The following is a 72089-nucleotide window of genomic DNA, read 5'->3' as shown; positions in this document are numbered from 1 at the left end:
CACTAACAGATGTTTACTTCATAGTTTATCTACAGACAAGTGCCCATGACCAAGTGCTGTTAGCCCTTAAGATATGCATTTTAGAGCCTATGTTTACTTAACATTTTTATTTTGTTTTTCTCTCAGAATATGGAATACTTTTCTCAACACCCTGTATAAATGCTTTCCATACAATGAAGTTTGTTGTGTGAATAGATTCCTGATGAAGTAGCCATGTATATTTGAAAAGCATTGAATTAGTGCTTTTGCACTGTGTGTTTCTGATCCTATATTTTAGCTTTCAAGCTGAGAAATTCCTGATATCTCCTTACAGTGAGACATGTAACATTTCACTGCCATCAGTTTCCAGCAGTATCACAGTTACTGTCATACTTCAGCTCTCAAAAATCCAGCATAACTTTCTCAGCAGCTACATCTCATATGGGACATTACAACACCATCTGTTGCAGTGTTAGAGATTTGAATCAAAACTTGCAGTAACAATATATTAATGAGAAATCTGGTTAAAGAACATGGTTGCAAGCAAGAAACTTTAAGTATTAATTAATATATTCACTGAAAAAAGAATAGCACTGTAAGGGGTGAGCCTTTGGGACTATATGATACATGATGCAATGCACAGCAACCTGCATTGACAGACCACATAGAAACATGGAAGTGACTTAACTGGTTAACTTTGAGATGATAGCGATGTGACACTGATATGCGTCTCTGACAGATTGCATGGCAAAACATGGAGTGCTGGCCACTCCACTCAACTCTTTATCACATAGTGTGAGGGGAATGAAATTTCAAGTCATCCATTTTGCCTAAAAAATGTCGTTTTATGTACGTGAAACAAAGCTACATTCGTCTCTGCCGTTAGTTTCTCAGTACAGCTGTTACATTTCACATAAAAAATAAAAACCACTGCTTTGGGAGTTTTGTGTGTTGTCTCCTAAACAGTCATTTTCATTCAATTTTGAGGAAACTATTCGGTAAAAAAATTATTGTTCCACATCTTACAGCCATGCATCACAGCTTGTCAACGGGCTGGTTTTCATTTCGAATGTTTGATACATTTTACAGCCTATATTGCTGCATAAGGAATATAGCTAACATACACAAATTGTTTTTAATGCTTGAAGGAAAACTGTACCTCTTTCCAGTCTCAGATAAATACATGATACAATTTGATTATTCACTGCGACAAGTTACAATGGGCCACACTCCATACTACGATTGCTTGCCACTCGGAACTATCTTATGTTGCTACTGATACAAGCTAAAGCATTCACTTGCATGTTTGCTTTTAAGCTGGGAAGATGTCTTGACTTGTGTATCTCTTTATGTGCTGCATGTAGTAATATGTTGTCCACACAAGGGGCTGTTTGAAGATGATAATTTTCATCCAAATTGTTGAAGAAAGCACTTGTCTGCGAGATTTCACTATGAAATTTTATTCAGTGTCAGATGTGACCAGCTTGGCATGGAGAAAGACAGCAACAGAAATTAAAGAAATAAGGAAGAATTTTCTGTGGAATCTATACCACCATTCTTAACTCATTACCTTCATTGTTGTAGTTTCTTATTCAGATAGTAAACCTATGGCTTTGGTTGGTGAGTGTCAAATGTTAATCATATTTTAAAAGTTACTTCATATGAAAATGAAATGGATGAACCCCTATTTATGGTTCTGAAAATATTAACTGCGTCTATACAAACTCAGAAGGAGACGTCAGAATTTTCCTCGTCATAATGGGCTTCTTCGATTTCTGACACAAGGGTGTCCATCCCTACACAGAACTCACCATCTAATGCTACAACATCAATGTGGTGACTCATTTAATTTCAGATCTAGCAATGTTCTTTATAAAGCATAATTTGTGAACTTTCTACCTTGTTGTAGTGACTACCTTCTCAGCAAGACAAACAATGAGTTGGAAATTTGTGTCCTGCTTTGTCAGAGTAACTAATACTAGTTGCTCCAAAAAATGGAAACCATCTGAACTTGTTCTGTAGAATTCGTGAAATTTGTGTTCATGTTGAGAGCTCACAAGCAACTAGAAAGATCATTCATGCTGTCTTGTTGTTTCTTGTAACACTAGTCACATTGCATATGGTATTGCATATTGGGTTGCATGTCATATCACCCAAGTTGGAATGCAAGGGACACACTGATAAATGTTGCATTGTGTGACCTTTATTACAATGAATCATATTACCTCTGTGTAAACTGCACCTAAGGGTTGTGATGTGACCCTGGTTGCAGCCAAATTGGGTGCTGGGAAATCAGGATGGAGTACTGTTTCCTCACCTGCACATCAGCTGCAGAAGTGGTGGTGACTGGAATGATATGGCTAACCATCAGTAAAACATTACTGGTTACAATAGTCCTTTATTCATGTCAGTTACAAGGATGGAATCATACCTGGAAAGAAGCTTGTTGTCCTCTCCCCACAGGTGGCCACAGGTGTGTTTGGAGTGCTGGCATCACTGGTTTGTCTGACAGGGACGCAATGCATGTGAGTGACAATAGCAGCTAACATCAGCGTGGCTGCAGAGGCTTGATGCAAGCAGCAAGTGGCTGGCAGATGATATGACACGATAAGATAATGGGATGGATGGTATTTAAACCATGGTGCTCAGCATGACCAAAGATTTTAATATGCATCCTCCCTGGGTGATGAACTGCAACAATGTTGGCCTGCACAGGTCGAACAACAGTGACAGTATAGCAGAGCTTGTGGCTAACCTGGACTTAAACTCACAACCCACCAGGAAGGTGGCCATCAACAGAATGTAGTCACTCAGCATGTGACGTAGCAGAGAAGAGACAAGTCGATCACATGCAGACTGGGTCACTGATGCCTGTTTCGTCTTGTACTGCAAGTGGTCTGTGTCCTGTAGTGATCAGCTGTTGTAGACTGCATCACACAGAATGCCATAGGCACCTGGATATTGCTGGGTGCAATGAACATCTTAGAGTGAGAGTCTAATCTGGGGGAATATATATGTGAGCCAGCTGGTTAGTGTTTTTCCAACAGGAGCACTCCCAACACAGAAACCGTAACAGGTTGGAATGGCCAAGCTTTGTCATTGGGCACCAATGATTTAATTTGCCCTTGTTTTGCTATCTAGTCAATTATGTCATAAGCCCTGCCACAGCTGTTATGTGTCACAGATTTGGTTCTCAGGAATGCTGTCTAGTGTATTTCACAGTGCCAGGTACTGAGAAGTATTCTTTTGTCCTGAATATGCTCTCTTGCTCAGTGGTACCTGGTTATCAGTGCAGTAATACCTCATTGCCCCTGGCAAAGCTGTCATGCAGCAATATGTTAGACACACTTTACAAGACCATTACATACCCACTCAATGTACAGAATAAGTCAAAGACTATTACCAAAATGAATACATAACAAACAAATCAAAAGGAGTATTACTACAGAATTGATATTCTTTCAATTTTCCTCAATTCTATATAATGCTAGCCTACAACTTTACATATTGCCAGTTCTTGTGAAAAATTTTTAAATTTTTGTTTGAATAACTATTTTTAAAAATGTGAGGCACCTGATTTCCTGTTGTGTTGTACTTAACATCTATTTGCCTTTTCAAACATAAGTATCTAACAAACTTAATGTCTATGTGCTTTAGTCTTTTGTATTGCCATTTACTAGGAGAAGCAATACAAGTCTGGCTGTTCTCATAAATTATAAATTTTTCTTTTTTCAGTATTTTTTGGTCATGGAACAACTTCTTATACCACAAATATACTACAATACAAGTTGCAAGTGATACAGATTCTGCTTCTGTAGAATACAGCCCCCAACTTAAGAGTGTTAGCACACAGCTTGATAGCATAACCTAATGTTATTGTCCTATTGGGATATTGGTCCAATCAGTATCAACACAAGCAATCCCTTACTTTTATTAAAGTGTCCTATTATCTACTGTGCCTTTTATGTAATGCAGTGTTCTCCTTAAACCTTTCCAGTGGGATTCCGTTGGATACTTTGATAACCACTGAAATAATTAACAGCCTCAGGTTGTGTTGTTTGAGTTACATAAAGCAAACATCCTATTAACTCTCTGGAAGATACTTTCTCATGCAATCTCTTGTCATCCTCAACATCTCCGTAATGAGTCTGTTAACTGGCTTGGATTCATGCATACCAAACCTCTTTCAAAGATTTTCCAAATAAGTTTTCTGGCTGAAAATTATTCCATCTGCCCTCTTATCTATCTTAATTTCTGAGAAAAGTCTCAAATTTGCCAAATATTCCATTTTAGATATATTTTTTGAAGCTGATTTGAATTCCTTAGTTTTCATCTTATTTTATAAATTGATAACATCATCTACATATAACAAAACATAGTAAACAACAGTGTTGTAAGTTCCTTTAAGTATACAGACACTAATCAGCACTGCTTTTAACAAAACCTAGATCTTTTACAAGCTTGTCAGACCAACTCCAATGTCTCGAGGCCTGCTTTAAACCATAAATTGCTTTTTTTAGTCTACTTACAGTACCTGGGTTTACACTAAATGCTATTGCCACCTTTGCACATATTTCTTTATCTATGTTTCATTGGAGAAAAGAACCTTCCACATCCATTTGATTTCTAATCAATTTTTCATGATTTGTAACAGCAAGTAATGTTCTCAGGGTTGCAATCTTGCAACGGAAGCATTACGGTTCATTGTTGTCAAACCATGAGCAACTAGTCTAGCTGTATAACTACAGTGTGTTAACTTTAAGTTGGCTGATCTGCTCTCTAGACCTGAATCAGAAAAAGTTGGTAGACTTCGGAAGGCTTTAACTAGTAGACATTTGTTCTTCGCTGCAGTCAACATTACTGACCTGAGAGTATCCTGTGACATACCCTTTACTGTTTGCTTTCCTGGTGAAAAGTGTATGTAATTGCTCTAATTATGATGACTATTAAACATATCAGTACATAGGACGATTTCAGTTCTGATAATGAACAACATTTAATTATCATTATCTTTGTGCATGACTTTCACTTTCTCGGGAGCCTGAAGCACAGGGTGAAGTGCTACACTGCAGGAGGCAGATGGATTTGTTCTCTCCATATGGAACCTTAACCTGTGATAGTCTATGTGGAGACTGGGCTTGCTTCTTCCACACCCCCCCCCCCCCCCTCCTCCCCGCTAGAATTGGACAACTTACAGGTAACAATGTAATAATGTTGTCCTCATCATAGCATTTCTCTTTAAAAACATGCTTGGTGTATAAAGTCGCCCATCTACATGCTTTTGATAACTTTATCTCAAGTCATTTCTTGTCTCATCATTTAGCAATGGGCAAAGGAAAGTGTGCGTGAACATAAACACGTGAAGATTGTAACCAATGATGACCATGCAGCTTCTCTAGAAAGAAATGATAATTAATCGAAACCCTCAGCTACCAACAGGTGTTGCTGATATACCTCAATGGGGAGAGCTTAAATGCGTGCCCCGACCGTGACTCTAACCCTGGATCTCCTGCTTACATGTCAGATGCTCTATCCATTTGAGCGACTGAGGGCACAGAGGATAGCGTGACTGCAGGGACTTATCCCTTGCATGCCTCCCATGAGACCCACATTCCTGACCATCCACAACCTACATTCGTAATGTTCCTAAAGGATATTTGCCCATTCACTCATTACTCGCACCAACTAAGGTGATGATTCCTGTAAGAGTTTGGGCAAAGTGTGTGCATTCACGCAGAAGGAAGTCAGTGGCTGGGTAGCCTTTAACTTTATGAAGATAGTAACTGTTCCAAAAGAACAGATACCAGTGATGACCATGCAGCTTCTCTAGAAGGAAATGATAATTAATCGAAACCCTTAGGAACATTGCAAATGTAGGTTGTGGACAGTTGGGAATGTACGTCTCATGGGAGGCGTGCAAGTGATAAGTCCCTGCAGTCACCCATTCACTCATTACTTGCACCAACTAAGGTGACGATTCCTGTAAGAGTTTGGGCAAAGTGTGTACATTCACACAGAAGAAGGTCAGTGGCTGGGTAGCCTTTAACTGTATAAAGATAGTAACTGTCCCAAAAGAACAGATACCAGTGATGACCATGCAGCTTCTCTAGAAATAAATGATAAGTAATCGAAACCCTTAGGAACATTGCGAATGTAGGTTGTGGACAGTTGGGAATGTGGGTCTCAAGGGAGGTGTGCAAGGGATAAGTCCCTGCACTCATGCTATCCTCTGTAACCTCGGTGGGTCAGATGGATAGAGTGTCTGCTGTAAGCAGGTGATCCTGGGTTTGAGTCCCCATTGAGGTATGTCAACAACACCTGTTGGCAGATGAGGGTTTTGATTAATTATCATTTCTTTCTCGAGAAACTGCATGGTCATCATTGATATCTGTTCTTTCGGAACAGTTACTATCTTCATATAGTTAAAGGCAACTCGGCCATTGACCTTCTTCTGTGTGAATGTGCACAATTTGCCTGAACTCTAATGGGAATAGTCACCTTAGGTGGCACGAGTAACGAGTGAATGGGCAAATATCCTTTAGGAACAATATGAATGTGGGTTGTGGATAGTTGGGAATGTGGGTCTCACGGGAGGCATGCAAGGGATAAGGCCCTGGAGCCGCACTATCCTCTGTGCCCTTGGTGACTCAGGTGGGTAGAGCATCTGCCATGTAAGCAGGAGATCCCGGGTTCAAGTCCTGGTTGGGGCACACATTTTTAGCTGTCCCCATTGAGGTATATCAACAACAGCTGTTGGCAGCTGAGGGTTCGATTAATTATCATTTCTATAAACACATGTTTTCAGATATATTGTTGACATGGCATTTCGGGAAAGGGCTGCCTTTTATTTTGGTGTGTTACCCCATAAACATAAATGTCATGAATGGTATGGTTTTGGCTTCATTCATTATGAGTGTTGTTGTTACATCACATACAAGGTGGTCTTTGAGCTTAAGTAAGTATGTGAACTGGGCCCACGAGTCGCCAAAGGTTGCTCATACCTGGTTTAATGCTTCAGTAAATTGTTTAGACTTTTAAGTAATTTCAGAATTATGTACTGGCCTGGACCCAAAAGATACGCTAATGATGTTCTGAATTGGTCCTAAAAATATGGTAAGCCTACATTTTCAATTATTTATAATGATTCTTTGTTGGTGTTACACATAGTTCAAAGCCTTTCTCCAGTTACAAAAGAAACCAGTTGCTGCAGCTTTTCATCAGTTCTTTTTGTTGTATCATGCAGGAAGATATGCAATACTGATACCTTGTTAACTGGTGGCTCCTTTCAAAAGCTAAACCATGAATATATCAACAAGGTGTAGTTGGTGAAGTAAATAATAACTGTGTTGTAATTGTCTTCTCTAAAAGCTTTGAAATCACAAGGGAGCATGACTGTTTTGTTTTTTGTTGTATTTGGCCTCCAAAGTTTGTTCTCTATTTAGTCACCTGAAATACATATTTACACAGTATATTTAATCAGTGGAGAAAACCCATAAATGCATATTTAATAAAGTAAAAGCTCAAGCTATCACATATTTTATCCACAATATCTGGCTGTAGTAATCAAGTTCATCCAATTGCATAAGCCTGTATACAGGTCTCACACACATCAGGTATTCAAAAGATATCTGCAGTAATTTAGCAAGCTTCTGACACATTGTACACAGATATTACCATTATCATTTGATGAGATGATAAACAAGTGAATGATTTGTTTAGTAATTTAATAACTGTTTCAGTTTCTAACATTGTCTGGTAAGTCTCCCCTGACCCTGGGTTCTGGGTGACTTCTAAACTGTATCCCTTTCCCTAAACCTCTCCAGTGCTTTACCTTCCCCTGGCTCCGAAATCTTGTAAAATTTAAATACTTTTGTGTGCTTGTTCCCCTGCTGCCACTTGGTGAGTAGATTTTTTATCATTCGATTTACATTATATTATCAGTAATTGATTATTGTCATTGTTATATTCCATAGTTAATTGTGTTATAATTTGAAAATAGCTTTCTCAGTAAACTAATTAGAAAGGACTTTAAAAGCTATAAAGAACCTTTGATCACTGATGAGATTAGAGTATTCTGTAAATGGAAAAGGGGAATTCACATGCTCACAAGAGCAAGTAAAGATTCTGCTTTAGTCACACACTACAAAAATTACTCCACATTATTAAGAAAAGTTATTAAAAGCCTGAAAGTCTATGCATCATGTCCTAAATTAATGGCCCACATAGCAAAAATGGATAGAAACTGTTTTTGTGGTCTTCTGCATAAGTACAGTAACTTTGAATCTCTTAGTCTTGGTAACAGATAGCTATACTGAAAAAAGTTCCTTGGGAATATCATCTCGAGGATGTATGCTAAAAATTTCGACAATCTGCCATGAACAGAAATTGCAGAAGTGGCCATCCTCACAACTGGTACTTTTAGTATCCAAAAATCATTGATTTTGGGGTTTTCTCAGGAACCAACCATGAGCAAATGGTGCTCTTATAAGCCACTTATGGTCCACCCTAGACCCTCTGTACTGTAGGGTAGTTACAGTATGACAGTAACTGATAGATATACAGTTTGTCACTAGATGAAGGACTGCCCAAAACATTTGATTTCTTACTTCTGTGATCAATAGAGCCTGAGATATGACCCCTAAAAAATTACATTTTTTGCGCGTCTTTTAGAACATATTGGTAACACATTTCAAATAAGCAGTTCATGGGAAGATGTTCAAGCAGTAAGTCCACTTGAAGGAACAGTAAAAATTGATGGTTAAAGGATGAATGGCAGTTCAGCATAGTGAAACAAAAGATCAAGACAATTTTGGTGTTGAAACAGCTGCTTAACTCCTGACTAAGATGTTTTGTATTACAGTTGTGTGGCCTGTTACTTGTCTGTTACTTATAGAGGCTTTTATGCTCTTGTATTTCAGTTTTCTTCAGTGAAACTGCAATGAATAGGGATAATTAATACTAAGTAGTAGATACAGAAATTGAACATGTTAGCTTGGATTACTTTTTCTGGAGCACACAAGATAGGAATCACATTTACGGTAGCTGATAACATTTTTGAAGGGTTGCATCATAACTGACGGCTGATGCCTGCTGTATGTACAAGAGGTTTTCATGAGTGAATGAATTTACTATGTGATTAAGAGAGACATTTATATAAAAGTAAACAAGTCATTTATTGATCATCAACTAGTTTCTTTTGTTAATCATGAGTGAATGAATTTACTGTGTGATTAAGAGAGACATTTATATAAAAGTAAACAAGTCATTTATTGATCATCAACTAGTTTCTTTTGTTAATCATACTCTCCAGTTATATTTAAATGACACTGTTATAAATTAATGTTTATCCTCTTAGATATAAAAGATATACATTTTTGAGGGCCAGCTGTCTTCTGACTGACCTGATGCACACAGTCATAATTTCCTCTCCTGTAGCAATTACACACAACAACCTTTGTTATTTGTTGATTATATTACAATCCCTTTATTCCCATACAAAGTTTTTTTGTCTGTAGATGCCACAACGACCATAGAAATTATTCTCAGCTATCTTAACAGTCCTCTTATGCTGTTACTTTTTATAGTTAGTTTTTTCCACACATTCCTTTTCTCGTCAGTTCTACAGAGAACCTCCTCATTTTGTATCTTATCAGATCACTCGACTGTACCCATGCAACAGATAGCCATTGTAATTATTTTTTTCTCCTTTTTAATTTGATGAAATCTGTAATAGACATTCTCATAGAGAAGACAACATTCGGAGCTCTTGATTGTCCATTATAAAGTGATCCTGGATCATCCTTTAGTTTGTCTGCTTATTTGATGTTTGCAATCTGACTTTCTTTTTTTATCTCACCAAGAAACGTACAAATAGTACAATTCCCTCTGCTATCTAATGTCAGTTGTCAACTGCTGACAATATTTATTTTATTTCAAAGACTTGGAAATTATAATAACAGGTAAGTGAGATAGAGAATTGTATGGAGAAAAGAGAGGAAAGGGAACATAATAACAATTTTAGATTATTTTAAAAGTATGTGTGTAGTGTGGGCAGTATATATAATGTGTGCCTCATTTATTATTTGTTGTTCAGTTGTTTGTAAATATGTGTATACAAAAAAGCATTGCACATGGGAATCATCTGCCAGCTAATCACGTCTGCAATAATGTGTCTGTATGTATGAATTAACTATCTTTTTATTTTTATTAAGGTATCATATCAAATGTGGTATAATTATTAAACTGTCTATGACAAGCAAACTGACAAACTGATTTAACAGTAATGATTACTGTGCACAAATGATTAATTTTATAATTCAGAAAGTAGTACCATTACAATAATATTACTAGGTATTTTTAATTTAGTTTGAGTAAATACAAATAATGCATAACTGTTTAATGACAGCTATTCATTAATGTAGTTTCTAACAACTAATGGACCATTCCAATGTATGCATGGATCACAATAGTGTAGTATTAGAATTAGAATTTCAGGTATTAAGAGATATGAATATGTCTGTTGGTGAAAAGACCAAAGTTTCAGAGAATGTCCTCACCATTTTCCGTTTCAGAAAAAGAAGAAGCGTTCAAGTTCTGGAAGTGTCAGTAGCAGCACTGGATCAAAGAAAAGTATGTTAAATTCTAATTATTTTGTCTTATATTACAGTACTCATTTGCTTTTGCACTGATAAAGAAATATGTTGTGGTGTAACTGAGAACAAATGTTGAGATTGTTTCATGTCAGTATTTGACATCATTGTCATGAACTCAGAGTAATACAAAATATGATATCTGAGATCTTTGAAATACTAAGAGGCACACCATTTGGAATACTACAACATGTATGCTTGATCATCTGCAATATAAAAAACACAATTTCCAGGTAACTATGATGTTTAATTATTTTCCATATACAAGCAGCTTATACAAAATGAAAGTTAGCCCATTTCCTTTGCTGTTTGTCATTTGAGAATTTATAGTGTTAAATACAAACGCTGGAAACTCCATGTAAGAATATCAACAAAGCAGGAAATGATAGATTGCTACTTAAGAGACACAGAGCTTTCAGCCACAGCCTTCATCAGCAAAAGAGAAACAGAGACACACGCCATTCATACACACAAACAAGCACAGCTCATGCACACATGACTACTAACTCTGGCAGCTCAGGCCTGAATGCACCTATATATCACGTGGGATGGCAGCAGCAGTCTGGAGGGAAAGGGGAGGGGGAAGGGATAGTAGTGTACGGTTGGGGGAGCAGAGGAACACTGTTAAGGGGAGAGTGCAAGTACTGGAGTGCCAACAGGCACCGAGAGACAAGAATGGGGAGGTGATGATAGGACACAGAGAGCACAAACTGTTGGGCAGAGGGTGGGGACAGTATGTTACCATAGGCCGAGGCCGGGTAGCATTGCCTGATCGACCAGATCACTGCCATTAAGTGGAAAGATTTTTTTCTTTACAGCAGTACTCCCAGCCTCAACCTAAGGTAACATAATGTCACCACATGCTCCACCCAACGGTTTGGCCCCCTCTGTCCTATCAACTCCTCCCCATTCTCATCTCCAGTCTCTTTGTTTGCTGTCCTCTGCTAACACATCCACCGTTCTTTCCTTGTTCCTCCCCATTTCAATCCTTTTCTCCCCATTTCCCTGTCCCACAATCTCCCGACACTGCACCCATTGGCTGATTGGCTGATGAAAGGCCATATGCTGTAGCAACAAAAGATGATACGAAGAAAATGAAAAGAGTTTGGAGCACTTGTTGTCAGGGTCTCCAATGTGGAAGTAGGTATGATGGCTTAAATGGATATGCTAAGATCCCACGTTTAGAGATAAGTACTTTAATAATCAGATTGATACTGCTGTAGATCAACACTCAATCAGTACAATTCAAATCTTCTCAACGGATTGAAGGTCCATACACTAAAAACCACAAACCCAAAGATGGCAGTCCAAAGATAGGTCAGTTGATCGATTGGATGCTGTCACATGTCTAACAAAATATAGCATGAGAAAGAACATTTTTACTGTCTAGAGAGTATATTCTGCATTGCTTGCGAAGAGTTGAAAATGTGCCATCTGATTGTTACTTACAGATTGAGCTATAACTTCAACGTTTTGTGGACTCTTTCCTCCAATCTTAACATTGCAGAGGGTCTCTCTTGGGGCAGTGGGAGTACTATCTATAAAAGGAAGGGTGTATACTTCCCATCATATGTTTCGTCTCTCAGAGGAACTTGTATCATAGCACTGAGGGATATACTCTTAAAAGTGGAAGGAAATGGCAGGACCAGAGATAAATTTAAGATTGTGTGTGGCAAGATGGTTCCAAGGTAACACATTGCCTGTGAGAAACAGGATTACAGGTTTGAGTCCCGGTGCAAAATTATTCTCTGAAAATAAGGACAGTAAGGCCTGCATATCTGTGACCTGGCACAGTTTCTAATAATTTACTACATACTGTTGGCTTAGTTAAGACCTAAATGGAATCATTTGATAATAACTACTACCATCTCATTACCTGTGCACTCTTCTGCACACTGGCAAAAACTTGCATTTTGTGGACACTGAACTCCAGTTCAGTGTTGAAATTTGTTAGGAGTGTAACATAATTAAATTTTAATTTATTCAGATTATTTTTGTTATGCAGAGTTATATTAAGGGTTATGATAGAATCACTGCCTATTTGGAAATAAGGGAAAATATGGCAAGTTATGAGGATGTAAAAATATTGAGCACCCAAAATGTGTGTCTTGTTCTTCAGATAATGAAAGGATGAATGGGAAAAATATTTTGGGCTGTAAAGGAGATTTAGAAATTGGATAAACCACTTGAAGAAAAAAAAAGAACTAGGTATGTAAGTGTGCAATGAGGAGCATAACTCCAAAAAAAGAACTGTGGATGTATGAATTCCCAAGCAATAAATGTTCTGTATAATGCTTATCTTAGGTATAAAAAGCCTTAGAAAGCTAATCTTCTACATACCAATACATGTATTTTCCTGGTAAATTAATATTTTATGCTGGACCAGGACATGAGCTGATTTACCCTTGATTTGGAAGAGGGCTATCCAGGCACAAGTAATACCAACACTGACAACTTCATTCTGCCAATATGCCTCTCCAATTGTCATACTTTACAGAAGCTCTTCTGCTATACTTACTGGACTAGTGCTCCTAGAAGAAAGGTTATCATGGAAAAGTGGATTAGCCACAGCCTAGGGTTTGTTTCCAGATGGAATCTTATACTTTGCAGTGAAGTATGTGCTGTTTTGGAAACTTCGTGGTGGATTAAAACTATATGCTAGAGCAGGGTTCAAACCTATGAACTCTGGTACATAGGCACTGCTAGAATGAAAGTTGCAAAGCCAGGTAGCGAGCTGTGAATGGACAGCTCACTCGGCAAAATGTTGCCTGCAGAAAGCATTATTGTGAATTCCCATTAGACACACAGCTTTAATTTGTGAGAAAGTTTCAAAACTGCGGAGTGAAAGATTAAATCTGGAAACAACCTTTAGGATGTGGCTGAACCATTTTTCTGTGATATCTTTTCTTCCAGGATGCTAGACCATTAAGTTAGGTAGAAGATCTACAGTGAAGTAGGAGAGAGGTACTATAAGAATTGAAACCATGAGCACAAGCAATGAATTATGCTTGGACACCTCAGCCAGTAAGAGAACTTCCCAAAAAATGCAATGTTCAGGGCTTGAGCTTTGATCCAGCATTCAGCTTTAATCTGTCAGTGGAAGTTCTTAAACCAAAGCGCCTTCCTCTGTAGAGCAAAAGATCCATAGTGCCAATAGATGTAGATCGTGAAGGGACCTGAAAAGTACTCCCAGTAATTGTAAGATAGCATGGGATGCTATAAACCAAGATAATTCTTCTAACTATATTTTTCCACATCTGCTTGTTGCAAGAGAACTGAATGACTGCGTTATCAGTTCAGTCAGAGAGCTTAAAACAACAGACAAATCCAAAAATGATATTCTTGATTCCAACTACCAGCAGAACCAGTTTAAAATTGAACTATTATGATAGCATATAAGAGTTTTCAAGGAAATCAGTCCCAAAACCTTTACTAGTGGCTATTTACATACGCTGTTGGTAGAGAAATGCCTTTGATATATACACTATGAAGTGTTATTTGTAATGAGTTTGAAATTTGCTAACTTTTTCTGATCCTCTCCAGACCATTCATTCATATTTTCTTTATAGCCTATAAAGGAGGAGAAACTTCATTAAAATGGAAACAGTCACAGCATACATTAAGGGGAGTTGGAACGCCCTATCCCGACAATGTTAAATTTAGTGACTTGGCTTACCTGTATTTCAGAAACCACTGTAGTCATTGACATGAAACTTTTACAGGACTTTAATTTTTTAATTACATGGTTAAAATTTTGTGTACTTTTTTGTACATTATCCTAAATAATTTTAATTATACATAACATTATGTTCTTCTTTTAGTTCAGTAGACTCAGGCTATGTACGTTATTACTCAATGAAAATTTGAATACTGTTCTCAAAGTGGTTTCTGCGATTTAGGCAAAAATGCAACAGAACATGTAAATTTTCAGGAACGGCTTCTAAAGTTTCAAAAGACTGCATCTCACTTAATATAGCTCAGTTTTTTATTTTTAGTCACTCAGAAGCACCCTGCACCATACTGTACATCATCCTCTTGATCTTTTACCAAGTTTTTTCTTCTTTTCTTCTTTCTGGACCCCTTAGTGGCCAACTGTGCTGCATACTCTGCTTTATCAATGCAAACCTTGTCCATCCAATCAAGTTCTCTGATGCAGTTTGTCCGGGGATTAATTCCCATATGCTGTAACACTTTCAGCCTACCAATGTTGCCATCATTAAAAGCAATAACAGCATCACTGACCCCCATTTTAGTGTCTTCATTCCAATAAAAACTTTTTTTGGTAAGTGAGTCCATGTAAGATTATTGAATGACTCATTGGGATTTTGAACCTGACCATGCAGACACTTCTTCAGTAATCCAGGATTTGCCAGGTCTCTGTAAATAGGTTTTATGATCTACATCTATATCTACATGGATACTCTGCAAATCACATTTAAGTGCCTGGCAGAGGGTTAATCAAACCACCTTCACAATTCTCTATTATTCCAATCTCATATAGCTCGAGGAAAGAACAAATGCCTTTATCTTTCTGTATGAGATCTGATTCCCCTTGTTTTATCATTATGATCATCATGTAGGTCAGTCTCAACAAAATATTTTCGCATTTGGAGGAGAAAGTTGGTAATTGGAATTTCATAAGAAGATTCTGTCGCAGTGAAAAATGTGCGGCGTTTCTTTTTACCGCTCTGCCAATGTCCAGCAATGTTCATTTGTCTAGCTAAAAGCTGTAGCAGAAAATACTAGACCACTACTGCCTACTGCAGACGAATGGAAAAACTGGTAGAAGCCGACCTCGGGGAAGATCAGTTTGGATTCCGTAGAAATATTGGAACACATAAGGCAATACTGACCCTACGACTTATCTTAGAAGCTAGATTGAGGAAAGCATTTGCACACTTAGAGAAAGCTTTTGACAACGTTGACTGGCATACTCTCTTTCAAGTTCTGAAGGTGGCAGGGGCAAAATACAGGGAGCAAAAGGCTATTTACAATTTGTACAGAAACCAGATGGCAGTTATAAGAGTCAAGGGACACGAAAGGGAAGCAGTGGTTGGGAAGGGAGTGAGACAGGGTTGTAGCCTCTCCCAGATGCTATTCAATCTGTATATTGAGCAAGCAGTGAAAGAAACAAAAGAAAAATTTGGAGTAGGTATTAAAATCCATGGAGAGGAAATAAAAACTTTGAGGTTCCCCAGTGGCATTGTAATTCTGCTAGAGACAGCAAAGGACTTGGAAGAGCAGTTGAACGGAATGGACAGTGTCTTGAAAGGAGGTTATAAGATGAACATCAACAAAAGCAAAACAAGGATAATGGAATGTAGTCGAAGTAAGTCGGGTGATTCTGAGGGAATTAGATTAGGAAATGAGACACTTAAAGTAGTAAAGGAGTTTTGCTATTTGGGGAGCAAAATAACTGATGATGGTCGAAGTAGAGAGGATATAAAATGTAGACTGGCAATGGCAAGGAAAGCATTGCTGAAGAAGAGAAATTGTTAACATTGAGTATAGATTTAAGTGTCATGAAGTCGTTTCTGAAAGTATTTGTATGGAGTGTGGCCATGTATGGAAGTGAAACATGGACGATAAATAGTTTGGACAAGAAGAGAATAGAAGCTTTCGAAATGTGGTGCTACAGAAGAATGCTGAAGATTAGATGGGTAGATCATATGACTAATTAGGAGGTATTGAATAGGATTGGGGAGAAGAGAAGTTTGTGGCACAACTTGACTAGAAGAAGGGATCGGTTGGTAGGACATGTTCTGAGGCATCAAGGGATCACCAATTTGTTATTGGAGGGCAGCGTGGAGGGTAAAAATCGTAGAGGGAGACCAAGAGATGAATACACTAAACAGATTCAGAAGGATGTAGGTTGCAGTAGTTACTGGGAGATGAAGAAGCTTGCACAGGATAGAGTAGCATGGAGGGCTGCATCAAACCAGTCTAAGGACTGAAGACCACAACAACAACAACACTATTCAAAGCAAATTAACAGAACATTTAACTCTTAAACTGCAAGAAAATTTGCATTTTCTTTTAAAGTGTTTAACTACTACAGCAAAATTATGCGTTGCTATTGAAGGCATACACTGAAATCACTTAATTAAGTTAAATTCTGATTATTCCCTATCCACTAAATCTTTTCTCAAAACTTGACAACTACGGCAATGTCTTTGACAGCTTTTACCAGGTTCGATAAATACGCTTAACTTTATGATTTCTTCTTCAAAAATTTTTAAGAAGACTTTTACAATAGCAAAAATACACAGAATTCAAAACTTGAGAATGACTTCAAAATCACATAAGATATTAAATTCAAATTCATATAACTATTTACAAAATCCATTATATACGCCCATTCACTCTTACCTTTCACACCTGGTAGCATTAGTATTAGTAATATTTTGGTTGTCATCTCTATCGTTTTATTTTATTAGTCACCTCTGGTAAATTTCATGTCATTTTTGGGATACATTCATTTTTCATTATGACCATGCATGTTCATGCAAATCATCTTACTCGCTATCCGTTAGTAATCAAATTCTAACTAACACCCTTTTTTTTTCGAACATCAACTTTTTTAACTACACTCCATAATTCCTTTACCATTTTCCAACAGGATAACACTCCCTTCTACAACCAGTTATGCCCTTCCTTTTCATTACTCTGAGCCCTTTTATTATACTCTATAATTAGTCATCTCTGTTACTTCTCTCACTACTACTTCAAAACGCATACCTTCATATACAACATGACAACACCTCACTACTGCAAAATCACCAAAATGCATCATTTTATTTTTCAAATTATATCCACCTGTCTCATTACTCTAACTTTCTCAACTATTTTATTCTCCACTAAGAGCATTTCATCAAGATCTACCTCCACTTCTTCCCCATATTCGTTATACCCTTCCAGATCTGTTCTCTTCGTACAATATCTAATCAGAATCTGCTCACCTTCCCTCTTTGTTAGCTTTCTTTTCTTAGAGAAAGGCACTATAATATTTTTCCCACTCACTTCCAGGCTTATACTGTCATTTTCAAAGTCCCGCCTCCCCTTGTACTTAATTAAGAAATCAATTCCCACTAACATATCTATACTTAAACCCTCAATAACTAGAAAGTTATGATACAACTGGTTACCGTTTATACTGATAGGCAACATCACTTCATACTTTACATGCTTCTTCACTTTTCCTGTGGCTACAATTATCTGGATTCCCATGACAGGCATAATTACTAACTCTATTTTATTAGGCAAAGCATCTAACCATTGCTGACTAACAGCAAACAAATCACTGCCACTATCAGCTAGGCACTGCACTTCTTCCCCTTGCACTAACAGATTGATTACTGGTCGAACTTTCTTTTCTTCCTTAACAGTGACTTCATCCTCCTCAAGCAAGTCGTGTACAATTTAACGCCTTTTGAAACCCTCCTTGTGCCCAGAGATTATACACATAGCTACAGGATTGCTTTCTCTACTCTCCCTTCCTACATTCTTTATCCTATCCACTATGGATAGATTAAAACACTACTGCAAACCTGCAGCTCCCTCTTCTACAGTAATTAGTTTCTCCACTAATTCTTCTACCTCATCTTCTCCTCCTACATTATTTTTACTCGGCTGACCCCCTTTCTGGTCATCACCAGCATGAAATGCTTCCATAGCTTCCTCTAAGTCCCTATTTACTGACATCAATAATTCTTCTACCCACTTCTCATCTAGCTCCTGCAATCCCTGTATATTTGTATCTCCTCCTTCTCCCTGGCAAGATTCCTCATTCGCTCCACTGTACACTTCTCCTTCACTGCTAGATTTTACACTTTCAACATCTTTTCCCACCAAACAACCTGCAGCACAGTGCTCCTTTTGCCTGCTCCCACCTATATAGCCACCTTGTAGCATGCCTATTCTATCATCCTTCACTTTACTACTTTCAATTGTATCACTATTGCCAATAATTTGGACTTCAGTTACTTCAGTCTTATTGTATACAAAAGGTATGGCCAGTGGATTCAAATTACTGCTACCCGTTCTGCAAATGCCAGCCCCTTCACAGACGGGATCTAGTTTCCTGTGCCCTGTGATTCTGCTTCATTTCTGCCTCACACCCCCACCTGATCTCTCTCCTGAAAATCATTGTCATCATGAATTGGTGATAGCGATCTGTAAGCGTGCCCCTGATCATTATCAATTGTCCTTGGAACTGGAGCATAGCGCCAACCCCTTCCTCTCCTTCCTCGGCTATTATGTGACACACCCATTCTGTTTACATTAACATTCTGACCTCTCTCAACTGTATTCTGAGGCCTAAAACTACAATTTGTCTGCTCCTCTTCCTGCATAAGCTTCTCCACCCTTTCCAAATATCTAATAAACTTATCAACATTGTCCCTAGGAGCAGCAACTATTTTGTTTCTCCAGCTTAGAGGCAACTTTCCATCTAACACCATAATTATTTGCTCAGGCTCTAATTTGTTCATCAAATATGACAAATTAGTCACCCATCTTAAAGCAAATCATTTAATATTCTCTTTCCTGGGATTGAACTTTTCCCCAGCCCAGAAACTGTTTTGCAATTCTATTTGCTTTTGCTTGTCCCAATATTCTTTAAAAAATGCTTCTTTAAACTGCTCTAACATCTCATATTGTTCCGATGCAGTCGTTCCCCATATCCTAGCCTCACCCAAAAACTTCGATGTTACGAAACCAATCTTCTGTCAGTCACTCCACAAACTAGGCAAAACAGTTTCAAAATCGTTCCAGAACTCTTTTGGATGAACATTTCCAGCTGGATCAAAATGAAGAAACTGTCTGTACCTTTCCACTTCAGCAGTTTCTGTCATCATACTACAGTTCACACCGTTAGCACCCAATCTAATATTACGTTCCACTTTGTTTAGTCTACTGTCATGCTCATTTAATTTAAGAGTTATTTGTTCAGTTTTATTAGTAATTTGTTCTACACCACTCACAACCACATTCACTCGTTCAGACACAACTTTAACACTGTCCAAACAATTTTCATCCACAGAATCAATTTTTCTATTTAAATTTCCATGTGCAGTTTGACACATAGATTCTACTGACGTCAGATTCGACTTGACTTGACCTACTTCTTTTCTTATCTGATCTATATTCTGTTTGCTTCCAATAGCAACTGTGCTAACCAGCTCTGTTAATTCACTTTTTACATTTTCTGAAGACTTTTTACACCTACTTTCTGCATCAGAAATTCTCTTATTTACATGAGTATCAAACACCTGCAAATCCGTCCTCCACATCTTCTTAAGCTCATCAGCCTGTTGTTCTATTTTCTCATTAATTTCAGTCTTAAACTGTTTCAGACCATTAGCTAGCTTGATAATACTACCAGACTGTTGTTCAACTTTATGATCTAATTTCCAAAAATTTTGTTTTACCTCAGTTAAATTCTGGTTAATATTACTGAAATATTGATTCATATTCATCATTAAATCTGCAAACATATCTTGTAAATTTACTGGTTTGTTTTCCTGTTGTGCAATTTTTTGTTCAGCTAATTGTACAGGCACAATACCAAATTTGGTATCTGTTCTGTCAGCCTCCTCACTCACATTAACACTACTGACATCAAACAAATTGTTAATACTGAAATCATTCGACTGACTATCGTCAAGATTTAAAGTGTCACCAATACCAGAATCGGTCGGAACATTATGTTCCACTTCCATCTTTACAACTGGAAATATCTGAGGCACATCGTTACTTAATACCTCCATATTAACGGTATCCCCTACTTGCTTTTATCCAGGAGTACTTGCCTGACTAGCACTCATATCAAACTGACTTACGTCGCCCTCTCTCACAACCACAGAATTATCATTCCCATCCATACTAGCAAGTCTGTTTACACATGCAAATAATACACTATATAAACTTAGCTTATATTTCTTCATCCGACGTCGTTGCAGCGTGTTGAAAACAACAATCTGCCTTTCTTCCCATGGTGTACCAGATTCAGGGCCCCCACGTGCTGCCACTGCGATGGAAGCTGCTGTGCCTTGCTGTCCACTTACTGTGCCATCTGTTGCTCAGCGGACCAATTCTACGCTGCACCTACAGTCCCATAGCATCCAGTTCGCTATAAAATCTCCGTTCCACAGGTTCTCTCCTCGTTGCATCTCAAAACGTATGTTCGTCTTCACAGCAATATCTCACTCACACCTATAGTCACTGTTGCAAAGTTGCTTATTGACCGTTCCTCCTGATCATGATTTCGGTTCCTACAGCTTTATAGCTTCCCGGCCGATGCACCATGCGCGGCGCAGTACGTTTCTTTTTACCGCCCTGCCAGTGTCCAGCAATGTTCATTTGTCTAGCTAAAAGCTGTAGTAGAAAATACTAGACCACTACTGCCTACTGCAGGTTGCAACATACATAGAATTGTCTGGTAAATGGGATGTGGCTCGCTACTGAAATAAAAGTTTTAACTTGGCAATGTAAATTTTCAGGTGTATTTTTATGATAAAGATCACAGTTAATACTGCCAAGTCTGTACTAAGTAGCTACACAATGTAAAGTTCCCATGCACACCACAATCATACACGTAGCCAGTTTATGGTATTTGCACCCATTACCGAAGTTAATAGAGTTCACTGGATCGTTTAGTTATGAAAATGCTCGCTCAAATGTTGTGCAATCTACTCTACACGTAATACTTGCTCCAGTCTTAGATCGCATGACACGCCACGTGGTTTTAACTAACAGTCGAAAGCAATAATTTTGATACTCTGTCCGAAATTCCACACGACTTCCACTACACTGTTCACCTAAATACACTTTGTAGTACTTTGCGAACTCGTAATTAGCATTTTTCTGTGATATTACAGTACTTTTGTCGGAGCTGCTTTCAATGAGATCTTACTAGTTCGAACCCTCAGCCCCGACTGACCAAGATCACACTAAAGGCTTTGTTCTCAGCATAGATTAGCGCGAGCCTGCATTTTTCTGATTGGCTGATATCACAAACAGCAAATCAGGTTGCAGTATTATCCTGCGCTAACCCGCGCTTTACTTCAATGACCAATCATAGTAAAACATTTCTTTCTATGGAAATTGCTAAATAAATAAATTTAGAAAATTATCAAATATAAAATTACTCCTTCTGAAATTACCGATTAATTTGTGTTCTACTCACGATTTATTAGTACCATAAACTGACTGCACATTTATTATAGTAAATCCCCTTTTGTGAATAAACAAAACAATTTTCATTTACTTCTGTTCTTCTTCATTCATACAACACTCACACTGCTAATTACTACACATATAAAACAATTATAATTATGTAAATCCATTAAATATTAATCAAACATAACTGTACAACATTGTTTTGACTATGACTGCTAGCACTGTCCGTCAACTGCTGACCTCTGCCGCCTACTAGTACAACTATGTGCTGCACTGTAACTCAGGTCCATGTCAGCTGGTGACATCTGTCGATGACTCATGCCTATAACGATATCGTCCTAACAAGTGACAGGAGCGATGCGAAGGCGCTACACCTCAAATGCCTTTCGTTTAATGCTGTCCAGCCCAAATGCTGTATCATTTCAGTGACACTCTCTCCCATATTTTGTCATAATACAAAACATACTGCCCTTCTTTGAACTTTTTTGATGTACTCCATCAGTACTATCTGAGAAGGATCCCACACTGCGCAGCAGTATTCTAAAAGAGGACGGACAAGCATAGTGTAGATCTGTTACATTTTCTAAGTGTCCTGCCAATAAAACTCAGTCTTTGGTTAACCTTCCCTACAAAATCTTCTGTGTGTTCCTTCCAATTTAAGTTGGTCCTAGGTATTTAGTTGAATTTATGGCCTTTAAATTTGACTGATTTCTCATGTAACCGAAGTTTAACGAATTCCTTTTAGCACTCATATGGATGATTTCAAACCTCTCGTTATTTGGGGTCAACTGCCAAGTTTTACACCATTCAGATATCTTTTCTGAATCCTTTTGCAATTTGTTTTGATCTTCTGATGACTTTATACACACTTTTTGTTATTTAGGATCAACTGTAAATTTTTGCTCCATTCAGATATCTTTTCTAAATTGTTTTGCAGTTTTTTTGATCTCCTGATGACCTTATTAGTCAATAAATGACAGAGTCATCTGCAGACAACCTAAGACGGCTGCTCAGATTGTCTCCCAGATCATTTATATAGATAAGGAACAGCAAAGGGCCTGTAACACTACCTTGGGGAATGCCAGAAATCACTTCTGTTTTACTCGATGACATTCCATCAGTTACTATGAACTGTGAGCTCTCTGACAGGAAATCACAAATACAGTCAGATAACTGAGTCAATATTCCATAAGCATGCAATTTCACTACAAGCCGCTTGTGTGGTACAGTGTCAAAAGCCTTCTGGAAATCCAGAAATCTGGAATCAATCTGAAATCCCTTGTCAATAGCAGTCAACACTTCATGCAAATGAAGAGCTAGTTGTGTTTCACAAGAACGTTTTCTAAATCCATGTTAATCCTGTGTCAGTAGACCGTTTTCTTCAACATGATTCATAATGTCCGAACACAACATATGTTCCATAATCCTGCTACATATCAACATTAATGATATGGGCCTGTAATTTAGTGGATTACTGCTACTACCTGTCTTGGATATTGATGTGACCTGTGCAACTTTCCAGTTTTTGGGCACAGATCTTTCGTCGAGCGAATAGTTGTTCCATGACTACTGCTGGGATGGAATATTTATGCTGTATGAACTATTTGAGTACTGGGCATTGCGGTAATTGCACCATGAATCGGGTCCAGGAGGACAAAGGTGGTGTACTGGTTTTTCATCAGTTCACAGTGTGTGGAAGAAGGTAGCCCTTAGTACCTGCTTCATTTTCAACAAATCCTCAGTATCATTTCTAATGGCCATCCCATAATACTGCTGTAGTTCATCAATCATTTGTCTGTCAGCCTGCCTCTTATGGTTTTACCATCAGAAAGTTTTTTATCTCCCAAACCTTGTTTCAACTTCCTCAACCTGGTGCCCATCCTCTTCTGGACATGATGAACACATTCCAGTTTTGTGATAATCTTCTCACCATAAGGCTGAGTGGCTACTGCACTGTTATATGCTTTTGAGTATCCATCACCTAAGAACTTAGTGTAACACACTCCCCTTTCATTCACAGATCGACTAAAAATTTCAATAGCTGCAGATGCTTCCATACCATCACTTGTTCCTTCATAATTTTTGTCACAGATATGCCCTTTTTCATTCCCTGATTTACAATTATAACAATGTTTGGCTAAAATCTGGAAATCTGTTACCTTTCCAGTATCCACACTGGTCACCGTAGCAACAGAATTATTAGAACTGTAGCCGCACTTCTGACAAATGCCATCAAAAGTATCACCATCATTTATTTCAACAGCCTCATTTGCAGCACTCTTCATTGACTCATATGCAACGGATTCTACAGCAGCTCCAATACATCCTGCATACTTGTCGATTTTACAAGGTGGGCGTGGCACATTCATCATGACACTTATTGTTTCTGCTGCAGTGTGTCCTTTGCCAGCAGCTCTCAATCGAGAAACCCAACTACTATTTACTTCGAAATAATTATCTGTACACTTATCAGAATTCCAAAATGAATGGGTATATTTACAGGTGGATAAGTTTCCTGGCTAGCCCATTTGATACCTCATTGTCTTCATGTAAACTAACTGGCCCTCCACATATTTTGCAACACACACACATTCACCTAACACCCCTGTTAGGATGTGTAAATCTATCACAATGTAATCCAACCTACCATTTACATCACTTTCGCTTTAATCTGTGAAGCACTAATTGGTTTTTCTCTAAATACTGACTAGAGTGCCTGTATTTCAATGTCTGTAACTTCACACTTCATATGTTGAACACAATGTTTCCCTTTATTTGAAAATCTATTACTATGAAACCAATATTTCTTAAAAACACTTCGTTTAGGCATCATACTTTACTTTTTGAGAGATTTACCCATCTATTCGTCACTTTTCCTTGGAAAAATGTTAGCAGTTCGACATACGATGTGTGTTTATGCTATGAAATGATACGATACTGTTTTTGACAGTGTTGCCAATACAAACACATAATTTAACCTTTATAACTCAGCAATCCACAGCCTTCTACATAAAAAATTACCAATTTTATTAGATCTTTAACATTTTCAACCAGTGTGGATTATATATAAAAAATAAAATAAAATACTTCCCATGTGAGTTCATAAGTGATATATCTATATATCATTTTATTCGGAAAAATGCAAATTTTATAATGAGATAAAAATCCGAGAATGTGAAAAAAAATTTTTTTTCTGTTCTAACTCCCTTAACAAAAGACAAGCAATTATATGTCACTGAAGACTTCCCAGTGTACACTGCTGACAAAATCTTTTCAGGTTTCCATTGGGGTTGAAATTCTGTGTCACTCGCATCATCTGGTGAAATTCTAACCTTACATGGGCATTCCTTATACATAACTGAGCAGCAGGTGTCTCTCGCCGATCCTTCTCCCAAGCACAGTGTCAGCGGCCTGAGGGGAGGGGAGGGTGTGCACGTCACTGTTTGACTCTCGGTGTCTTCCATCTTGCCTAGATTTACAAAGTATCAACAATTGGGCATGGACTTAACATGTTGTTGTTGTGGTCTTCAGTCCTGAGACTGGTTTGCTGCAGCTCTCCATGCTACTCTAACGTGTGCAATCTTCTTCATCTCTCAGTAACTACTGCAACCTACATCCTTCTGAATCTGCCTAGTGTATTCATCTCTTGGTCTCCCTCTATGATTTTTACCTTCCACGCTGCCCTCCAATACTAAATTGGTGATCCCTTCATGGTCAGAACATGTCCTGCCAACCGATCCCTTCTTCTCATCAAGTTGTGCCACAAACTTCTCTCCAATCCTATTCAATACCTCCTCATTAGTTACGTGATCTACCCATCGAATCTTAAGCATTCTTCTGTAGCACCACATTTCGGAAGCTTCTATTCTCTTCTTGTCCAAACTATTTATTGTCCATGTTTCACTTCCATACATGGCTATACTCCATACAAATACTTTCAGAAACGACTTCATGACACTTAAATCTATACTCAATGTTAACAATTTCTCTTCTTCAGCAATGCTTTCCTTGCCATTGCCAGTCTACATTTTATATCCTCTCTACTTCGACCATCATCAGTTATTTTGCTCCGCAAATAGCAAAACTCCTTTACTACTTTAAGTGTCTCATTTCCTAATCTAATTCCCTCAGAATCACCCGACTTACTTCGACTACATTCCATTATCCTTGTTTTGCTTTTGTTGATGTTCATCTTATAACCTCCTTTCAAGACACTGTCCATTCCGTTCAACTGCTCTTCCAAGTCCTTTGCTGTCTCTGGCAGAATTACAATGCCATTGGGGAACCTCAAAGTTTTTATTTCTTCTCCATGGATTTTAATACCTACTCCAAATTTTTCTTTTGTTTCTTTCACTGCTTGCTCAATATACAGATTGAATAACATCGGGGAGAGGCTACAACCCTGTCTCACTCCCTTCCCAACCACTTCTTCCCTTTCGTGTCCCTTGACTCTTATAACTGCCATCTGGTTTCTGTACAAATTGTAAATAGCCTTTTGCCCCCTGTATTTTGCCCCTGCCACCTTCAGAACTTGAAAGAGAGTATGCCAGTCAACATTGTCAAAAGCTTTCTCTAAGTGTACAAATGCTTTCCTCAATCTAGCTTCTAAGATAAGTCGTAGGGTCAGTATTGCCTCATGTGATCCAATATTTCTACGGAATCCAAACTGATCTTCACCGAGGTCAGCTTCTACCAGTTTTTCCATTTGTCTGTAAAGAATTCGCATTAGTATTTTGCAGCTGTGACTTATTAAACTGATAGTTCGGTAATTTTCACATCTGTCAACACCTGCTTTCTTTGGGATTGGAATTATTGTATTCTTCTTGAAGTCTGAGGGTATTTCGCCTGTGTCATACATTTTGCTCACCAGATGGTAAAGTTTTGTCAGGACTGACTCTCCCAATGCTGTCAGTAGTTCTAATGGAATGTTGTCTACTCCGGGGGCCTTGTTTCGACTCAGGTCTTTCAGGGCTCTGTCAAACTCTTCATACAGTATCGTATATCCCATTTCATCTTCATCTACATCCTCTTCCATTTCTATAATATTGCCCTCAAGTACATCGCCCTTGTATAGACCCTCTATATACTCCTTCCATCTTGCTGCCTTCGCTTCTTTGCTTAGAACTGGGTTTCCATCTGAGCTCTTGATATTCATACAAGTGGTTCTCGTTTCTCCAAAGGTCTCTTTAATTTTCCTGTAGGCAGTATCTATCTTACCCTTAATGAGATAAGCCTCTACATCCTTAAATTTGTCCTCTAGCCATCCCTGCTTAGCCATTTTGCACCTCCTGTCGATCTCATTTTTGAGACGTTTATATTCCTTTTTGCCTGCTTCATTTACTGCATTTTTATATTTTCTCTTTTCATCAATTAAGTTCAATATTTCTTCTGTTACCCAAGGATTTCTAGTAGACCTTGTCTTTTTATATACTTTATCCTCTGCTGCCTTCACTACTTCATCTCTCAAAGCTACCCATTCTTCTTCTACTGTATTTCTTTCCCCCATTCCTGTCAGTTGTTCCCTTATGTTCTCCCCAAAACTCTGTTCAACCTCTGGTTTAGTCAGTTTATCCAGGTCCCATCTCCTTAAATTCCCACCTTTTTGCAGTGTTTTCAGTTTTAATCTACAGTTCATAACCAATAGATTGTGGTTAGAGTCCACATCTGCCCATGGAAATGTCTTACAATTTAAAACCTGATTCCTAAATCTCTGTCTTACCATTATATAATCTATCTGAAACCTGTCAGTATCTCCAGGCTTCTTCCATGTATACAACCTTGTTTTATGATTCTTGAACCAAGTGTTAGCTATTATTAAGTTGTGCTCTGTGCAAAATTCTACCAGGTGGCTTCCTCTTTCATTTCTTCCCCCCAATCCGTATTCACCTACTACGTTTCCTTCTCTCCCTTTTCCTACTACCAAATTCCAGTCACCCATGACTATTAAATTTTCGACTCCCTTCACTATCTAAATAATTTCTTTTATTTCATCATACATTTCTTCAATTTCTTCGTCATCTGCAGAGCTAGTTGGCATATAAACTTGTACTGCTGTAGTAGGTGTGGGCTTCATGTCTATCTTGGCCACAATAATGCGTTCACTATGCTGTTTGTAGTAGCTTACCCGCACTCCTTTTTTTTATTCATTATTAAAACTACTCCTGCTTTTACCCCTATTTGATTTTGTATTTATAACCCTGTATTCGCCTGACCAAAAGTCTTGTTCCTCCTGCCACTGAACTTCACTAATTCCCACTATATCTAACTTTAACGTATCCATTTCCCTTTTTAAATTTTCTAACCTACCCGCCCGATCCGTAGAATGCCAGTTTTCTTTCTCCTGATAACGATGTCCTGTTGAGTAGTCCCCACCCAGAGATCCGAATGGGGGACTATTTTACCTCCGGAATATTTTACCCAAGAGGACGCCATCATCATTTAACAATACAGTAAAGCTGCATGCCCTCGGGAAAAATTATGGCTGTAGAATGAAATTTTCACTCTACAGCGGAGTGTGCGCTGATATGAAACTTCCTGGCAGATTAAAACTGTGTGCCGGACCGAGACTTGAACTCGGGACCTTTGCCTTTCGCGGGCAAGCGCTCTACCAACTGAGAGAGTAGAGTGAAAATTTCATGGTCCATGGTTCATGGGGGGGGGGGGGGGGGGGTCTGATGAAAGGTGGTCTGGGCCCCCCCCCCCCCCCCCCCCACCTCAGGTCACTCACCCCCACACTAGAGGGGAGGTATGGTGACAGTCACTGCCCAGGAATATGTAAGGGAGCCCACTTAATCTTGACACTTTGCCAGAAGATCATGACAGTGACACGCATCAAAACGTTGTGGGTTTTCAATGCAGCCACCCAGATGGAAGTCTGAAAAATACTTCATCATGCAAGCAGTATACAGAAACTTGTATATGTTGTATTAACAATAAAGTATCACTACATTGTTTACTGCTTGACAAGGTTCCCAGTAGTGAAAGAGAAAGGTTGTGGACCCCGTAGCTGCCAACTGGTCTCACACTTTCAGGAATACACATTTTAGTTATGTACACCTATTGGAGTAGTTGCTTTGAGAAAAAAAATCTGTCTGAGAATATGTTCAATGTGCAACCAAGCAAAAATACCTCATCAACCTCTTTTCTTGTTGTTGCTGTAAATGACATCCCATTACATGAAGTTATCTGCTATGCGGATTGTGTGAACTCGCAACACAACATTTCACCTCTTGATAAGTTATGTAGAACCTGTTGACTCTTAGGTTACATTTAATAGTTTGCAGCCAGTTGTTCCCTTTGTAGTTGGGACAAAATTCCACAAATTCTGTTATTATCATCAAAAATATAAAAATCTAGGATTTCATAGTGACTACAAAATTAATTGGGGAGGACATATGAATCTTATATGTAGAAAAATCACACAGATTTCTTGCTTCATTGACCAAAGTAGTTAATAATAATTACCTTTGCGATCCCTATTTGAACTCTTCCAGTCAAATGGTTCACTAACATATGGACAAAATCCCCATTTCAAGGCAATTAAAGGGTACAATGGAAGACTGATCAAGTGGAGTGCTGTCATCTTTTCTTTATGAGGATGAGAATACTAAACATTTTGAACAAGTACATCTATATCTCTGTGATGTAGAAGCATCATTATAAAATGTGCTCCCAGGGAAGAAATTTACCACCAGAACACCAGAAATAAGGCGAATTGGACAATCCAAGACACTATAATCAAGATGGTGCAAGAAGATCCCTGGCAGCTTGCAGTGCTGTTGCCAGCTTTCAAAAGGAAAGTTCTAATGTAGGGCCAGCTGTGGCATGCCAGACTTCACGCATGCAGCTTGTGTGGGCCACAAGTGGTCCAAGGCCTAGACTGTCACTCGGCTTTGCTTTGTTCTTCTTGGAAGTACCTGGAATAATGCAACAGTTCATTTAGCATTCCAGTGTAGCATTCTTTAGTTGGCACAACTCTTTCAGCAGAAACGTGCTGTCAGCACCAAGTAACCTTTGCTATTTGTTCATGGTATGAAGGACATTCATAGGTACATTGGCTGTTTGCACAAAAAGAGGCAGTCCAGGAATCTATTGTCACAATACTTTAAAATTAATTAAAATGACAGAAGAGGGAAATGAGAATTCTGAAATTGCATAAACGACTACTGTTGCATATTTGCTATAAATACCATTACAGTATGATGCAGAAGGAATTTAAAGATTTAGTTGACAATGAAAGAGCAAAAAATTATAATGATCAACAGACAGGATTCATTGTTCTGTACATAAAAAAGCACTTTGTGCTAAATTTGCAGGCCTGGAGCACGTGAAGAAATTTGTGGTATGAATAGTCACATGCATTATTCCATTGTCAGTTGCAAGACTTTTCAGTAGATTGAATGAAGAGTATGGAGACTTCATATATTACTACTAAGTATGTTGGTTAAGTCAAGGGACAGGCCTGAAATGATTTTTTAATTTAGAACTTAATGTTGCTGAATTTATGAAGGAAAAATGAGTGCAGGAATGAAATCAGAACATCCAAAATGGAGTGATGACTTCACTTTTTAAGTGAACTTATTGCACACCACCCACAGTAAGATATTTCAAGATAACTTCTTTGTGATTTGATGAGGATGTGTTTAAAAAGAAAATCACGTTGTAGAAGGGACAAATTCTGACAAAGATAGTCCAATTCCCTAAGCTCACTGGTGTTAAAGAAAACATGATGTTTGAAGAATTCATTGTGGTCTTGAAACAATGACAAGAATAGTTGTATAAAGATTTTAAAGACACTGTCAACTTTGCGTTTGTCCCCTAGCTTTTTTTGAGACCTTTTACCATTTCAGTTGAAAGTGCTCGTATGCATGTGCAAATGTAACTGATTGACCTGCAAGATAATTCCAGTTTTAATGACAACTCTTTTTACATTAAAACTGCTGATGATGCCTACATTGTTTTCATGTGGTAGAGTTTCTAAGTCTCCATAATGGGGTTGTAAAAGTGTTACAATATCTTGATTATTGTTGTGTGAAAGACCTTTATTCCATTATTAAACTAAAGTCACAGTTAGGTGAAAACTTTATTTGTGAAATTCTGTGAAGTTGTCTGCATCTGTCTATATGCTGGCAATTTGTGCCAGATAAAAATTAAATTATGTCTTCAGCACAACAAAAACAATTAAATAATACTGAAAATTTATTTTGTTTGTGACCTACGTTGTTGAGAAATGTGAAATTCAGAATCAAGAAGTATGCAGTGTGCCTGCACTGCCATTTACCTGCAGCATATTCACAGTTTCTCCCTCTTCCCCCTCCTCGCGGTAAGACAGCATGGTGTGATGATGGGAAAATGTGAACTGAGGCTGAGTGCTTTGGCACTCACGCCCTGGGCGTGACCTGCAAACCAAAATCTTGGCCACCCCTGTCCTAATGGCTGCAGGCAAAAACAGTAGCTATCTGCTGATCGGTGTTAACACTGGTGCATTGCCATAGATGAGTTTTCAAAATCGTGTTGCGTTATCAGTTGAGGTATGCTCACAAAGCTGCTATGCCCAGCCCACTACAACTCTCAGGGATCAACTTACACTGACTCAACTATAGTTGGCAATAATTCGACACTCATATAAAGTAAAAAAATTTAAAATATTTAATAGATTTTAATTCTTTGCTCAGTTAAAATTACTTAAATTAAATTTTAATCTGTATAAGTAGCTGTCATATAATGTTTTCACACAGAAAAAAGAATCATCTGACATTCCACAATGTTGAATTACTGTAACAAGTTGCTATAATATAACCTTTTGACACTAGAGAAATACACTCCTGGAAATGGAAAAAAGAACACATTGACACCGGTGTGTCAGACCCACCATACTTGCTCCGGACACTGCGAGAGGGCTGTACAAGCAATGATCACACGCACGGCACAGCGGACACACCAGGAACCGCGGTGTTGGCCGTCGAATGGCGCTAGCTGCGAAGCATTTGTGCACCGCCGCCGTCAGTGTCAGCCAGTTTGCCGTGGCATACGGAGCTCCATCGCAGTCTTTAACACTGGTAGCATGCCGCGACAGCGTGGACGTGAACCGTATGTGCAGTTGACGGACTTTGAGCGAGGGCGTATAGTGGGCATGCGGGAGGCCGGGTGGACGTACCGCCGAATTGCTCAACACGTGGGGCGTGAGGTCTCCACAGTACATCGATGTTGTCGCCAGTGGTCGGCGGAAGGTGCACGTGCCCGTCGACCTGGGACCGGACCGCAGCGACGCACGGATGCACGCCAAGACCGTAGGATCCTACGCATTGCCGTAGGGGACCGCACCGCCACTTCCCAGCAAATTAGGGACACTGTTGCTCCTGGGGTATTGGCGAGGACCATTCGCAACCGTCTCCATGAAGCTGGGCTACGGTCCCGCACACCGTTAGGCAGTCTTCCGCTCACGCCCCAACATCGTGCAGCCCGCCTCCAGTGGTGTCGCGACAGGCGTGAATGGAGGGACGAATGGAGACGTGTCGTCTTCAGCGATGAGAGTCGCTTCTGCCTTGGTGCCAATGATGGTCGTATGCGTGTTTGGCGCTGTGCAGGTGAGAGCCACAATCAGGACTGCATACGACCGAGGCACACAGGGCCAACACCGGGCATCATGGTGCCCGCATCTCGTGGTCGTGCGGTAGCGTTCTCGCTTCCCACGCCCGGGTTCCCGGGTTCGATTCCCGGCGGGGTCAGGGATTTTCTCTGCCTCGTGATGGCTGGGTGTTGTGTGATGTCCTTAGGTTAGTTAGGTTTAAGTAGTTCTAAGTTCTAGGGGACTGGTGACCTAAGAAGTTAAGTCCCATAGTGCTCAGAGCCATTTAGCCGGGCATCATGGTGTGGGGAGCGATCTCCTACACTGGCCGTACACCACTGGTGATCGTCGAGGGGACACTGAATAGTGCACGGTACATCCAAACCGTCATCGAACCCATCGTTCTACCATTCCTAGACCGGCAAGGGAACTTGCTGTTCCAACAGGACAATGCACGTCCGCATGTATCCCGTGCCACCCAACGTGCTCTAGAAGGTGTAAGTCAACTACCCTGGCCAGCAAGATCTCCGGATCTGTCCCCCATTGAGCATGTTTGGGACTGGATGAAGCGTCGTCTCACGCGGTCTGCACGTCCAGCACGAACGCTGGTCCAACTGAGGCGCCAGGTGGAAATGGCATGGCAAGCCGTTCCACAGGACTACATCCAGCATCTCTATGATCGTCTCCATGGGAGAATAGCAGCCTGCATTGCTGTGAAAGGTGGATATACACTGTACTAGTGCCGACATTGTGCATGCTCTGTTGCCTGTGTCTATGTGCCTGTGGTTCTGTCAGTGTGATCATGTGATGTATCTGACGCCAAGAATGTGTCAATAAAGTTTCCCCTTCCTGGGACAATGAATTCACGGTGTTCTTATTTCAATTTCCAGGAGTGTAATTGTGTGATTTTCCACAGTATTGGCTTTAGATTGTGAATGTGCTTATTGTTCTCACCTATATTATTATTTTGTTGTAAGATTATTTATTTCAAAGAGACTATGAAACATTTATGAAGTATGGTTGCTCAGAGATACACCCACAACAAAACATAGTATCAAACACTTTTTGTTTTACCAGTCCATAGATTCCATTGCACTTGTGTAACAAAATACAAAAAGTTATAGTACACAGATATGGCAATACACTTTGTTATTTTTCTTTTAACTGTTAACATTTGCTCCAAAGAAAAATACAAAAGTAAGTATTGAATTTCACATGGATCTAATCTTTTGCACTCTCAATTCTTTCACACAGCATCTAGTCGGACCTTTTCCAAGGGCTTGGTAAGTAGATCAGTCAACTGGTTAGTCCAATCAGTGTGTTGTAATACAAGGTCCCCACTCAAGAATCTTTCCTTGAAGTAGAAGTGATGGACTTCTATGTACTTTGATGATATGTTAGGTTTTTAGACAACTTCACTGTACTTGCATCATCAACGAAGAGTGTAGAAGGTGTGAGTTGCTTGGAAGTTTCGATCAATTGAACAGCAGCCTTTTCTCTATAAACTTCATGTGAAAGTGATTTTCCAACCACCATTTTAAGATTGCAGACCTTCGGGATCAGTGAAGGACAAACTGTTGTTGTGGAAGGCCAGAATTCACAAAATACTTTGTCAACGTGATATGTCTTACTTAGGACAGACCATGTGCACTGTGAAAGAATGCTGCATTGAATATCAACACTGCACTCCCCTTTAGCAACCAAGAAAGTCCACTGTTGCTGAACTCTGTATATCCATTGCATATTCAGTGGAGTATGATTGGACTAGGATACTGTTTAGGACTCCATTATTACAGAATCCATGGAGATGCACAGGGTGAGGGGTGATGAACCATGATAGTGACTACCAGTTGGACAGTGCATGGAACCCCATCATCTCCATGATTTGTTCTAATCAAATATAACAAAGCGTGCCAATGGCCACAACAAGCTGTAATGCAGAGTATAGCTGAGTTCTGTGGTTCTACCAGCTACAGTGCTACTGTTGGGAAGTGGTGGTCTGTCTGTCAACTTGATTCTGACACGTGCACAGAATACTTGCAGTGCACTATATTTTGTGTGATGGAGCAAGTTTTCGTCAGTCTTTGATGGCTAACCTGAAGATGACTGACAAGTGCCTAGTCAAAATATCATGCATGGAGTAAATGCTGACAAGCTGCAAGTCCAAAACTTGTTTGAATATTGCAGGTTCTTGTTTACTTATATGGTCCAAGATGTGACATTGGTAATACAGTTACAGCATAGTTTTTACACATGTGTCTTTGAAACCCAGACTTTTGCGTAAATGTTGTTATCACATTACACTGACAGCAACTTGTATGTGAATCAATCTTATGATGTGACTCTTATACTGTGTGGAAGCAAACTTTTATGACAACTGACATAATTGTGTTTATTAACATGTTCTGACACAGAGATGTTATCTGTTTGCTCGCTGGTTACATATTTTAAGCTACATAGAAGTTTAGTGTAAATTTCCTGACCATAACTTTAACCAACACATAGATATTACCCTAGTGCCTTTCAATACTGCACTTGTGATTTTGGAGGAGTGATGGTTATTTAAAGATAGGTGTAATAATATGATATGATTTTTCAAACTACTTAATGTTTGAAATTTGGTTGGGTTAGATTTTACTATTGTGCATGAACTCTTAAGACTTCATTAGCATTTAGTTTATGAATTTACAAGTTTTGGTTTACAAAAAATGTAATTCACAGAAGGACGTGGAACAATAGCATTCATCCATCATCAGAAATCCCCATTTTTGAGTATGGCATCCATCTTGAAACAAATCTTTTATGATCCTAAAGTATTTGAAATCTCAGTTACTGACTGAAATAATTAGACACATTGTGTGATTCAGAAAAATTACAGCAATAAAAATTTAATTGTGGAAGTTCGCAGCCATTAAGGCAAAATAGGCAGTTGAAATTTTGAGGGTTTGGACTTTAAATGTCAGTTGTTTCATAATTTCAGATAATATTTTGTTCTTGGAAAGTTGGGAATGCCCAGTTTCAAAAGAGTGGTGATAATACATCCCACTCTGTTTATTAGATTAAAATGTTTTTATTTCTATGATGTTGTCATAACTTCAGTTGCCATAACATTTAATTATGCAGGCTTCTAGTAAAATCACTTGCATCATTGTAATAAGGAATATACAAATTGAAATGTAAGTGTAACTGGGATTTTGTATAAATAAGCATTTTACATATTGATGTATGTATTTCATATGCAATGTATTAGATAAAAAAAAAAAGGAAAAAAATTAGTTATTTTGGGAGCAGAAAACATAAGAGATGGATCAGATTTTAACTTTCTACACTTTACATTGGAGCACAGATTGCACATGATTTCAATCATGATATTTGTATTGTGACTCAGCACAACTTTCCTCTTACATGGATTTCAAAAGCTAAAGCCATATCTGTGATTCACATTCTCAAACAGATATCCATGCAGAACCTCGTGTCAAACTTTAAATGAAAATTATTGTCCACATCCACAAACATTTTGCTCCAAAGATTCTCATATGATTCAGGTTGCCTACTGGTTGCCCATACAGCTGTTCATAAGGAGGTTTGTTTTCACTAGAGAACTTCCCTGCATGATTCAAAAGGTATGTAACAGAATTGCATTCTTCTGTTCACATTTCTTTTGGCAATTTACTAGGGTTCAAGACAGAATGCACACATTCCAAAATGGTGCAGTTTTCTTCTTCTGCAACTTGATTTTGCCATGGTGTGTAGGGTGGAGTAATGCAATGCTCTATGACTCTTTTTGACAGTAATTCAAAGACTCTCTTGTTAGCAAGCTGTTTTCTTCTGCCACATCTGAACTTTTTGATAACATGACCTTTTGTCTTACCTGCACTCAAGAACTGTTTGAGGATGGTACTGAATTCACTCCTCTGCTTCAGGAAGAAAATTTTACAAAACTTGTTAAAATAATCTTTAAAATATCTGTGGTAGTGAGCTGTTCCAAGAGACTCTATAGATGTCCATCTATGTTGGCAAGGCTTATTCACAAACACTTGCCAGTTGATTCATTCAATTCCTGGATTACAATTGATGCATTTTTCACAGTGCACATCCATCACAGAATACTTCTTTTTAACTGTCCACATTAATTTTTATCTGCTTCAGGATGCTTTTCACATATTGCTTGAGGTAATGACCAAATCTCCCATGATAAACTTGCAGCATATCTGATGATATCACCAATTCACTTGAACTATTTGTGCTGGTTTGATGGAGCATATGTCAAGAACATAGAGAACACAGGTGATGTGACCAGCCATTATTGTTTCCCAGTCACTTTATCTTCAGTTTTGACCCTTTCATTATGAAGTCTTGTGCAAAACCCTTTTTGTGCAGCTACTTTTATGGAGAACAAGTGAGTGTTTGCTTCAGGAACATAAAGCACATTTTTCAGAAAGTATTCAGGTGTCTTCAAATTTTCACAATTCTCTATTCATGAACTAATATGCTTACACCTCTTTTCCCAGTTGAAATCTTTTCAGGAATAGTGATACAAAATGTCTCAGTAGTAACTATCAACTTCAAAACAGTTGTTGGCTGAGGCATCAAAAATATGACAAAAGTGGAACATCCTTTTCTGGCTGATTGATGTAAATGCTATTATCTGCCCTATTCATGGCACACACTGCTTTGCAATGGCCTAACTGCCCATATTTATGACAAGGAAATTTTCATTTTGCATATTCAATATTTTTTTCGAATTTTCACTATTACCACTTTTATTTCAGTGCCTTTTCTTTCTAGGACCACTGCATGCCACAGATACAGCTGATTCAACCATACTTTGATTATGCAATTGAATCTCACATAATTTTTCAATAAAAAGGTTCACACTTTGATTTTCAGATGGAACTGTACCTCACAGGTCTTTAAAATTGTCATATTCTTTGCCTGGCAAGGATAAAATTGTTTCAGACAAAACATTTCTCTTATGCTTCTCCAATTCATTATTCAGATCCACAAAAAGTTTTTGCAACTTTGCAGCATGTGTGCTAATGTCCTCCTTGTCATCAGACTGACCACAAAAAAACACTTTAATCCACATGTGTACTTCTATGATTGAACTGTGTTTGTAACTCATCCCAAATTTCAATTGCACAGGTACATGTCAACATGAGCTCAGCTATGGAATTTTCTAGTGCACTCACTAATAAAACTGCCACTTGGCCATTATCTTTCAACCACTACTGATGTGCCATCTTTTTATCCATGGTCGCATCTTCCACCAATTGAGGATACTTGTACATACCATTAATGATGTCTTGAAGAGCATATGCTCACAACAGCATTGGCACATGACATTCCCAGTTTGTTCAGTCTCCAGGTGCTTTGAATTTCCAAAACACAAAAACAATGGCAAATTCATGTTATCTTAACAAAAATTTATTCACAAGTGAAAACAATACTTCGAAGCTGTTCACACATGGCCTGGGACTGTTACCTGTTAAGATTATTTCAGACAGACTACAAGAGAACTACTGAGAATGGTTCCTCAAAGATAAACTTATAACAAAGCATACACAGACATACGTTATGTCTGCGGAAACATTGTACCAAACTGCAGACATGTACCAAACAGTTTCCATTTTACCAGTCCAAAGATTCCATTGTACATACAAAGATATGAAAAGTTACATAACAGTTATGACAGTACACTTTATATTTTTATTTCCAGTGTTAACATTATGACATATGTATGTCCTATGTTACTGTAAATGTTCAATAGAGAATGAAGATACTTGATTACTGTTTTCTTCTTGGATTTTGTTCAAAGGTAGTCCTTGTATTTTTCTCTTCACTAAGGGCACTAAATGACCTATTTGTTACAGCTGCAACCAACAACTTTTTTCTTTCTCTCTTTGCATCCAGAAGAAGAAAATAATATGCAGAAGTTTATGAACTTTCACCGTTTTTAATTATACTCCTTGTTGCATTTAAGTGTGCTGAGCAATATGTACAACATATAATATGCAAAATAGAACAGGAAGAATGCTCATCAGTTTATTTGACATACTGGAGGGCATCATGGAAATACTGAAAAATGTCAGCTGGTAGGGGCATGAAGATTTATGTTAACTATCCCACAAAGACCTACACAGAGTTTCAAGAACCAGTATTACATGAGAAATCTAGGAATATATTACAGCCCATTACTTATCACTCTGATGGGAGCACAGAGACAAGATTACAGTAAATAATGGTGGTAAAACTGCAAAACTTGCCTGGATGACTGAACAGTTTGCATTGTGCAAATGCTGTAAGTTTTATGTCATTGTATTCACTATTTATTGCTGTATCTTATACACTGATCAGCCAGAACATTACGACCAACTACTTAATAGCTGGTATGTCCACCTTTTGCGTTGATAACAGTAGCAACACATCATGGTGTGAGATTTGTGAGCCTTGGTAGGTTGCTGGAGGGAGTTGGCACCACACCTCCACACACAAGTCACCTAATTCCCATAAATTCTGGGAAAGGGCGTGATGAGATCTGACACGACATTCAATCACATCGCATACGTGTTCAATGGGGTTCATATCTGGCAAGTTTAGGGTTAGCACATCAATTGAAACTCATCTCTATGTTCCTTGAACCCCTCCACCACTCTCTTGGCCTTGTGTCACGGCGCATTATCATGCTGAAAAATGTCTCTACCATTGGGAAACACGATCATTATGAAGAGGCATACATGGTCTGCAGCCAATATGTGATACTCCTTGGCCATCATGGTGCCTGGCACGGGTTCACTGTAACCATGGATGCCCAGATGAACATTCCTCAGAGCATAATGGAGCCACCACCAGCTTGTATCTGCCTTGAAGTACAGATGTCAAGGTGCTGTTCCCCTGGAAAGATGTGACAGATTTGTACCCTTCCATTGGCATGATGAAGATGATTTCAGGATTCATCGGATCATGCAACACTCTGGCACTGTTCCAAATTCCAGTGCTGGTGGTCACATGGCCATTTCAGTCATAATTGGCAATGTTGTGGCGTTAACATTGGCACATGCATGAGATGTCGGCTGCCCTTGGTCAAACTCAGATAGATCACATGCCTTCCCATTCTACACATGGATAGGATGCTCATTGATACTACATGCACTGTGTGTTTTTCTGACTAGCAGTCATTCTTCACCAGAACATTCTGGTATTACCTGGACACGTTCATATTGATTGGTCACAATGTTCTGGCTGATCATTATATATTTATCAGTAAATACGCAATGCAACCTGTTCAACTATCCTGCCAAGTACCAAAATTATTCACCCAAACACACCACTCCAAATGCACCAAAATTTTTAAAATGTCACTATAACATTTTGTCACCTTTCGTGTAAGAGATAAGCGTTGAACTTTGTGGGGTATAAATTTTCATGTCTTCTTATGAACATCAAAAAATTGCTTGCAAAAGTAGAATAAATTCTGAGATGGTGGGAACCACTATACTACTTGCACGGGGTCATGTTATTGCTGTTCCCCACAAAAGTCTTTGTTTTTTAAGAAAATAAACTTTTATTATGTTTATCCCATAATTAAGAGTTACCAGGGCTACAGACGAGTGTGATAATTAAAATTTATCAGCAATGTTTCATTTTAATTCCCATTTTCTTTATTCAGCTTGTAGCAGACTGTGACTGTCATTTAAAATTAAATTAATTTCAATGTGTCTTGCAGAAATCAACAAAGGCAACAGAAAAATTACACCAATCAAGCTGCCAAAAATAAGAGAGTCTGAAGAGGTGAAGAAGCTAATTAAATTAAATGAAAATTACCGCCGAGACTCCCCTGTGCCTTGGAATCGGCTAACAATGAATGATTTAGTTTCCTTGAATAAATCATTAAAAATGCAAGGCTCTGCAGCATCTGGGAAAACAATCAGACCCAATCTTACACAGACTGGAGGCAATAAAATGAAGATTTTGTCCAAGGTAAATGATCCAGCCCATTTGATTAAAAATGATACAAAGGTAAAAGGCTCGAACACAGCAAAGAAAGCCAGCAAAATTATACCAAAAGGGACACCAAATAATAGAGGACATACTATGGAAATGTTTGATCCCAAAACAGGACGGAGATATTTAAATCCAGTACGAAATATGTGGTGTATGCATGTCTATGAAAAATCTACCATTAAAAATCTCATTGAGGGACGAAATGATGTACTGTGAGTATTAGTTTTATAATTTTTCAAAATGAACCATTCTTGGAGTAGAACTATACTTTTCCTTTTTGTGAATCCACTATATGAAAGGAAATTCAAAAATGTAGTATAGAATTCTATGATATTTTAGTTTTATGTGAGCATTCAGGATGATTTAAGTAACCCAACATTGAGTGACAAATGAACTGAAATTGTATAAACCACAAGGGCCAATATTAGATTAGTATATTGTTTAGAATAGTTGCTGTAATTAAACACAGGTTGATTCAAAATGAAAGAACAGATTTCAGTTGTTTATTACAAATTATGAGAGATAAAAACACTTTAAACATGCCCCTGGGTAAAGGGGAAGGTCTAAGGTTTTATGTTCACACTACACCATAGATGCAACATGAGCACCATGTGTTGCTCGAGAAACCTAGCAATATTGGTTAGTTTCATTCCATACGCTAATCAACAGCTTCCTGTGAAGTTGAGGAAACAACCAGTTTAGCAGCATCTCCAGATATGACATATCTGTCTCGTTTTTCTCTGCAAAAAAGAAAGCTCCATAAACATTGTGAACAAAAACAACACAAAACACATTCAGTTTCAGTGAGTCTCCCTCACATTCGCCAGTGATGCCAAGATTTTGTGATTCCCAGATTCTTATATTACGGTAGTTTACTTTACCCAATAGATGAAACATTGATTTGTCCAAAAAGATGAGTCACTTGGAAAAAGTGTCCTCTGTCATGTCCTGGAGAACTAAATGCAAAATTGTACCTTCTGTTATGTTCACTGGGATGCAATTGCTTCAGTAAGTGAAACTTGTATGGCTTCATTCCCAAGTTTTATTTTGGAACATGCTGCACCATTGTTTGAGAAAGCTGAAATTCCTAGCCTTCACGTCTTGTGGACTTCTGAGGGCCCCAAGTGATTGCATCTCAAATACACTCAACATTTTTAATAGACATGCACGGCTGAACACTGCTCATCCCTTTGCATATGCAACCAACTGCCAAGAATTTTGTAGGCCAGTCGTAAATCTGCATATGCAGAAGTGGCTTCTTGCTGAACTGATGGCAGAATGTCCATTGCACTTGGACAGTGGATTGAATTTGCCCAAATTTCAACACACAGAATGATTTTTCTTGTGGTGCAGTCACCATTTTGCTACAAACAAACAACAGTGCAGATGTGTCAAAACTTTGAACTTTTCTCCATCCAGTGCCAAGTGCAATGTGTTTCTGTTTTTTATAATTTGTCTGTAATAAACAACTGAAATCTGTTCTTTCTTTTTGAGTCACCTGGTATTTTGGTCAATCTTGCTTTTATGTATGCCACAGCAGTTCCCAATTGCATCTTCAGAGCTGATATCTTTTCTATTCCAGGTGCCCACATCCAGGTTGCACAAATAAAATGCCTGTAAGTATTCTGGATTTAATTGCTGTTGAGAAGAAACCAATAAGAGCATCAGTTACAGCTTCAGTTAAGAAAACTATTCCAATGAAAGCATAAAAGACCATGGAAAATTCAAGTGACTGGGCGCCTATTCAAGCACTGATGAAAAAATAATTAGTTTGATATTGCTTCATGTTACACTAAAATATTAGTTATTTTAGTAGATGTTAAAGCCTCCAAAGGATTAAATTATAAAAGAAAAAACTAACTACTCTTTTATAGTTATAAATAAATTAAAAAAAATCCATTGATGTGTGTGGTTGCTGATTGGAGGTGAGAATTTAAACATCTTGAAAATGTCCTTAAAAACCATTTCTCTGAAAACTGTGGCACTGTAATGGAAGAGTGGTTTCCCTGAAACACCTCAGATGAATTGTGGGATGATGCTTTCAAGAATCCTACACCTGTTTTTCAGCAGCCATTGAAGCAACAGGGTGCAACCACTTGCAGACTGTCGTGCATGGTGGAACAAACAATGTCTGTTGTTTGCTATCTTGATGTCATTCTTGAATCATTCCCATGACTGGCAGAGAAAGGTGGGAAGACCAGCCTTGTTCACAGAATTTCAACAAACCTCACAATTTGAAGCATTGTCCCTAGAACTGCTCATGGCCTCATATTTCTGAATCGAGTGAAGGACTGAACCAGAGACTGAAAGTTATGTGACAAACTAAGCAGAAAATTCATGGACTTAGACCATACAATTGGGAATTATAGTGTCTCTCTACATGGGTAAGATGTGCACATAAAGGCTACTGACAAGGTAGCTGACAGTTTGTGGGGTGTACATAAGGACTTTTTAGCTTAGGTGACTCCATCCAGTCCAGATAATGATAGCTGTAGTAGGGAATTTGAAAACGTCAGTCTAAGATGCAAAGAAACCCCCTCACCCCCTTACAGATGAGAATATTAAAATCCCAGAGAAATCTGAGTGATAACTACTCCAGTTTTGTAAGTGGTGGGCACAACAAGACAACCTCCAAAACATTACTAAATGTATTCTCTGAGAACTACCTAGAACATATTGTTCAGAACTCCACTCATGATGGAAATATATAGGATCTAATAGCAACAAATAGACCTGACCTCATTGAGGATGTCTGCTTTGAAACTTGTAACAGTGACTATAGGGCAGTCATAGCAACAATGATTACAAGTGCAACTAAAACAAGTAGCAGGATTTATGTGTTTAGCAAACTAGGTACAGATGCAGTACTGTTGTGTCTCAATAAGAAATCTGAAATATTTAGCTCTGGAGAGCAACATATAGGAGAACTGTTGCTCATGTTTAGAAGAATAGTTGACTGAGCTCTTGATAGATATGTACCTTGTAAAACAGTTCATGAAGGGAGGGACCACCCGTGATATACGTCAACTGTAAAGAAATTTCTAAAGAAACAAACTATTACCCACTTGGTGTAAAACAATGAATAAGGCTATAGACAGGAATTTGCTGAATGATTTGGGTCCAACTGTCAGATGGATTCTGCGTAAACCCTCCTTAATGACTACCACAGCAGAATTTTATTGAAGCCTCTCTCACAAAACCCAAACAAATTCTGTTCATGTATAAAAATGAAAACAATTTTTGACCTTATAGTGTAACTGGATAGGTAAAAAAATCCACTCACCAAGGAGTGGCAGAACACACATGTAAAAGAAGGTTATAATTAGGCAACCATTTGGAGCCAGCTCTGTCTTCAGGCAGAAGAGTTGAAGGGGAAGGAAGAGGGGTGAGCAAAAAGGACTGGAGACTTCTAGGAAAAGGGATGGATTTTGGAAAAGTCTCCCAGAACTGTGGGTCAGGGGAAAATTACTGGATGGGATGAGAATGAAAGACCAATTGTTGGGGACAGCGCTGGACAAGATTTGAAAACCTGAGTGCTTAAAGGTGGAAGACAGGGTAATATGCAAGACAAAGATTACTGCTAAAACATTGTGCATGAATTATTAAGGTTGAAAAGCTAACTGCATTGTATGTAACAGAGATGGGATGGGGACGATGAAAAATAGACAGATAAGAAAATGAAAGATCTAGAAAACGGAGGGAAGAAAGGAATAGTTACTGTGAAGAAATGCTGAGACAGAAGAAATCAATTAAATTAAGGCCAGGTGAGTGGTGAAAAAACATTTTGTAGTGCTAATTCTCACCTGCAGAGCTCTGAGAAACTGGTGTTTGGGGGAAGAATCCAGATGGTGCATGTAGTGAAACAGGCACAGAGGTCATGGTTATCGTATCGTAGAGCATGCTCTGCAACGGATATTGTGTGCTGCCAGTATATACACCATCTACCTGTGCCATTCATCCTAACTGATAATTTGGTGTAGTCATGCCAAGGCAAAAGGCCAAACAATGTTTACATAATAGCTGGTATATGATGTGTCGTTTCACAAGTGACTCTCCCTTCAATAACATGGTGGCAGAAGGGTGCAAAGGGCAAGTCTTGCAGTGGGGACAGTCGCTGAGGTAGGAGCCATAGGGTAGGGGAATGGGTGCAGAAAGTGCATAGGGTCTCACAAGAATATTGCAGGGATTGGGAGGGTGACAAAAAGCTGTTGTAAGTGTGGTAGAAAAAATTACATACAGAATGGATATCATTTCAGGGCATGATTTTAGGACTCGTGGCCATGTAAAAGTAGCTAATTAATACATTCCAGACTAGGATAATACTGAGTGACTTCTGGTGTGCTCTGAAGTTTTTTTTGGAGGGATCAGCAGTATCAGGATTGCTTGTGATGGCCCAGGAAGTCTGCTTTTGAACTATACTAGTGGGTTAATTACATTCAGTGAAGGCTGATGTGAGAATAGTGGTGTATTGCTCTAAAGAACCTGCATCTGAAAAAATATGTTTGCCTCGATTGCCATGGCTGTGTTGGACAGAACATTTGACATGGAAAGAATGGCAGCTGTCAAAATGTAAGTACTGTTGTTTGCCAGTATGACCTTGCTGCAGTGGTAATACCTGTTCCCATCAGATCATGAAGTTAAACACTGTCGGGGTGGGCTAGCACATGGACAGGTGACCATCCAGTATGGCAAGTGCTGTTGGCAAGTGGAGTGCACTCAGCCCCTGTGAGGCAAACTGAGGAGCCACTTGATTGAGAAGTAGTGGCTCCAGTCTCACAAACTGACATACATCCACACCGGCTGTTCAGATCATCCTCCTACAGGCCAACCGCAAATTAGAACAGCATGCCACCCTTCACCTCAAAAAACTATCCAATCTCCTGGTTTCCCACCTCCGGAAAGGCAACTCACTCACCCTTCACAACCTTTCCAGCAATCCTCAACCTCCTCTCATTGCACACAAACCCAGTCTCTCCCATCTACTCAACCTCCCACTTCCAGCTCCACTCCCTCCAAAACCTCAAAATTCCAATCAACACAATCTGAAACCACAACACCCTAATTCAGTAGTTAACCTTTCCTCCAAACCTCTCTCCCAATCCGAAACCTCTGTCCTATCCAAAGGCCTCACCTTCAGCCCCACTCCCAGATTCAACCAAACAGCCCTCGTCAAAGATTTACTGTCCTACACTCGTACTCTCTGCTGGAAGTATCACTTTGCCACGAAGAAAAATGATCCTAATCCTACTCCTAATAATCCAACTCCCCAAGACACTATCCAAATTGAACCCTGCCTAGAACAGTTCCGTCCTCCGTCACAGCGGGACCCACCTCCTCTTCCTCAAAATCACCCTCTCCAAACCTTCCAGGAATTTCTGACTTCCAGCCTTGCCTCTCAATCCTTCTTAACAAAACCTTAATCCTACTCCCAACATCACCACTGCTGAAGCCCAGGCTATCTGTGATCTGAAGGCTGACCGGTCCATCGTCATCCTTCCGGCGGACAAGGGTTCCACGACCGTGGTACTTGATCGTCGGGAGTATGTGGCTGAAGGACTGCGTCAGCTTTCAGACAACACTACATATAAAGTTTACCAAGGTAATCCCATTCCTGGTGTTGAGGCGGAGCTTCAAGGAATCCTCAGAACCTTAGGCCCCCTGCAAAACCTTTCACCTGACTCCATCAACCTCCTGACCCCACCGACACCCTGCACCCCTACCTTCTACCTTCTTCCTAAAATTCACAAACCCAATCATCCCAGCCGCCCCATTGTTACCAAGCCCCCACAGAACGTATCTCTGCCTACGTTGATCAACACCTTCATCCCATTACATGCAGTCTCCCATCCTTCATCAAAGACACCAACCACTTTCTCGAACACCTGGAATCCTTACCCAATCCGTTACCCCCGGAAACCATCCTTGTAACCATTGATGCCACTTCCTTATACACAAATATCCTACACGTCCAGGGCCTCGCTGCGATGGAGCACTTCCTTTCACGCCGATCACCTGCCACCCTACCTAAAACCTCTTTCCTCATTACCTTAGCCAGCTTCATCCTGACCCACAACTTCTTCACTTTTGAAGGCCAGACATACCAACAATTAAAGGGAACAGCCATGGGTAACAGGATGGCCCCCTCGTACGCCAACCTATTCATGGGTCACTTAGAGGATGCCTTCTTGGTTACCCAAGCCTGCCATCCCAAAGTTTGGTACAGATTTATTGATGACATCTTCATGCTCTGGACTCACAGTGAAGAAGAACTCCAGATTTTCCTCTCCAACCTCAACTCCTTTGGTTCCATCAGATTCACCTGGTCCTACTCCAAATCCCATGCCACTTTCCTTGATGTTGACCTCCACTTGTCCAATGGCCAGCTTCACACATCCGTCCACATCAAACCCACCAACAAGCAACAGTACCTCCATTATGACAGCTGCCACCCATTCCACATCAAACGGTCCCTTCCCTACAGCCTAGGTCTTCGTGGCAAACGAATCTGCTCCAGTCTGGAATCCCTGAATCATTACACCAACAACCTGACAACAGCTTTCGCATCCCGCAACTATCCTCCCGACCTGGTACAGAAGCAAATAACCAGAGCCACTTCCTCATCCTCTCAAACCTAGAACCTCCCACAAAAGAAACACAAAAGTGCCCCACTTGTGACAGGATACTTTCCGGGACTGAATCAGACTCTGAATGTGGCTCTCCAGCAGGGATACGACTTCCTCAAATCCTGCCCTGAAATGAGATCCATCCTTCATGAAATCCTCCCCACTCCACCAAGAGTGTCTTTCCGCCGTCCACCTAACCTTCGTAACCTGTTAGTTCATCCCTATGAAATCCCCAAACCACCTTCCCTACCCTCTGGCTCCTAACCTTGTAACCGCCCCCGGTGTAAAACCTGTCCCATGCACCCTCCCACCACCACCTACTCCAGTCCTGTAACCCGGAAGGTTTACACGATCAAAGGCAGAGCCATGTGTGAAAGCACCCACATGATTTACCAACTGACCTGCCTACACAGTGACGCATTCTATGTGGGAATGACCAGCAACAAACTGCCCATTCGCATGAATGGACACAGGCAGACAGTGTTTGTTGGTAATGAGGATCACCCTGTGGCTAAACATGCCTTGGTGCACGGCCAGCACATCTTGGCACAGTGTTACACCGTCCGAGTTATCTGGATACTTCCCACTAACACCAACCTATCCGAACTCCGGAGATGGGAACTTGCTCTTCAATATATCCTCTCTTCCCGTTATCCACCAGGCCTCAATCTCCGCTAATTTCAAGTTGCCGCCACTCATACCTCACCTGTCATTCAACAACATCTTTGCCTCTGCGCTTCCACCTCGACTGACATCTCTGCCCAAACTCTTTGCCTTTACAAATGTCTGCTTGTGTCTGTGTATGTGCGGATGGATATGAGTGTGTGTGCAAGTGTATACCTGTCCTTTTTTCCCCCTAAGGTAAGTCTTTCCGCTCCCGGGATTGGAATGACCCCACCCTCTCCCTTAAAACCCACATCCTTTCGTCTTTCCCTCTCCTTCGCTCTTTCCTGATGAGGCAACAGTTTGTTGCAAAAGCTTGAATTTTGTGTGTATGTTTGTGTTTGTTTGTGTGTCTATGACGTGCCAGCGCTTTCGTTTGGTATGTCACATCATCTTTGTTTTTAGGTATATTTTTGCCATATGGAATGTTTCCCTCTATTAATGTGTGTGTGTGTGTGTGTGTGTGTGTGTGTGTGTGTGTGTGTGTGTCTATATATATATATATATATATATATATATATATATATATATATATATATATATATATATATATATATATATATATATATATATCTGTATGTGTGTGTGTGTGTGTGTGTGGTTTAGATACATTGATGACATGTTTACCATATGGACTCATGGTGAGGCTGACCTCTTAAAATTCCTGGAATATCTGAATACCTTCTCTCAATTAAATTTCACATGGTCCTACTCCAAATCCCATCCCACTTTCCTTGATGCTGATCTCATACTCACCAAAGAACAGCTACACACTTCTGTCCACATTAAACCTACCAACAAACAACATTACTTATATTTTGACAGCTGCCATCCTTTCCAGGTCAAACATTCCCTCCCATACCATCTTGGCATTCGAGGAAAACATATTTGTTTGGTTGCAGACTCTTTACAGCAATACACCACCATTATCACCTCAGCCTTCACTGAACATAATTAACCCACCAACCTATTTCAAAAGCAGATTTTCTGGGCCATCACATCCAGTCCTGGTACTGCTGATCCCTCCAAAAATCAACTCCAGTGACAGTATTATCCTGGTCTGGAATGTATTAATCAACTACTTTGATAAGCCATGATTTCTTAAAATCATGCCCTATAATGAGGTCCATTCTGTCTGAGGTTTTGCTCACCACACCTACAATAGCTTTTTCTCACCCTCCCAATCTCCGCAGTATTCTTGTCATATCCTATGTTCCTTCTGCACCCATCTCCATACCCTATGGCTCCTACCAGTGTGACTGTCCCTGCTGCAAGACTTCCCCTATGCAGCCTCCTATCACCACCTATACCAGCCCTGTAACTGGCAAAACATATTTTATCAAAGGGAAAGTCACCTGTGAAACAACACATGTCATACGCCAGCTGTTATGTAAACACTGTTCGGCCTTAAACACTGTTCGGCCTTTTATATTGGCACAACTACCACAAAATTATCAGTTAGGATGAATGGGCATAGACAGAGGGTGTTTACTGGCAACACACAACATCCTGTTGCAGAGCACTCTCTACAACATGCAGCTGTGACCTATGTGCCTGTTTCACCACACGCGCCATCTGGATTCTTCCCCAGACACCAGTTTCTGAGACCTCCGCAGGTGGAAGTAGTGCTACAACATGTCCTTGGTTCTCACCACCCACATGACCTTAATTTACATTAATTTCTTCCATCTCAGCATTTTTTCACAGTAACTACTCCTTTCTTCACTCCATTTTAGTTTTCTACATTTTTCATTTTCTTACCTGTCTTTTCACTCCCCCCTGCCCCCCCCCCCCCCCCCCCCCTCTCCATGTTTCTGTTGTGTACAGTGCACCTAGCTTTTAGCTCTTATTAACTCGTACATGATGTTATGTGTTGTGCCACTGCTTAGTGAGTAGACTTTTTATCTAACCAATTACTTTATATGTTGATATGTAAAGACTCTTAGTGATACATTGTTGGTGTCCATAGCTGTAATTACTCAAACTGAACAAAGCTCCAGGCCTCAAAGGAATCACCATCAAATTCTATACCAAATTTGCGGCTGAGTTAGCCCCTCTTTTAACCATGATGTACCATCGATAATTATGGATTGGGACTGTGTCCGGTAGTTGGAAGAAAGCATGGATCACACCTGTATTCAATAAGGGTAACAGAAGTGATCCAAAAAACTACTGTCCAATATCCTGCCAATATCCTACTGTCCAATATGCAACATGCCAAACATAATTAGGTATCTCAAACAAAATGATCTCCTACATGCTAATGATAATGGAAATATTCTGAAAATATGAATCATGTGAAACCGAACTCTCACTTTTTTCACTTGAGATCCTGAAAGCCATGGATCAGTAGACGCAGAATTTCTCAATTTTTGAGGAACATTTGATTCAATACTACACCTATGCTTATTATCAAATAATGTATCAAGTGAAATTTGTGACTGGGTTTAGGTTCTTCCGGTAGGTAGGACACAATTGAATGGAAAGTTATTGACAAATTAGAAGCAATGTCGGGTGTAGCCCTGGGAATTGTGTTGGGACCCTTGGTGTTCATGTTGTATATTAATGATATTGTAGTTAGCAGTAACCTCAGAGATTCACAGATGATGCAGTTATCTACACTCCTGGAAATGGAAAAAAGAACACATTGACACCGGTGTGTCAGACCCACCATACTTGCTCCGGACACTGCGAGAGGGCTGTACAAGCAATGATCACACGCATGGCACAGCGGACACACCAGGAACCGCGGTGTTGGCCGTCGAATGGCGCTAGCTGCGCAGCATTTGTGCACCGCCGCCGTCAGTGTCAGCCAGTTTGCCGTGGCATACGGAGCTCCATCGCAGTCTTTAACACTGGTAGCATGCCGCGACAGCGTGGACGTGAACCGTATGTGCAGTTGACGGACTTTGAGCGAGGGCATATAGTGGGCATGCGGGAGGCCGGGTGGACGTACCGCCGAATTGCTCAACACGTGGGGCGTGAGGTCTCCACAGTACATCGATGTTGTCGCCAGTGGTCGGCGGAAGGTGCACGTGTCCGTCGACCTGGGACCGGACCGCAGCGACGCACGGATGCACGCCAAGACCGTAGGATCCTACGCAGTGCCGTAGGGGACCGCACCGCCACTTCCCAGCAAATTAGGGACACTGTTGCTCCTGGGGTATCGGCGAGGACCATTCGCAACCGTCTCCATGAAGCTGGGCTACGGTCCCGCACACCGTTAGGCCGTCTTCCGCTCACGCCCCAACATCGTGCAGCCCGCCTCCAGTGGTGTCGCGACAGGCGTGAATGGAGGGACGAATGGAGATGTGTCGTCTTCAGCGATGAGAGTCGCTTCTGCCTTGGTGCCAATGATGGTCGTATGTGTGTTTGGTGCCGTGCAGGTGAGCGCCACAATCAGGACTGCATACGACCGCCAACACCCGGCATCATGGTGTGGGGAGCGATCTCCTACACTGGCCGTACACCACTGGTGATTGTCGAGGGGACACTGAATAGTGCACGGTACATCCAAACCGTCATCGAACCCATCGTTCTACCATTCCTAGACCGGCAAGGGAACTTGCTGTTCCAACAGGACAATGCACATCCGCATGTATCCCGTGCCACCCAACGTGCTCTAGAAGGTGTAAGTCAACTACCCTGGCCAGCAAGATCTCCGGATCTGTCCCCCATTGAGCATGTTTGGGACTGGATGAAGCGTCATCTCACGCGGTCTGCACGTCCAGCACGAACGCTGGTCCAACTGAGGCGCCAGGTGGAAATGGCATGGCAAGCCGTTCCACAGGACTACATCCAGCATCTCTACGATCGTCTCCATGGGAGAATAGCAGCCTGCATTGCTGCGAAAGGTGGATATACACTGTACTAGTGCCGACATTGTGCATGCTCTGTTGCCTGTGTCTATGTGCCTGTGGTTCTGTCAGTGTGATCATGTGATGTATCTGACCCCAGGAATGTGTCAATAAAATTTCCCCTTCCTGGGACAATGAATTCACGGTGTTCTTATTTCAATTTCCAGGAGTGTATAATGATGTACTGTCTGAAAAAAACTGCAGTCATATCATGATAAGTTTATGAAGTGGCACACAGCTTGCGTTATCGCTATAGTATTCAGAAATCTTAAATTGTGTGCTTCACAAAGTAAAAAATGTAGTATCCTATAACTACAGTATCAGTGAGTCACAAATTGAATCTGTGAACAAGTCCCTGTGTGTAACAATTTGTAGGAACATGAAATGGGTCAATTAATGGACTCAATCATGTCAGTCTTTGGTTCATTCATAGAATGCTATAGTAAGAAGATTCCTGACAGCTGGCAGCATTGTTGCCAATTCTCTGCTATGAAGCACAATAGCTGCAGCCAAACAACAGTTTTCTGTGGAGCTGTGACAACAATGAGACATAGCCATATAGACATATACAAAACTGCATTGCAAGATTAATTCAGGTAGGCAACTGAAGCAGCTGTGTCAAACCCACTTCAGCTGTCAAGTTACTATGTTACAGGGAAGTGCAATCAATCTACAAAGTAGATTGCTTAAAAATTGATTGTGTAACACATCCCATTCAAATATGTGGGAACCAAACCAAATAGGAATAACAGAGGACATAGGCATAGACAGAGAACAGCAGCACTCATGGAAGAGTGCTGCAGAGATGCTGTAGAAACTGAATTAGCAGACACTTGAAGATAGACACAAATTGTCCTGAGAAAACCTACTTACAAAGTTATAAGAACCAGGTTTAAATGATGAATCTAGGGATATACTATGAGCTCCTGTGTATTCCTCCCATAAGGATCATGAGGTCAAGATTGGATTAATTGCTGCACACACATAGGCATTTCAGTCATTCTTCCCTCTCTTTATAAGTGAGTGGGACAGGAAAAAGCCCTAATAATGGGTACAATGGAAAGTTCTTTCTGCCATGCACTTCACAGTGATTTGCAGAGTATAGATGTAGAAGTAGATTTAGGAACTGATTTGTGTCAATCTTGATACTGACGGGTCATTAAAATGTAATCTTTTGTTGTAGCAGAAGTGAATGAAACGTTAGTTAAAACTTGGAAACTGATGGTAAGATTGGTGTTCTGTGAAGTGTTTACAGTTTATGAAAGATGTTGCCTAACTATTGTTATGTCATGTTAAATAAATATACTTTTAGTAGTGGGGTTCAAATTAACCAAATAAATGTATACCCATCAATTACAGGACTCTGATGTTACAATGCTAAGCTATATATTGCCATATAGTGTTGAGATATCACTATGGCGACCAATTATTAATGATTCCAGATTTTAAAAATAACTTGAAAAAGGTAGACTGGTACGAAATTTGTAAAGAAAAAATGCAATTTGTCAAAGTTGACATTCTCCATAACAAGTCTGTGTCATATTAAAATACAGCTTTTCCTGTAAACTAATCAGAAAGAACATTGAAAAGCCACGCAAAACTGTGGATCACAAATGGGATTAAAGTATCTTGTAAACAGAAAAGTAGAGTTTACATGTCAACAAGAAAAAGTGAATATTTCACTTTTGCTGCATGCTACAGAAATTACTCCATGTTATTAAGGAAGGTTACTGAAAGTCTAAAAGTATATATGCTCTGTCTGAAATTAATCATTTCATAAAAGAATTAAATCTACACTCCTGGAAATGGAAAAAAGAACACATTGACACCGGTGTGTCAGACCCATCATACTTGCTCCGGACACTGCGAGAGGGCTGTACAAGCAATGATCACACGCACGGCACAGCGGACACACCAGGAACCGCGGTGTTGGCCGTCGAATGGCGCTAGCTGCGCAGCATTTGTGCACCGCCGCCGTCAGTGTCAGCCAGTTTGCCGTGGCATACGGAGCTCCATCGCAGTCTTTAACACTGGTAGCATGCCGCGACAGCGTGGACGTGAACCGTATGTGCAGTTGACGGACTTTGAGCGAGGGCGTATAGTGGGCATGCGGTAGGCCGGGTGGACGTACCGCCGAATTGCTCAACACGTGGGGCGTGAGGTCTCCACAGTACATCGATGTTGTCGCCAGTGGTCGGCGGAAGGTGCACGTGCCCGTCGACCTGGGACCGGACCGCAGCGACGCACGGATGCACGCCAAGACCGTAGGATCCTACGCAGTGCCGTAGGGGACCGCACCGCCACTTCCCAGCAAATTAGGGACACTGTTGCTCCTGGGGTATCGGCGAGGACCATTCGCAACCGTCTCCATGAAGCTGGGCTACGGTCCCGCACACCGTTAGGCCGTCTTCCGGTCACGCCCCAACATCGTGCAGCCCGCCTCCAGTGGTGTCGCGACAGGCGTGAATGGAGGGACGAATGGAGACGTGTCGTCTTCAGCGATGAGAGTCGCTTCTGCCTTGGTGCCAATGATGGTCGTATGCGTGTTTGGCGCCGTGCAGGTGAGCGCCACAATCAGGACTGCGTACGACCGAGGCACACAGGGCCAACACCCGGCATCATGGTGTGGGGAGCGATCTCCTACACTGGCCGTACACCACTGGTGATCGTCGAGGGGACACTGAATAGTGCACGGTACATCCAAACCGTCATCGAACCCATCGTTCTACCATTCCTAGACCGGAAAGGGAACTTGCTGTTCCAACAGGACAATGCGCGTCCGCATGTATCCCGTGCCACCCAACGTGCTCTAGAAGGTGTAAGTCAACTACCCTGGCCAGCAAGATCTCCAGATCTGTCCCCCATTGAGCATGTTTGGGACTGGATGAAGCGTCGTCTCACGCGGTCTGCACGTCCAGCACGAACGCTGGTCCAACTGAGGCGCCAGGTGGAAATGGCATGGCAAGCCGTTCCACAGGACTACATCCAGCATCTCTACGATCGTCTCCATGGGAGAATAGCAGCCTGCATTGCTGCGAAAGGTGGATATACACTGTACTAGTGCCGACATTGTGCATGCTCTGTTGCCTGTGTCTATGTGCCTGTGGTTCTGTCAGTGTGATCATGTGATGTATCTGACCCCAGGAATGTGTCAATAAAGTTTCCCCTTCCTGGGACAATGAATTCACGGTGTTCTTATTTCAATTTCCAGGAGTGTATATGGAACATAGTAAAGCAAGACACAGGGCAACAAAATTAAATCATTAAGTTTTAATTAACTTAGTAATTATTTCATTTTTAGATTTACTAACATTTTATTTAATTTGATTTTAATAGTAATAACTTTGTATTGTATTTCTTATGGCTCAAATAAATCAATAAAGTAATAACCTTTGCTATCAGTTCTTTTATGAATATGAAGGTTATAACTGTGTTCTGCTTCTATTAAATGACAAACTGTATAATGCATAAACCATATTGGATAGCAGTAATGTACAGTAAATAATCATCATACCTAAGTTTCATCTGTAAACAATGGGGGTGCTATAAACAAATATGTTCCAGGTTTTAGTTGTGTGAGGCATTATTTTATGCATTTCTAATGAGAACTCAAACACGCTGTTTAACATTTGACTGACTTTTTTTAATGAAATTTAGTATTTTTTCTGAATTCACTGACATTGAGTAACAACAATTGACAGCTAACTAGAGAACACTTAGACAGATACTGACTTTGTGGGCTCAAGTTGTTCGCTTGCTTTGTTATCTCGTCGTTGATAGTCCTTGGTGTCGACATACTGTGTTGTTATACTGGCTCAAAAATGTGGATGGAAGTTCAACACTGACTACTGTAAATGTAGCTGACAGTTGCACAGTTGCGTTTTACAGTACTTCTTTCACTGTTCACCACAACAGCCCCCCCCCTCCCCCCCCTCATTATTGCAAAGTTAATATGGCCAGTTCACTATTGGTTAACTTTTAAGCTTCATTAATAGATTTCAGGCAAACGTCAGCATACTGCTACAATACTTTACCATTGAACATCTTTGAGCTGTAAAAATCTAACTACACAGTTCTTGCAGAATAATACGGTACGTATTGAACAGATACTGTCATTGTTTTAATACACGGCCTATTTGTGATACACTTATTTCACAATTAAGTTGACGCATTGTTGTTGACGTAACCAACACAGTTTCCTTCTCTGAAAATTGACCGTGGACTGACTGTCTCAGTATCAAAAATTGGGCCTTTATATATCACAATAATAGGCACTGAAACTACACATTGTTCGATGTTTAAGTTGGCAGATATTCCAATTAAAACATAACTCATCCAATTAACTGAATATTTAGAAAAATTACTTTTTAACAGTTTCTTCTACTACAAGCCAAATTATCTGTTTAAATGATGAAATTAACAGACCTTTTTTACGGTAAATTTATCCAAAAGACAGGTTTACAGAGTACCGTTACAGTTGAAACAGCTACTAGAAAAGTGCATACAAAATTATTACTTGGCCCCTAACTGCACAAAATGTGCAGTAGGGGATGGGGCATTGGAGTTGTGGCGGTGGTGGGGGCTCACTTGCAGATGGGCACAGCATGGTATGTGAGATGTATTATACAGTAGCAGTCTTCACACAAACATCTATCTTGAATAATGTAGCCAGCGAGTCTACAAATGTCACTATTAACAGGTTATGACAGTATGACTAATAATTCAACAATTCAACCTTTTTTTATTAAAAGCACAATATATTACAGCATTACACTAAAATTACAACAGGAGGAGATATTCATTATCACCTGGTTTGTAAACCTTTTCTCTTCCTTTTTGCCATGTTAAAATTAGCTTCTCTTCCCAAAACACTGTGGCAATTTACACAATTTCAGCTTGCTAACATTATAATGCAGTTTATTGTCAAACAGATAACTGAGGACAAGTCAGGTCAGCAGCTTATCAAAAGCTAATGCTCACTATACAAATAAATGTGTAATTTCTTCATTTATGTTGTTGCAAACACATACTAATTCTCATTTCAACAGCTATCAGTGACTCTTAAAATAATTACATTGTTTCACTGAGAAAATCTGTGGTTATTTGTGTATCATGATATAAGAAAGTTTCTCATGTTAACTGTGTAGCAAAATCTCTGCTGTGTGTCCTGTCATTTATCAAAACCTCATTTCAATGTCTCAAACTGTTTATGAGGTATGAGGGATGATATGAATATTTCACTTTCACTTCATTTGCATGTGCAAGCAGAAATGAGTGCACTATGTACAATCTATTTTCTCAACGTTGATAATAGATATACACATCATTCCAAATTTAAGGAAAAATCAATACATTAGCTACATTTTAATGCAACAATGTTTGATCTAACTAGCACCAAATATAAACTCATAACAACCTGTGTTTTCCATTGCAAACTATTTGAATTTTGCATAGTAGCTTACTTAATGTTGAAATATCGAATAACCATGACCATTAATGAATGTGACGTTAGATAATCAATCTTTTCTCCACTTAGTTTCTTTGAAATTGTTTAAGAAAGGTTGCAGAGGAGCCGATGTGTGCATTCCTCTCTTCCCACAGTGTAGAAAATTGGCTGATCATTATGCTGAAATGTGGAACTAGACTAGGTGCATAGTTCAATAGGCAACATCAGACTGAACTGACCACCTGTTTGGAACAAAGGGGTGGACATACCCAGCACTGTGAATCAGAATGCATTTATATTCAGAGGCCAAGTTATTGCGTGTGAGCTCTAGAACAAAATGTTGCAGTTTGAACACAATCAAGAATATTACACAAAAGGTATTTAGTGTCTTCCATTACGACATCAGAAGTTTTATAAATAAAGATATATTTCACGCATTCATTCAGGAAAATGAAAAGGTAGATGATATTTCAGCAGACTTGTTGTGCATGTCAGAACACACACAGAAATAACTAAAACTGCACAGATTCATCTTGAAGGATATAAGCTAAGGAAACATTAAAAAGGAATGGGGAGTGGCTATGTATGAAAAAAGTGTAGTTAAGTCCCAGGTTCTTTAAGTTAATGAATATGCTGCAGCGAAAACATGATGAAAACAGTGAATGTAAAGGACAGTGAATTAAATTGTGAACTATCGCTAATGTGCGAGAAGTTAATTGATGAAATTCGCAGTCTCAGTAAAGAAATTGATCAACTTCAGAAGGATGTGGCTAATTTATGGAATGCAATAACCACATGCTCTATGTCAAATGTGAACAGTGTGATTCTTAATTCTAGAAGTGTTGCTAATAACAGTATTGAAATGTCCTGGACTTGAAAAAACTAGGATTGTGAACGTCGATCAGGAATTCATTTCATGTTATACCAATAATAAAGTGCCTGGAAAATATAAGACAGCATTATATAATAGGGTTAAAGTGCACCATATTCACCAGGAAAGCCCAACAGTGTGTAGTGTAATTTCACAAGACAAGACAAACTATTCATTACTAATCTCGAAAATAACTCTGACAAAGAAACAATTCAGGCATACAGTGACGAGGAAACAAAATTCAGGATGTCCTAATTGATACAACGAAACATATTGAGCTTCAAAGTGTACACACACACACACACACACACACACACACACACACACACACACACACACAAACACACACACACACACACACACACACACAAAATGACTCACAGAAATGTGTCTCTACAATGTTTAATGAAGATTCACAGCTATCTGCCACAAATTCTGAAAGTCATAATAGTGCATAGCTCCAGTGTGACAAAACCCAAAAAAGTAACAAAGTTTATTGCCCTTGCTGACAGTCATGGTCATGGGATTGCTACATGGATCAGTGACAGAATATCTTAAAAAGCAGCAGCTCCCATGTCTGAGATAGGAAATGTTGGACATCTCTGCCCAAACTCTTTGACTTTACAAATGTCTGCTTGTGTCTGTGTATGTGCGGATGGGTATGTGTGTATGTGCGAGTGTATACCTGTCCTTTTTTCCCCCTAAGGTAATTCTTTCCGCTCCCGGGATTGGAATGACTCCTTACCCTCTCCCTTAAAACCCACATCCTTTCGCCTTTCCCTCTCCTTCCCTCTTTCCTGATGAAGCAACCGTTTATTGCAAAAGCTTGAATTTAGTGTGTATGTTTGTGTTTGTTTGTGTTTGTGTCTATCAGCCTGCCAGCACTTTCGTTTGGTAAGTCACATCATCTTTGTTTTTAGATATAAGTAAGTATAAATGTACACGAGTATGATGGAGCATGGATGTATTCTTCTGAATGTACAGCAGCAGCTCTGTTGTGAAAAACTGAATTCAGGATCAGCAAGACATAAGTTTTCTTTTTCCAAGGCAGCCTAATGGTATGACTCTGTTGTATGTTAAGGGGAGGAGGCATCCTTATGCGAATTTGGGACAGATGACTGGCACACGTACTGCTGCCCTGTTTATGTGTTGGGAATCGTTGATGGAATTTGTGCTCCAGGTTGATAGATCAGTTCCTTTCTGCAGCTTGGTAAAGGCTGAATGAGGAAGTGACAGAAAAAGATTGGTCATATTTTAGCACAGTTCTGTAAAGGTTCATATCCATTTTGAGTGCAGATCAGCACTGGAACCACAGCCGCATCAAAGAATCTGCATAATTTCCAGTGAACAGGTTGGCAACTAAGAAAACTCAACAAATATAATGGTTACTAAAGCAGCAGTATTTATAATCACAGTTCAGTGAAATAACAGACAATGATTTCTAGAAATTCCAGAGAATTCTCTTGTGAGTAAAAATCTTGTACCTAAATTGTAAGAGGGGCAATGGCCCCTGCTCCCCACCCTATAATTGATGCCTCCCACCTTTGTCGAATCCACTGGCAAGTGTTTAACGAGCACTGAAGTTGCCAGTGCTAGAGTCTAAATATGCTGTAACTATTGCATTGATTTTTGCCATTTGTAGAATTAAGTGAGCTACTATAAAACCACAGATCACCTTTCACTGATTGCCCATAATGCTTCATTACTCACACACAAATCTGATCCATACATCATATAACAGAAACATTGTATACTTTCACCACATAAATTAACCATTATGTGCGCCTATAGCAAAACCTCTAACTTCAGATTCTGTTGATGCCTTCCTAAAAGACATCTCCCCTCCTTCCAATCTGTCCATGTGGTTTAAATTCAAAGAAGCAGTGTTGACAGCAGTTGTGAGACATTTAACAAATAAATAATAAGAGATGGTAGTGATCCTCCATGGTTCATGAAAGAGGTTGGATCACTGTTGCAGTAGCAATGAAAAAAGCATGCCAAATTTAAAAGAATGCAAAATCCCCAAGACTGGCAAAGTTATATGGAAGCTTGAAATTTAGTTTGAACTTCAAGGGGAGATGCTTTTAATTGTTTCCATGACAAAATTCTGTCTAATCTGGCAGAAAATTCAAAGAGATGCTGGTCATACATGAGGCATACCAGCAGCAAGAGGCAGTCAATACCTTCACTGCATGATGGCAATGGTAATGTTAGTGATGACAGTGCCACTGAAGCAGAGTTAGTAAACACAGTTTTCCTTTACCAGAGAAGACAAATATTTCATGATCTGAACAGAGAACAACTGCCAACATGAGAAACTGTGTCATTGAAATACTCAGTGTTGTGAAGCAGCTTAAATCACTTCATAAAGGCAAGGCCTCCAGTCCAGATCGATTACCAGTTAGATTCCTAGCAGAGTATGCTGATACAATAGCTTCATACATAGGAATCATATACAACTGCTTGCTTGTTGAAAGATCCATAACTACAAACTGGAAAGCCACACAGGTCACACCAATATTCAATAACAGAAATAAAAGTAATCCTCTGAGTTGCAGATCCATGTCACTACCATTGAGCTGCAGTAGGGTTTTGGAAGATATACTTTGTTCAGACTTTATGAATTACCTTGAAGAAAATGATTTATTGACACAGCCAATACAGATTCAGAAAATATAAATAGCTCCTGTGACACCTAACTAGTTCTTTATTTTCATGAGACGATGAGTGCTACCAATGGGGGATGTCAAATTGATTCCATATTTTTGATTTCCAGAAAGTTTTTGACATCATTCCTCACAAGTAAGTCTAATCAAATTATATATATAGAAAGTGGAGGGGTGGAGAAAGGAAAGGAAAGGGAGGGATTTCTGATGATGTCAGCTGCATCAGGATTTGAACCCAGGATCTCCTGGATCAGTTAACCACTGCACCATCCGGGACACAGAGTTAGCACAACTGCACAGACTATATCAGCACGCCTCATGGCTGAACATTCCCACTGAGCACCGCCTATCCACAGTCCCTGTCCCTTCCTCCATGATCACTACTCTGAGATTCCTGCAAGAGGTCAGATGTTCTTGTGGATCTGCACTGAAGAAGGTGGACACATTGCCCATCTAGGTGAATTATGTGAATGCATGGTGTCTCCCATCATTATTGTAGATAAAGATGAGACTCAGATGTCTTGAGGAAAATTTAATTATATTAGATCTATAGAGCACTTACGCCTGAGGTACAGGCAGGATTTCCTCATTAAGTCCAACACTGGGGTGCTACTCCAATACTGCAGAGCCTAGCGATAGTGATGACCGAAGAAGGTGAAAGTGAGCTGAAGGTGTGAATTGAAGTTTGTGTTAGGGAGGGCATTGGACTTGGGTAGTCCTAGTGGAGAGCCTCGGCAATAATGATGATCAAAGAAAGGGGAAAATAAGCTGAAGATGTGAATTGAAATTTGTGTCAGGGAGGGCATTGGAATGGGGTAGTCCATGCAGGTCTGTTATAGTGCTGTGGTGGAGTAATAGCTTGCATAACTGCCTAGTAAGGGTTCAGGTTCCAGCCATGGCACAGAGTCATTACTTCAGCTTCCATCATTACTGTAGATATTGAGACTCACATGTCTCAAGGAAAATTTAATTATTATCAGATCTATATATCACCTATGCCTGAGGTACAGACAGAAGTTCCTCAGTACATCAAATGCTGCGGTGCTATTCCACTACAGGAGAGCACTTGGACATACATACCAGATGGGTCACTCTGCAAGCTGCCTGGACAGGATTTATTTCTCTTGGGAACTCAAACATGCACTCCAAGGTGCAGAAGGTGGCATTTTCAGACCACTGTGCCTACATCTGCAATATTCTCCTCCTGCAACAAGTGCTTTGGTGCAGTCATGCACCATGGAAGCTAAACACCTCCCATCTCCATGGTCCCGACTCTATTGAATGCATTAACTGCAACATGGGTCATCTGTGAATGCTGCTTATCTAAGTACTGCACAACCATAACTTGGTGGTTGGAATGTGTCAGATCAGCAAACAATGTAGTGTGATTCAGTATGGCAAGGAAGTAGTTGCATGGCACCGGCACACTGATGGCTATTTCTATGCCATTCTTTGCAACCTGGACACCCAGCCACCCATCCCTGAAACCCAGAGGGAATGCAGCAGGCACAAATCATAAAGTTGACACATTGTAGACCGCAAGATTTAGCAGAACAGGACTCACCGACCATGCATCATATTGCCTCCAACAGGAAACACCAACGACGACTCATCACCAGTATCTACGCCTGGCACACCCAGCATGCCACTTGACAAGTCAAAATTGTCAATACCTTTGTAGACCATTTCTGCACAATGTAGCAGGATGAACTTACCAACACCCGCACTGAGGAGTTTATGCTACAACTCCTCACTTGTGGCCTCACCAGTGATGAGGTGGATGAGCTGACAGAGCTGATTATGTGTGACAAAGTCTTTGAAGAAATCAGCTAAGATCTTTTGAATAAGTCCCCTTGCATAAACGGATTGCTGATAAAATTTTATTGTGCCTTTGTTGCACTAATGGCATCGCAGTGGACAACAATGTTTCATGATGGGCAACAACAATGTTTCATGATGGGCAATGCCATACCGCCAGTCTTTGCCACGGGAATTATTATACCCATCCACAAACAGACATTACCAACCCCAACTCTACTTAACATAGACTATAAAATTTTTGCTTGGCTCCTGGTGACACATTGTCAAAAGATACTGTGTAGCATTCTATCCCCAGAACAAACAACTTCGGATGGCTCAATTAATATACAAGTGACCACATGGGGAATGTCAAGATATACTCACAATGGCAGAAACGTGTAGACTCCCATGTCGTGGTGGTTGTCTTTGATTTAGACAGTGCATTCGACAAGGTGTGGCAAAATTTTCACCTCCACCATGCACCATTCCACAGACATCAGTTTTCAGTGTACTCTTCAAATTATCAGCGTGGCAGTGTGACAAAATCTCCTTTGTCAACCTGATTATTTGCAATGTGCCGAATACCTCAATCAGCATGTGGTGTCCAGGATCATCCACATCACACAGGTACCCTCATTGTCATCAACCATTGGAGACAGCCTCCAGGCCATGTTCAGATACTTTCTTGCAGCTGGTACAGTCTTTAGGGTCTGTTATGAAGTGCTCACTCTTCCCTCAGCCTTGTCAATGTGCGACTCCGAGTGGCATCTTTGTACATGTCCACCATGTACAAGCAGTGGAACGAGGATGCCTCCCTTACACACAGCTTGCTGGACATGCTTATGATGATGACCATATCCCTGCCGGTGCCAGTAGGCCACATCACGCACCAACTGACGCACATTTCTGATTTCATCATCGACATCAGTTACACTCACATTCACCATGGACTATCAACGAGGAAAAAAGCAGGCGAACGTCGCATATGGTGCTCTTGTGGGTGAAGAATATTGCATGTGGGCACAATAAACTAGGACTCATGAACTTTGAACAGTGAACTCAAAAGCGGTTTACAGTACAGTGATGCAACAGCTTGGGTTTCGTGGCCATAGTAGGAGAGCAGCCAATCTGTGAGTGGGTTCTATGGAAGCAGCCAATCAGCATGCAGGTGGACACAGCTCACTGGGATAAACAAGACACCTCACTGAGAAAATTACAGTTTGCGGCAGCCGTGCAGTGCAGATGATGAATGGAGATGACAGTAGCAGCAACGGCAGCTACAGGAGACGAGTGATTGAAAAATAAGGTATTTCATAGCAAAAGACATTTTATATTAAGTGATACATAATGAATGGCCTTATCAAACAAGACAGTGTGATTGAAAACAAAGCTGTAGAGGTTAAGTTTTTAAATAAACAGAAAGACTTAATGGGGACTGATTCGCAAGACAATACTGTTTACAGAAAATTGGAAGTGATATTAAGGCAAATTATGAGTAGTATGTGTACAAAAGAAGACATTAGTAGGTTGGCAAACAGTATAACTAACGTAATGCATTAAACTAATTAGAAATTAATGTTAATAAGTAGTAAACGTGTAGAAGAGTGAGAGAAACTTTGTGATGACTACATTAGGAGGGTGGAGGCTTCTGAGAAATTTTGTGTTGAAAGTAGAGTTAAAATTGAGAACCAAATGGATCAGATTAAAAATGATTTAGAAACTGAGGTAGAAACCAAATGTGCAGTAGTGGTAGAGAAAAAAATTGGAAAAAGTAAATGAAAGTGTAGATTCTAAATTGACTGAAATGGAGATAAACATAGAAGAGGTACAAAGTCTAAAGCATTGAGATAGTGACAGTGGGTCTGATTCTAACAGTAGTTGTAATGATGATAGCAATGACGAATCCAGTAGCGATGAGGATGGGGTATTTGAATTTATAATCAGTAACGATGGCAATGTGCAAATAAAAAGGAAGTGTGGCGCCCTGTAATAATAGCAAGTGTACAAGGTATACATACATAGTGTTTACTGGACAGTGGTAGTGATTTGAGTGGCATTTCACAGGCATTTTTTGAATCTATTTAGAACACAGACAGTATAGTGGTGATGCATGTGTCTGGAATAAAAATTATTGGTGCTATTGTTAAGCTATCAAAGAGTGTGGAACAAGGGGTACTATTAACTGTGGATTTGGCAGGACAGCTGTTGGAGTGCAATTTCTTGGTGATTCAAAATCTCAGCATTGATGTAATATTTGGAGCTATTTTCTTGTGCAGATAGCAAGTAGGAGGTTCAACATTCTGTGTTGGATTCATTATGTGGCAATAATGCTTACCCCAACTGTCTGTCTCATTGTCTCATTTTCATGTTTCTTGAGACTGTCAGACACTTCTCCTATCCTATCTGTAGTTTATAAGTGAATTAGAAACATTATATGTTCAACTTTCATGTGATTTTGTGCAACAGGGAACTTTACATATAATGTTGTGTTAGTTGTAAATAATGGAATTATAAGAGGATGGAAGAAAGTAAACTGGTACCATGGTTAAAGAATTTCTGTCAAACAAAGAGGTAAGGTAAACTGAAAATGAAAGGTGTCAGCATATGTGGAGGATAATTAACATCTGAAGTAATCAGCTCATGGGTATAGCAACAGCAGGAATATGCAGTATAAACCATCTTGAATACTAGGTATTAATATTAATTGTGGTATAATAGAAGTGTTTGTGTTCAGTACAGTCAAGTATGTTGAGATAACTATCAACATAAAGAAGTATGTCATGGTACAGTCTTTTCTAATATTAAGGAATTACAACTTCAAACGTAGTTGCCTGGAATAATGTTTGAAAAGAATACACAAGATTTGTATGTATATCACCCTTCAGGCTATAATCTTAAGCAGTTTAATGGAATATAGTGAAATAATATTTTTTCTAAGTGATAATTTTGTCTGATTGTAATGATAGTTAAGTTTGCCTTTGCATAAGGATCTGTTACTGTTTTCAGTAGAATCAATTTTGCATTAGATAAGCAGAGCAGGTGTTTATTTATTAGATAATGGAACAATAAAGAAATGAATAATGTTAGGGTTTTCGTGGTTAGGCAGCCTATCTCTGCAGTAGGTTTATTTTTTGAGAATGCGCTCCACTAGTTAACGAGGTAAGAAAGGTAAGTAAAATAATCACGCTGACAGACATGTGTAATCAAATAGATGAATCTATACAAACAAATGTGGTGCAACTATCTTGATGATCTATTTTTGAACTAGTCAACATTGGGTACTGTGTATATTCATGACACTGCAGCTGGGAATGAGAGTGTGGTGTTGATAGCTCATATCGACCACGAAACTTAATATCTGTGAACTCTAAGTGCTCTGTCGAGCCTCCATCTTAACTTTATATTAGTCAGTTCTTTGTTATACTTCATTCTGTACAGTCACAGTTGCTGTTGTTGTCGTCTTCAGTCCTGAGACTGGTTTGATGCAGCTCTCCATGCTACTCTATCCTGTGCAAGCTTTTTCATCTCCCAGTACCTACTGCAACCTACATCCTTCTGAATCTGCTTAGTGTATTCATCTCTTGGTCTCCCTCTACGATTTTTACCCTCCACGCTGCCCTCCAATACTAAATTGGTGATACCTTGATGCCTCAGAACATGTCCTACCAACCGATCCCTTCTTCTGGTCAAGTTGTGCCACAAACTTCTCTTCTCCCCAATCCTATTCAATACTTCCTCATTAGTTATGTGATCTACCCATCTAATCTTCAGCATTCTTCTGTAGCACCACATTTCGAAAGCTTCTATTCTCTTCTTGTCCAAACTATTTATCGTCCATGTTTCACTTCCATACATGGCTACACTCCATACGAATACTTTCAGAAATGACTTCCTGACACTTAAATCAATACTGGATGTTAACAAATTTCTCTTCTTCAGAAACGCTTTCCTTGCCATTGCCAGCCTACATTTTATATCCTCTCTACTTCGACCATCATCAGTTATTTTGCTCCCCAAATAGCAAAACTCCTTTACTACTTTAAGTGCCTCATTTCCTAATCTAATTCCCTCAGCATCACCCGACTTAATTAGATTACACTCCATTATCCTTGTTTTGCTTTTGTTGATGTTCATCTTATATCCTCCTTTCAAGACACTGTCCATTCCATTCAACTGCTCTTCCAAGTCCTTTGCTGTCTCTGACAGAATTACAATGTCATCGGCGAACCTCAAAGTTTTTATTTCTTCTCCATGAATTTTAATACCTACTCCTAGTTTTTCTTTTGTTTCCTTTACTGCTTGCTCAATATACAGATTGAACAACATCGGGGAGAGGCTACAACCCTGTCTTACTCCCTTCCCAACCACTGCTTCCCTTTCATGTCCCTCGACATGACAGTCACAGTGTCAATTGTAAATATATACAAGCTACAACATATATGGGAATTAAGTTTTCTATATCCCGATTACCGATCCCATTCCCATAGTGGTGACCCCACAGTTCGTTCGGGTTTCACGTCTTCCGCGCCAGTGTTTATGCAACAGGTTATAGGCACTACACAATGACTATGCCAAACAATGCCTTGTTTGAAGATGTGGAAGCACAACTCCATTCACAGTGTTTTGTCGTTACGCACATTGATTCGCATTCTCAACCAACGCCATGTGCTAACCTCATTAGTTTTCAATGGTCACCAACTACGCCATTAGAGTGAACAATGGACTCAGGCTTCAAGTCACCAGATTATGCCCATCTGACAGCGAAATGTGAACTGAACAATATTTCGAATTGTGTCTCTTCAAATCAAGTGTTTCAAGAAGAAAGTGATCTCCATTTGAACATGTGTTTAGCCATCCACTGGCATGCTACATCAGTTACTGTTGGGTCGCGTGCAACGCTGACATTACTACAAACCACGCCGGATCCGTTCCACATACGTGGTGTTCCAGTTGTGTCTAATTTACATGCACAATTCAGTGTCTCGCGTAACATGGACCCCATACCTCGCCTCATCGGCCCACTGCATGCACTACAGGCATGTTATACATCACATAGTTTCTGCATGGATGGTGTTCTAAACCCCCCCCCCTCCCCACCCCCCCTCACTTGTGGGGGCCCTCATTTCCAGTCGCTCAAACACCTGCTGCTCCCACAGCACCACCTGTGTCCGCCACACTGGTCTCTCGCCCTGTACCAGAAGCAGGTCGTTTCCATCTGACACTCGTCACCCACAGTCAAGTTTCTGGGCCCCCCTCATGTGCCGTCCATCCATCCATTTCCACGGTACCGTCCATGCCTGCCGCTCCGTGTTTTCATGACACACAGTCAACTATGCCAGCTGCCGCTACTACGGACTCACTTGCCTGGTTTAAATCGGCTACCCCAGGAGACACCAAAGCCGCCGTCGTCACCCCCTCCTGGCCGCCTGCCGAAGCTACTGCCCTTATACGAGGACAACCCGGCATCATGGTTTGCGCTCGTCAAGCATCTGTTCGAGTTACATCATGTGTCTGATGACAACTCAAAGTTTCTCTGCCTCGTCACACACTTCCACGACCACTCAGATTTGATTTGTGACCTGCTCCTTTCGCCACCGCTTGCATCAAAATATGAGTTTGCAAAGAAGACTATAATGGAATGACTTGCCTGCTAGACATAAGAGTTAATAATCAAGATTCTCTGTGAGGAGCACCTGGGGGAACGCACCCCCTCACAACTCTGGCGCCACCTTCGATTGCTCGTGAACGAGCATACCATGCCTGACGCCATGCTATGGGCTGTGTGATCTCCCAGACTACCTACTGATCTACTGATCCTCCTGTTACCACACTCGTTCGAGTCCATCGGCTCCCGCCTACGCATCGCTGACCAGTTGTATTCGCTGCTGCGGCAACATCAGCCCATTAATTCCACACCGTTCATCGGCACAGCCACCCCCGCATACTGACTTTCAGCCAGCAGAGGCAGGGCTCACTCCGCTGTCACTTCGTCTACTTCTCCTGGCAGCGTCGGCTCACTCTCTCTGCTGTCCGAGCACTCCAGGATGGCCCACGCACCTGACGCACCGGTCTATTTACCGGAACAAATTAACGAGGACAAGCCGCCCCCGCTGTTGCAGTCTTCACCTCCTCCTCACTCTGCTCACCCTTTCTGCTTGTACCAAAAAGTGTTTGGCGACGATGTCAAGAAGTGCAGGTTGCCATGCCAACACCCAAACGCTGACTGCAGGAACTAAGAGATGCCGAGTCCTGTGGGGCACCTAATAGGCATCCTCTTACATTAGACTTTGTTCACGCATCCACCCGGCCGAGTGGTTGTCTCTATGTGACTGACATAGCGACAGGTCTAGCTTTTCTGGTCGACACTGGTGCTAACATGTCGAACATACCTACTTCGATGGCTCCACTCACTTCTTCACAGACGAAGTCACTTTTACGAACTGTCAACATGTTGACATTACCTACCTCAGGCTCAGTAAAGGTTACGGTGACCCCATCTCCTTCTCTACATTTTCCGTGGACATTCTACATTGCCAACATCGACGAACCGATCCTTGGTATGGACTTTTTGTCTCATTATGAACTATCTCCGAACATCATACAGGGTTCAGTGCTCCACCATCCTACAAACAGTCACATACTGTACTCTTGAACCTATGTCCAACGCTGTGTTTCCACCACAACATACGATATCATACGTGTGTGCTCCGCCCTTGCGGGCAACATTGCGACCTACGTTACCTACCTACTGTCAGAATATGACTCAGCAACGCAACTCCTCCAGGAAAACGAGAAGCTGAAACAATGCATCGCATCCACTTACAGCGAACTCATCACGGTTTTTACCTCGCTTCTGCAACTGCAGTCCATGGTGCCACCACCTAAACAAGATTGCTCGGCCGAGCCTAGCTCGAACTCCCACCAGGTTATTTCACTAACTTTACTTGCGTTTGAATTTCCAACCTCCCCCCTCCCCCCCCCCCCCCCCCCCCCCCCCGTCGCACTTGCCTCATCCAGTGCCGTGTGTTTCAAACAGTGCTGCTATTGACAGTCGCGGGCGTGTTGCGACCACGCCCACCTCTCGGACAGCTACCGCACGTGTTGATAAACATTCCACCTCTCTCACTCACCAGCCACATGACCCAGTGGCCATTGTGGCCCCACGTGCGACGCCAGCGCTGCTCTCGCCCGCGCCGGTTGTCCAGTGCAAGGTTAACAGCGGACAGTCGCCGCCCGTTCCCCTTCTCTCGGCGCTATGCGCGCACCCACCCCCTCCACACAATCGCACGCCATGCTCCCGTAAGAGACATGTGACTTTCGTGTTACCTTTCCCCACTTGCGCTAACGGCTACGTCTCCTGGCGCCCTACTCGTCCGAGGACTCGGCGCCAGGACGTTAACCAATCTCATGTGCAGTTCTCAGTTTCTTCCATCGCTGATGGAACGACACACATGATAGTTACCCCTGCCGGCCCTCCTATTAGGCATAAGGTCCGACGCATCAACCCTATCAAGTTGCGTGCTGTCCGGCAGCAGATTAATGAACTTTTGTCGGCAGGTATTCTGCAACCTTCGGAGAGCAAATGGTCTTCACCAATCCACCTCGTCCCCAAACACGATGTATCTTTTCGAATGTGCGGCGATTACAGACGCTTAAACGCTCGTACTGTCATGGACAATTACCCAGTGCCGAGCATCAATTACTTCACTCATATGTTATCTGGTGCCACAATTTTCAGTGTTATTGACCACCGGAGTCCCGTGGCGCCGGAAGACATTGCTAAGACGGCTATTATCACGCTGCTCGGTTTATTCCAATACCACTTCATGCCGTTCGGCCTAAAGAACGCGGCGCAAACGTGGCAACGTTTCATTGACTCTATCTTGCGACAGTTCCAGTTTTTTGGACAACATGGTTGTGGAGAGAAGCAGCGATTGGTAAGATTAATCAATAATTCAAGAACAGTCTTAATCGCGTTTATTATTGTTATAATACCGCCAACCGGTTTCAACCCGACGTAGGGGTCATCTTCTGGGCGTTTACACCATTGGTCGACTGTTGGTGGTGTTACTCCTGTCTACATAACGTTATGTAGACAGGAACATAACGTTATGTAGACAGGAATAACACCACCAGCAGTCGACCAATGGTGTAAACGCCCAGAAGATAGCCCCTACTTCGGGTTGAAACCGGTTGGCGATATTACAACAATAATAAATGCGATTAAGACTGTTCTTGAATTATTGAGTTCCAATTTTGCTTTGCTTATCTGGACGACATTCTCGTTTCCAGCAGCTCAGCGGAGGAACACGAAAATCATTTGTCTACGGTCCTCCAGACCTTGAACTCCAACGCTGTTGCGGTCAACAAAGACAAGTTTCAGTTGCTCCAGGCGTCAGTCTCTTTCCTAGGTTACACCGTCTCCACTGACGGGATACAGCATCCCAAATCTCGTGTCCTAGCTATCACTTCTCTGCAGCCCCCGGCTACATACAAAGAGCTATGCCGTTTCCTCGGCACCATCAATTACTATCGTCGCCATCTGCCTTCCGCCGCCGCTGTTCAGGCACCCCTGACGGACGCACTATCAGGCAAACAAACCTCCGGTATCAAACCCGCCTCTTGGACTGCTCCGATGCTAGTGGCCTTCAAAGCACTGAAGACTTCTTTAGCTCACGCTGTGACACTCGCCCACCCCGACCCCTCAGCCGAGTTATTCATCACTGTGGACGCCAGCGATATCCTGGTGGGGGCAGTGTTGCAACAACGCAAGGGGGACACGGTTTCTCCCTTTCATTTCTTCTCCAAGAAACAATCTACGGCTCAGAGAAAATATTCTGCATTTGATAGAGAGCTTCTTGCTGTTTCCGCCCCGACGTCGAGGGACGTTCGTTTTTCGTCTTCACCGATCACAAATCACTGGCAGTTGCGTTCTGCAACCCACCTGAGGACCCACCCCCTCGACGTTACCGCCACTTTGACCTGGTTTCTCAATTCAAAATGGACGTCCGTTACATCAAGGCTGCAGGTAACGTCGCTGCGGATTTCTTCTTGCGGATCAGTGCTGTTTCCCGCATCGTTGATCTTTCCGATCTGGCCTCCCTCCAAGCTTCTGACGAAGATTCTCAGACTCTCCTACGAGACCCACAAACATCACTTGTTTTCACGAAGGCTAAATTTCCTGGCATTTCCGACGAGGTGTAGTGTGATTCTTCGACCGGCATCCTACGCCCTTTGCTCCCACCTGGGCTGCGCCGACCGGCTTTCGACGCCCTGCATAACCTAGCCCACCGGGCGTTCGAGACACCACACGTCTCGGGTCAGAACGTTTTGTTTGGAAGAATATCAAACGGGACTGTCAAACCTGGGCACGCAGCTACTTCGCTTGCCAGCGCAGCAAGATCAGCCGCCACACCTCCCTGCCCCTGGGCAAGTTCTACATTCCTGCAGGACGATTCCGCCACGTACATATTGATCTGATCGGGCCTCTTCCTCCTTCGGAGGGCCACGGATATGTCTTATCAAGTATCGACTGTTTGTCTATGGATCGAGGCTGTCCCTCTCCCTAACATTACTGCCGAGACAGTAGCCAAGGCTTTCATTGGCTCGTGGATCACTCATTTCGGGTGCCCTCCCACTATCACCAACGATCAGGGTCGACAGTTCGAATCCTCCCTTTTCACCATCCTCTGCAATATCTGCGGTATTAAAAAAATTCACACTACCTCCTGTCACTCACAAAGCAACAGGTTGGTGGAGAGATGGACCGCACCCTCAAGACGGCAC

The sequence above is a fragment of the Schistocerca serialis genome, chromosome 1 (genome assembly GCF_023864345.2).
Source record: "Schistocerca serialis cubense isolate TAMUIC-IGC-003099 chromosome 1, iqSchSeri2.2, whole genome shotgun sequence".
In the NCBI taxonomy this organism is placed as follows: domain Eukaryota; kingdom Metazoa; phylum Arthropoda; class Insecta; order Orthoptera; family Acrididae; genus Schistocerca; species Schistocerca serialis.
Note: the sequence above shows the minus strand (reverse complement) of the source record.